Raw genomic sequence first — 72,089 nt, forward strand, 5'->3', positions numbered from 1 at the left:
TTCCCGAATAATCAGAGTTAGTATTCGAGAAGTCAGAAGCAGCGGGCCGAGCTGGGAGGTTCTCGAGAGCAGTCATCAATGTTTGCAATGCCTTCTTTGGCCTACTCTAGAGTCTCCCTCTTCGTATGATATATGGCGTAGGTTTTCTCCATGAAAGCAGACTCGCGTTCGTTAGCAACAGTCATGGTATCATGCAGTTCATCCCACGTGGCCTTTGCCTTCTTAAGGTCTTCATGTAACTAAGCAGTTTCTTGGTTGTGAGCCACTCTATCTTGCTCGAATTGCTGCAACCGAGCCTCGAGGACATCTATTTGAGCAATTTTTTCTTCCAGCACTAGGAGGCGCTCAACAAACTGATTCCGTTAGGCCAAGAGTTGATCTAATTCCGAAGTAAAATCTTGGTTGTCCAAAATCAACCTTTACAGGTCCTCGGAAGCTAGAAGGTTATCCTGAAAAGGTTAAAGCTAAAGTTATTAATGCAAATTATAAATGAAAAAAAGATAGAAGAAAGTTAGGTAGATACCTGCACGGAAGAGTGCATGCTATTGTTTAGCAAACACTCAGCAAAAAGAGAGTCCATCTTTCTCCAATCTTTTTTCGTGGCCAGTGGCTTCAGATAGTTGGAAAGCTCCACCGGCTTGGAAAGTACGTGGCATTCATTCGAGACCTTGAGGATGACACTTCGTTTTCCACTGAGATTTTGAGTAGGTACCAGAAAAGTGTTCCCTAGATTCCCGTGATCAGGTGACCGTGGAGAAGGGACATTTATTGTTTGTTCGGATGGCACCGGTGGAGAGGTAGCAGCTAATGTAGAAGAAGAGGCAGTTGTGACCGGCTTAGATATTGATAGTGGAGGAAGGTTAGGGATTGAACTCCTTTGACTGGAAGCAACAACAGGGATTCAAAAACGAAATGCAGCATTTTCGGCAAATCCCATTTCCACGAAGAGCCCTTGAACTTCTTCTGGTTGTGGGGTTTGAAACTGTGGGTTTGAAGCTCACCCGGCTGAGCATCCGGTTGAGCTGATGAAGATCTTTTTCTTTTATGAAAGGCAACTGTTTCATCATCGATTTCTTCATCATCAAGGGTCATTGTGGCCGGTCCGGTTGGTGTTCTTTTCAGTTTCTTCTCATGTGTCCCAGCCGAAGAGGTACATTTTCTCTTTGGTTTCTTATCTTTGGGTTGGGGACTCCTGGAGGAGGTGCCTTCACCGGAAGCAAGATTAGATTCACGAGCTTTCCTCCGGTTAAGGGCATTTTGCAATACCCGTTGAGCTTCTTCCGGGTCATCGAGAGCCTCGATGTCGGGGCAAACAGCGGATCCTTCCGGAAGCCCTGTGTGATACAAAAAGGTTCACAACCCGTGGTGGTTCCCAACGAGTAGCTGAAATAATGAAAATATAAAGTTAGCAAAGAAGGAAGGTCTTATTAAACATGGAAAGAAAAAGATATTTGAAGACTTACGAAGAAGATTCCATGATTCTGGAAAAGCATGTGTTGTAGTTGGGAGGATGTCCCTTGTAGCAAAAACAACGAACCGTTACATCTATCCACGATCGATTTCGTCGTCAACGCTGGTAAGGAGCGCATGATGACCGCATTTGCTAAGTTTTAACACACCCCGATGGAAGATCTTTGAGGAGTAGAGGTTCATAATGTGTGCAAAAATTAGAGTTTTCCTGGTCTCAAAGCACAACTGGCGGAGGCAAGCCACGTATGCCATACAGATAAAACAGATTTGGTACTAGTGGCAGAATTCCAAAATTATTGGGTATATTCCTTTACCCACTCCCAAAGTAAAAGGGTATGTATAAACATACATGAACCCTGGTTTGGAGAAGGTGACCCTTTCCATTCGCAATCTTCCTTCACAACATGGATGCTAGAAAGACGAATGGAAGAAGGATACTTACGAACGGGCCAGTGTCTGTCACTTTTGGAATTAACGGGTTCCTTTTGTTCTTGAAGGTCAAATTTGGTATTAAGTTGAAGGGGTATGATGGAGTTCATGGTAGGAGGTTCAGACGCGACATCAGCCTCATTTGTTTTGTTCTTCTTTGGGCCTCTACCGAAGAGAAGTCCAGAGTTTCTGAGGGCAGCAATGTTAGAAGACATGATGGTAAGAAATCTGTGAAGAAAGATTTTACTTAGAGAATTGAATTCTGTAGTAGGGTTCTAAGGTAAATCGGAGAAGAAGAAGGAGTTGTAAAAGTAGAGAGTAAAAATGATGAGTAGTGGTGAAGTTTATAGTCGGCAAAAATCGTGGTCATGATTAACTCGAAAACTGGCAAAAATATTTTCCAAATCGCTGGGTAACACGTGTTCGGGTCATTAAATGCGAAGAGACGTGCGTCCTTTCAAGTGTCAGAAACTGTTCAGAAACTTGCCCGCTAAGGAAAGAGGTTATATCTATTTCCCGGTAACACTAAAGTATTGTCACCAAAAGGTAGGGGGACTATCTGTATATGGTAAAATTGGTTAGTGACAGTTAGACAAATGAGGAAGTGATACGTAAAACTGAAGGCAGGTAAGATGTGAGTCAGCAAGTAGTTGGTATCAGATACATACATGTGACCGGTCTTGGGTGAATTCCGAAGATAGGGTAACCGATAACGAAGATTTGAAGAGTTCATATCAGATAACATTCAATGAGCTGTCGTTTCAAAGAATATATGCATTTATAGCCAATCGTTATGCAACCATCAATGACAATTTTATTCTCATTCAAGAGGGGCTTGATTTGGGGATTTTGTCTCCATCATTAGAGCTATAAATAGAAGAATTAGTATCCAATGTAAGACACGAAATATTCTGTACTCAAAAGATTGAACTAACTCTCATTCTATAATATTATTCTTTTACCTTATTCTTAATATTGTTCTCGCTTCTGCTACCGAAAAGGCTAAATTCATAGCTAGACTTATATTTCCTTTAAGTTCATTTTATTATCTTACTATTTGTTCTTATTTATTTCATATTTTTAGGTCAAATTAATTCACGTGTCTAAAACCACGTTACAAATTCAACTGTACCGTATATATATATATATATATATATATATATATATATATATATATATATATATATATATATATATATATATCACGTTCCTCGCACGTGTGGCCCCCAAAGCTATTGCAAAAATTAGATGGGAAAAAATACTATAAGAAACATTTTTTGTAAGAGGCTGCAGCTAAAGCTGATATTAGTTTTCAAGATAAGATATTTCATTAAGTTTCCTATAAAACTACTGCATTGTTGATTGTACTAACAATTTTTTACGTGTATATCAATTATGTTTATATAAACTGTCAGAATAGTTTCTCAAATTAATTATAGTTAAGTGAATTGTAGTTATGTCGTAAACTACATTAATACACGTGAGTATACATTGACAATAATCTCATTGCCCGAGTAATTTGTTGATTGTTGGTGTTGGATTCTAAAGAAAACTCAAGGTCACGTCCATCTCGTATGCATCACTTTTCTCAGAAATATCTTCTCATGCAAAAGAGTTAGTCCTTTTTTATTTTCTAATTGAGCTTTTCTGTAGTTTGCACAAATAGTGCATCCTCACAACTTACGTTGCTGATAAGTGCGGGTAAATTGTAAAGTCAATATAGTGTAATTATTTTTGGCAGGGCTTCTCCACTTTCTTTGTATGTGTATTTGTTTTTTAATGTGTTATTACGTCATTTAAAACAAAGTGGCATCAATAAAATTCAACATATCTTCTACTTTTCCTTGACATTAAAACTATTCATTCTTGACGCTTTAATAGTTTAAGTAAAATTTTAATAATTATGAAATAAAAAGAGTAGAATGTGAATAACAACTCATAAAATATAATGTGAGGACAAACAACGGAGAGATTCCATTTTGATCTTATATTAGTAATATTTTATTAACATAGCCATCCATATCCTAAACTAAAATTTTCTCCCAAAAAAATTAGTATCAACATAAGAGTACGTATGAAGAACCAATACTTTATGTACTAAAATAACACCATGTAACATCTAGAACAGAAAATTAAAGTTCCATAATTTTCATCTCGGAGTACCCTAAATCACACGCTCTCAGTTGACCTTTCAACATCAATTAAGAAGCTGGGACAAGAAAAATTGTTATTCTCACGTCAAATATTTCAAGAAGATAATGTCCTTACAATTTGGAATTTCACAATATGGCCAGGATATAAAAATACCATCAAACATGCATTAAAGACATTACTTTATTTTCTTAAGATTTAAAATAAGAAATTAACAACAACAAAAAAAAAAAAAAAAAAAGAGAGAGAGAATAAAACGTTAAAGGAGCATACTATGATGCTTGCTTTGATTAGATTCAAGATTAAAAAAATAACTTTAAAAACATGAATATGAAAACACCATTTTTTTTGGAGATAAAAAATGTACAAAGTTGAAACATATGTATGAAGATGAAAAGGAAAAATTCTTGGATATTTTTAAGAGATAGTGGAGATAAATAGTGTTTGAAAAAAAACTGTTTTTAGTAAGATTTTAATTAATTTCAATGTACTAAATATTAGTCAAGGTCTAGACTTTATAAATTTTATCGAAAATAAGTTATTTTGAAAATATTTTTATCCTCCAATATTGTCATAAAAGGAGAAAAAGGACATCAAATATTCAAATTAATATGAGATATGAGGTTATTTCAGTTAATATTTTGGGGATATTTTTATTGTTCAACACTATTAAAAAAAGGAGATCAAATAATTCAAATTAATGTGGGTACTTCTAATCGTTGTTGTCCAAACATAAATTGAATTATAGGCATATGTAATCCAAAAAGAAGTAGGTTTATGTCCAAAACGTCCTAACATGTATAGGATTACACATGGGCTAACGTGTATTGTTAAACAGTGGCCAAAAAGCAATAGGTTTATACTTGGCTAAGGTACAGTATTCCGATTGTGTCCTTTCACTGTGAGTTATTGTCACGATCTAAAACTCAACCTGTCGTGATAGCGCCTATCATGGTACTAGGCAAACCGACTACTCAGACATTTTCAATACTTTCAAATTTAAAATATACTAAAACAGGTTTAGATAAGTAAAAATCCCATAAAAAATGATGAAAACCGTCACAACTCGATACGGGTTCACAAAATTAGAGTGTCACTAAGTTCATGAGCATTTATAAAAATATAAAGTTTGATACTCTGTCTTAGAAAGCAGAAACTGAATAAATAAAACTGAGGGATAGGGGAGGAGAGTCAAGGTCTGCGGACGCCAAAGTAGTTACCTCGAAAAATATCTGAATGACTGATCAACTCTGAGAATCAGCAACCACCTGGATCTGCACGCGAAATGCAGGGAGTAGCGTGAGTACAAACAACTCAGTAAGTAACAAGTCTAACTATTAGGCTGAAAGTAGTGACGAGCTTCACATAGTACAGTTCAATTACGGAAATACGATACAGAAAGGTAGACATGCTTCAACATTTAACAGATAAAGCTCAAACAGATAGGATATGCCAAATACAATTGAGATAAGAAATGATGCATCTCGATATCTACATGTGAGTTACGTATGCCAACTGGAGTACAAAACAGTGCTGAAATCATATGCATACTCTCACAGTATCAATCACTCAGTCCTCCCATTCACTCCATCCTCACGGTCACTCATTCCTCACAGCCAGTCAGTCCTCACAGTCACTCCATCCACACAGTCACTCAATCCTCCCAATCGATCGGCACTCGTACTCAGTAGGTACATGCGCTCACTGTGGGTATACAGACTCCGGAGGGGCAAATCCAGCCCAAGCGCTATAATAAACCAATCATGGCATGAATCAATAAAACATGTTGCGACGTGCAGACCGATCCCACAAATATACTCACAATCAGGCCCTCAGCCTTACTCAATCATCAATCTCGCCAGTCTCTCGGGCTCACAAGAATCATGATAATCAGCCCAAACAATGATGATATGATGTGTAAATAACTTACAATAGAGACTGAGATATGATATGCAAATAATAGTTGCGACTGAGTACATAAATTTCAAATTTAAGCAATTAACTCAACATGTAACTCGACCTTTGTGGGTCCCAATAGTACCAACATGTGGCCTAAGCATGATTTCTAACATGACTTGCAACTCAATTTCTCTAACACATGGAGGATATACAGATAACGGCAAGATTATTCGACTATACAGTTCTATGGAATCGACCAAGTCGCAATTCCTACGGTCCACGCCCACACGCCTATCACCTATCATGTGTGTCACCTCAACACCAGTCACAAAATACGAAATCCGGGGTTTCATACCCTCATAGCCAAGTTTAGAAGTGTTACTTACCTCAACTCGAGCAAATCTCTACTCCAACAATCCCTTGCCTCACGAATCGGCCTCTGAATGCTTCGAATCTAGCCACAAACAATTCGATACAATCAACTCAAGCTATAGGAATCAATTCCATATAAAAATGCTAAGTTCTTAATCAAAAGCTAAAAAGTCAACTCAAAAGTCAACCCCTCGGGCCCACATATCGGAATCCAATAAAAGTTAAAAAAATCCGAACACTCATTCAATCACTAGTCCAACCATATAAAAAATACTCAAATACGATACCAAAATCTCGCTCAAATCTCCAAAATTCGGTCTAAGAAGTTTCTTCCATTTTTCTCTAATTTTTCAACCCAAATCACTAATTAAATGATGAAATCAAAGATATAATCATGGAATGAAACCAAAACTAAGTAATAATCACTTACCCCAATCACTCCCTTGAAAATCTCTCCAAGAATCGCCTCCAACCAAGCTCCCAAAATCAAATTTTGTAAAATGACTCAAACCCTCATTTTTGAAATATTTAAGTTTTGCCCATATGTCTTTCATCGCGAAGCACTACTATGCTGCCCCACGAATAAACCTTACGCGAACGTGGAAACCTTCACGTGAACGTGATGCACTGGCCCTCAAATTTATGCGATCACGAACGACTTCACGCGTTCGCTATGAACAGATGCGCGTGACCCAGTTAAGCCTAATTAAGCCTACGCTATCGCGGACCTTTCCACGCGATTGCGTATAAGGAAACCATACTTGTGCACCAGAAAAACTTTAGCAATCTCCCAAGTCAAAAATTTGATCCGTTAACCATCTGAAATCCACCCGAGGCCCCTTGGACCCCAACCCAACATACCAATAAGTCCTAAAATATCATACGAACTTACGCGAAGTGTCAAATCATATCAAACAATGCTAAAACCACGAATCATGCATCGATTCAAGCCTAATGAACTTTTGAACTTCTAACTTCTACATTCGATGCCGAAACCTACCAAATCACGTCCGATTGACCTCAAATTTTGCACACAAATCATAAATGACACAACGGACCTACTCCAATTCCCGGAACCAAAATCCGAGCCCGATAACCATAAAGTCAACTCTCGGTCAAGCTTCTCAATTTTCAAAACTTCTAATTTTCAAACTTTTGCCATTTCAAGCATAAATTAACTACGGACCTTCGATTCACTATCCGGACATAATCTTAAGTCCAAAATCATCCTACGGAGCTATCAGAACAGTCATTACTCTATTCAAGAGTCATTTACATATAAGTCAATATTCGGCCAACCTTTTCAACTTAAGCTTCCAACCTTGAGACTACGTGTCTCATCGCATTCTGAAACATCCCCGAAACTGAATCAACTACCCCAGCAAGTCACATAACAACAATTAAGCATAAAATGAGCAGTAAATGGGGGAACGGGGCTATAACACTCAAAACAATCGACCGGGTCGTTACATCCTTCCCCTCTTAAACAAACGTTCGTCTTCGAACGAGTCTAGAAATATACCTGGAGTCTCAAATAGGCATGGATATCTGCTCCACAACTCCCGCCTGGTCTCCCAATGAGCCTCCTTGGCTGGCTGACCTCTCCACTGCACCTTCACTGAAGCTATGCTCTTTGACCTCAACTTTCGAACATGCCAATCCAAAATGGCCATCGGCTCCACATCATAAGTCAAATCACCATCGAACTGAACCGTGCTGAAATCCAAAATATGAGACGGGTCGCTGGCATACTTCCGGAGCATAGAAACATGAAATACTGGATGAACACTCGACAGACTAGGCGGCAAGGAAAGTTTGTAAGTCACATCTCCAATTATCTAAAGCACCTCAAACATCCTGTACCAAGTCAGTACCCAATAGCCTGGCCTCACCCGGCTCAAACCATCCCACCAAAGACCGACATTGTCTCCCATACAAAGCCTCATACGGATCCATCTGAATTCTCGATTGATAGCTGTTGTTGTAGGCAAACTGTCACACCCCAAACTCGGGGAGCGCGAACGGCGCTCAACCGAGTGAACCCGGCCGAGCAAGCCTATTAGATTTCCTTCAACCCAAACTCATTCATGAATAAAGAGGAGATGTACTCCATTAATCAAACACAAAAAAGATTTTATTAACAACTCCCATTTCATGTCCATTAGCAACTCATTCATAATTTCCAAAATATTAAAAATTTATAGATATAATGAAAAACATGCTTGCCAAATACCGACATTACTAGTTCAATTCCCAACATCAAACACCACCCACAACCTGTCTACGGAGCCTCTAAGTATAATACAAGAGTAATATGGAAGTATCGGCAACAAGGCCCCGGCTATACCTCAAAAGACAATGTACAGCTCAAATGACATCAAGCCCGGAATAGAGTAGGGCTCACAAAAACCTACTGAATAGAGAGTGACTGCTAACGAGGACCAAGTTTGCCCGCTGATGAACCACCTGCATCCATTAAAGATGCAGCGCCCCCCGGCAAAAGAGACGTTAGTACATATGGAATAGTATGTAAAGCTAACTGTCCTCTTTCAAAATATAATGCCAACAAAAAAAAGGAAAACCATGGAAACAACAATCAACAATCAATTATAACCAATTTCCAAGTTAAAAAATATTAATTTCCAAAATACGAAGATAATATTATTTTTCGTTGGGAGATCTTTAGCACCGATATACCACTGTTCATAATATCACCATTCACAATACCAATACCACCGTTCACAGTACCAATATTTATAATACCAATACCACCGTTCACAGTACCAATATTTATAATACCAATACCACCGTACTTTTAGCACGGAGTCCGATCACGACCCGATCCGCTAGGCCATCTCATTAGAGACATCAACCCCAATCACTCTCAATACCAATACACCGTACTTTTAGCACGGAGTCCGATCACGACCCGATCGGCTAGGCCATCTTATTTGAAGACATCAACCACAATCACAATCTCAAGCACAATCATAATCTTTGTGCAAATATAACACCGTGAATCTAGCACGGATTTCGATCACGACCCGATCGGTTAGGCCGTCTTATTTGAAGACATCAACAAAAATCATAATTTCAAATATAATTTCGAGCACAATCACCACCATGTGTACGGCATGGCGTCCGATCACGACCCGATCATCTAGGCCGTCTCATGTGAGACATCATCCTTTTCTATCATCAAACTCATCCCAAATAAGGGGAATAACTTTGTCATATTAATCTCATCCCAAATAAGGAGAAAAACAATTTTGATTTGAATACAAAGAAAACATACATACAGATTTCATTTACCTCATGACCTTTCATATCGTATATAGCTTCATTGGTACTTTTAACCACTTACAACATCATTATTTTATTGGCTCTCTTGGCCATACATATGATTCTTCATTCATGGCACAATGGTCATATTTCATATTTCACACTTTCATTTCTTCCCTTTCATTGATCATCATCATAATTATCAACAAATAGAATATTTCGGAAATCACAACTTTAAGTTCATTAGTAATGAAGGCTTTAAACACAATGGATTTCTTTCCAAGAAATGGAATAAAATGATTGGCAATCGAAGAACAAGTTAAAATCATACACAAGTAACACATCATTTATTCTTGAAATACTTTTCCCTAAAAAGGACAATACACAATTTCCACTCACCAATATGTAAGAACGCAAAACACATTGAAAATACTCACAAAGTATATCATTAGCCAAAACAGACACATATGGGTATCACTTGAGTTCATAAGCTTTTAGGCAATTCTATTATCGAAGTCAATTTTAGAACAGTTGAATCAAAGCTCATTTCATAATCTTTCTCACATCATTTTATTTCATTGGCACCATTGGCCACAAGTATAACTTTTACTTATATCAATCATCGCATTTCATACTTCTTTCACATCTTTTCATTCCATTGGCACCATTGGCCACAAGTATAACTTTCACTCTTAGCACGTTGGCCACACTTTATATCCCCAATTCACTTATTTCACTTCCAACCATCTTTATAGGTTATCAACAATAAGACATTTCCAATCAAGACTCGAGGTACACATATGAGAAATTAAGAGTAGTAAGCATATTGAGTTTTCTCACACAATTTGGCATCATAACCTTCATTTGAAACACAACTCAAAGACATAGCATTTTAATACACATATCATTCTTGAACATATTCCCAAAAGATAACATAATGTGATAGGAACATTTGGAACACGTTTTGAATACTTAATTCTCGACACTTTGCTTATTCGGGACAATCGAATTTATTGGGAACAACTCGGAACATAGAAAAAGGAACTTGAGACAACCATACTTGAAACTTATGAGAATATCATTGAATTCAATTCTAACAAAGTAGTTTAGCCAACATACCTCGCTTTGAGCTTTCCTTAAATTACTACAACGTTCCGGAAATTCTAGCAATCCCAATCTATTTTGAGACATAACAAAATTGAACACAAATTAGGAAGGTATTCATGGTTTCAGCTCATTTGAGCATTTTATCAAACACTAGGTGTGCAAATTTGGCTACACGGTTCTTCCACAAGATTTCCTTCATTCCACAACCCAATCTTTACTTATTTAAGCTCAACAATCTTTCCACAAATCTTATTGGTACATACATGTAAACATAATATTCTCACACCCAAGAATCATACTTCTCATGACCTACTTTTAATTCAAATCCCGAAATTTAGGTCTAGGGAGTAGAATCTTACCCATTAGATGAAGATCTTGTGAAATCCTCAAGCCTTGAGCAAGAATTGATAAACAAAATAGCTACGTCTTCTCTTTCTCTCCCTAATATAGCACTCTCCTCTCTCTAAAAATCAATTTTTACCTTCTAAAATGACCCCTGGCCTTATATCAAAATTGGATCGGATATGAAAATTTTCAAAAATGACCCCCGAAGTCAATTTTGTGGTAATATTGTGCTATAGCATAATTGTTTTGTGGGCAGCAGAATCGATTATGTGGGCAGCATAATCAATTATGCTATAGCATAATTAATTATGCGACGGCATAATATTTCTTTTTAAAATTTGCCCGTCTCTGCTCCGCTTTGCGATGCTTATGCGGTCCGCGAAACCATTTTGCGGTCGCGAAATTGATCCCAGATCCAGCCTTTGGTAATTTCTTCATAACTTCTTGTAGGAGTGTCCAAATGACAAAAGGTTTCAAGAGTTAGAAACTAGACACATAGACCTTTATTTTTATAGGTAATACAACATATAAATCCTTATATCATGAGAGTTATGCTCGTTTGAAGTTAGGTCTTGTGCGTACCCATTCGAAATTTTAGTCTATCATGAAATTTCCAACTTGACTTGGACGTAAGGCTCTTCTTAGACCCTACATCACTTATGATATACCTCGTACATTTATTATCATATCAAATTGATATCCATTACATTAATAGCCCTCGTTCGCACATAAAATAATATAATTAGCGCACATCAACTTTCTTAATTGCGCTTAAGTACTTCAAAAATTTTCGGGGTGTTACATTCTCCCCCACTTAAGAACATCCGTCCTCGAATGTTTTACAAGTCCCTTCTAAGAATAGAGTTACCATAATTTTACCTTCAACCATTACACATAGGCACTTATGACTACATCAGTCTCATACATCCTTTCCAAAATTTCAACTTACTTATGGCCCTTAAGATTTGGCTACCTTTACAAATTCTTAAAAATTTTGACAGAGTTTCCCCTGTAACTGGGCCATCCACCTACCAGATAATCACCAGAATCCCCCAATCAACACGTCCACAACTCTACAAAGTATCACAATATATATCAACAGCACTAATCTCAACATTACAGGCATTATATTATCAAGAGTGATATCTGGACATGAACTGTACATTTTTAAATCATAACACCTAGAAAGTACCTTTCAAATCAAAACCAATTTCTATACAATCAAGCGAAAATATTTTCTTTCTACAACACTTTCGGCCTTCAAGGTGACCTTCTCGACTTATAGACTTTGCCAAAACACATTAACGTAGACAATCCCAACTTCCGGACTTATCTAACAAGGATGAAAATTAGGTACCTCTCATAAGCTAACTATCAATTAACTTCACCTTTAATAACCTCCACCGGAACTATATACAAAGGATTTTCGGTTACCTCCTTAGACATAGGCACATGAAACACCGGGTACACGGAGGAAAATAATAGGGAAATATCATACTCATAGTTTCGCCTATTTCCTTTAAGATTTTATAAGGCCTAATGTGACTACACATACTTTACCTTCCTTAACAATTCACCCAATATATTCATAGAGAAAAATCTTGAGAATAACCCGTTCACTTTCTTCAACTGTAAATCCCTACGCCAAACATCTAAACTAAACCTTTGGCGACCTCCAACAATTACTCTAAGATGTGCTATCTTGAATATGACCATAAAACTTCCTATCCAATATATTTGATCACGGGATGATGCTTCTTCTTTGACATATTTGAACCTTCAACCCCCATAGGTTACTATAAATATGAACAACGAGGTTCGAGATTGGCTAGAACTATTCAAGAATTCATCAATGTGCTGAGCACAGTATTTCAGGAGGTTATATCCTAAGAGACATGAAGGTTACTACCAATAGTACTGACATGGTTAATCATTGTGATAACTTCATTGATTTGACACATGAGGCACAAAGTTGCCTAGTAGGCATTGATAATGTAGGGACCATGTCATGATTCTGAGATATAACAGAAGTGAGTCATGAAAAGGACATCAATAATTGTTTCATTCCATACGTGCCTTATTTGGAAATAGTAGGCCTCAAAGCGAGATAGCACTTATGTGACACCTGTCGCCTCTTGGAATGTAGGGAAAATTAGTTTAACTCAAAATGAGAATATTCTAGCACCTTGAATGTGATATGGGTTTCAATATACAAGAAGTTGCATTACGCTCTTAACCATATTTGACACAAGGGATCTATGCCACAAACCCATGAGGTTGAAAAAGAAACTTAACACTTGTGAGATTATTATCATTCTGACAGCTTAACCCTTCACAAAGTTGATCCTATATGAGTGGACTAGAGATACAACAAACTTGTCTTTCAAATCAATATGCTCATCATAAGTCTGTTTAACTTTCAACTACACATGAGTGAAATCATGTAGATAGGACATCTTAATGTTTATATGAAATCATGTATTGGTTAGAGAGAATGTACACTTTGCTATGAGCTAGACATATTTCTACCATAACAACTCTCAAGTTGTCATATCAGGCCACCTCACGGGTAAGTACAATACTGGAAACAAAGTGAGTTACTTACTGAGGCATAATTTAGGTGGACATGAAATTCATACTGAGATGGGTAAGCAAAAAGATATTCTTGTGACAAATTCACGAAAACCTCAAATTCCCGAGAAACTTTATACAGACAAGTGACCATTTCAATTAATATGTACACATATAATAGGTGCTGAGATATGCCCTCATGTTACTAGACAATGAAAAGGATTCATCATACTATTCATAAAGGAGTAAAGTAATTGTTCCAACCATAGGAGTCACATACACCGGAGAGAAAAATAGTGGCTCAAGAAGGATCTCAACACTAGCCCGCTATATATTAGATTTGATGCCACATAGGTAAACTTTATGACTGTGCATGCATAAGCACAAGTGAGCAGATGTTGCCCATTTGAATCAAAAGGTTCTGTAAGAAATTCATCAAGTATAGTCTCTTGTTGAGAATTAAATAAAGAAAATAGGATGTATTAATCCTAGAGTTATAACTCAATTCAAGGACATAATTATAGAGCTCAATTCCATAAGAGGTTGTAAATAAGAGAATTTGTGATAGAGTGGATCCGCGAATAATGCGTCTTGTTCAAAGAGTAGGTACATGCAATGTTTTGTGATTCAACATCTTGTTAAGACCATGTTTATGAGAGCTCTTCAATATGTGTGCACATATACAACAAGGAAAAATCATATGATGTTCATAACGATATAGCAAGGAGTGACTTACTTGGTAACTTTAGATTGACAGAGCAGTACCTTACTTGATGCCCCTCGACTCCACAATCATAACTTATTTCAAGAGTCACTCAACACGTCCCCAAGTAGTGTTTCTTATAAATCACACATTCTGACTTATTGGTACAAACAACCCTCTTTCGTTTCTTAGGTGCTCTTACCACATGATCCGGTGGCACGTTAACATTAACTGGGACAAGTACACTTCCCTTAGCAACTGGTTCTTTCATTCCCTCCTTGCTGACTCTAACCCGTGGGTTACTCATATGAAAAATGAGACATGACAAGTAATTTAGTTTCCTACCTTGAGCTCTATCGCACGATCAAGAGTATCAAAGAAGTGAGAATTTCCTAAATATCCAAGTAGCCTCCTCATTATAGATGTGGTCGATAACACACGGATAAGAAGGACTCTACTAGACACGGCTTTGAGACATCCTAGGACACTTTAAAACCTTAGGCTTGGATACCAAGTTTGTCACGCCCTAAACTCGGGGAGCGTGAACGGCGCTCAACATAGTGAACCCGGCCGAGCAAGCCTATTAGATTTCCTTCAACCCAAACTCATTTATGAATAAAGATGAGATGTACTACATTAATCAAACACAAAAAAGATTTTATTAACAACTCCCATTTCATGTCCATTAGCAACTCATTCCTAATTTTCAAAATATTACAAGTTTATAGATATAATGAAAAACATACTTGCCAAATACCGACATTACTAGTTCAATTCCCAATATCAAACACCACCCACAACCTGTCTACGGAGCCTCTAAGTACAACACAAGAGTAATACGGAAATATATGCAACAAGGCCCCGGCTATACCTCAAAAGATAATCTACAACTCAAATGACATCAAGCCCGGAATAGAGTAGGGCTCACCAAAACCTGCTGAATAGAGAGTGACTGCTAACGAGGACCAAAGCTACCCACTGATGAACCACCTGCATCTATTAAAGATGCAGTGCCCCCGGCAAAAGGGACATTAGTACATATGGAATAGTACTAGTATGTAAAGCTAACTGTCCTCTTTCAAAATAGAATGCCAACAAAAAAAAAAGGAAAACCATGGAAATAACAATCAACAATCAATTATATCCAATTTCCAAGTTAAAACATATTAATTTCCAAAATACGAAGATAATATTATTTTTCGTTGGGAGATCTTTAGCATTGATATACCACTGTTCACAATATTACCGTTCACAATACCAATACCACCGTTCATAGTACCAATATTCACAATACCAATACCACCGTACTTTTAGCACGAAGTCCGATCATGACCCGATCGGCTAGGCCATCTCATTAGAGACATCAACCCCAATCACTCTCAATACCAATACCACCGTACTTTTAAAACGGAGTTTAATCATGACCCGATCGGCTAGGCCATCTTATTTGAAGACATCAACCACAATCACAATCTCAAGCACAATCATAATCTCTGTGCAAATATAATACCGTGAATCTAGCACGGAGCCCGATCATGACCCGATCGGCTAGGCTGTCTTATTTGAAGACATAAACCAAAATCACAATTTCAAATACAATTTCCAGCACAATCACCACTATGTGTGCGGCTGGCGTTCGATCACGACCCGATTGGCTAGGCCGTCTCATGTGAGACATCATCCTTTTCTATCATCAATCTCATCCCAAATAAGGGGAATAACTTTGTCATATTAATCTCATCCCAAATAAGGGGAAAAACAATTTTGATTTGCATACAAAGAAAACATAAATACAGATTTTATTTACCTCATGACCTTTCATATCGTATATAGCTTCATTGGTACTTTTAACCACTTACAACATCATTATTTCATTGGCTCTCTTGGCCATACATATGATTCTTCATTCATGGCACAATGGTCGTATTTCATATTCCACATTTTCATTTCTTCTCTTTCATGGATCATCATCATAATTATCAATAAATAGAATATTTCGGAAATCACAACTTTAAGTTCATTAGTAATGAAGGCTTTAAACACAATGGATTTCTTTCCAAGAAATGGAGTAAAATGATTGGCAATCGAAGAACAAGTTAAAATCATACACAAGTAACACATCATTTATTCTTGAAATACTTTTCCTTAAAAAGGACAATACATAATTTCAACTGACGAATATGTAAGAATGCAAAACACATTGAAAATACTCACACAACATAGCATTAGCTAAAACAGCCACATATGGGTATCACTTGAATTCATAAGCTTTTAGGCAATTCTATTATCGAAGTCAATTTTGCAACAGTTGAATCAAAGCCCATTTCATAATCTTTCTCACATCATTTCATTTCATTGGCACCATTGTCCACAAGTATAAGTTTCACTTATATCAATCATCGCATTTCATACTTCTTTCACATCTTTTCATTCCATTGGCACCATTGGCCACAAGTATAACTTTTACTCTTGGCATGTTGGCCACACTTTATATCCCTAATTCACTTATTTAACTTCCAACCATCTTTATAGTTTATCAACAGTAAGACATTTCCAATCAAGACTCGAGGTACACATATGAGAAATTAAGAGTAGTAAGCATATTGAGTTTTCTCACATAATTTGGCATCATAACCTTCATTTGAAACACAACTCAAAGACATAGCATTTTAATACACGTATCATTCTTAAACATATTCCCAAAAGATAACATAATGTGATAGGAACATTCGTAACATGTTTTGAATACTTAATTCTCGACACTTTGCTTATTCGAGACAATCGAATTTATTGGGAACAACTCGGAACATAGAATAAGGAACTTGAGACAACCATACTTGAAACTTATGAAAACATCATTGAATTAAATACTAATAGAGTAGTTTAGCCAACATACCTCGCTTTGAGCTTTCCTTTAATTACTACAACTTTTCAGAAATTCTAGCAATCCCAATCTATTTTGAGACATAACCAAATTGAACACAAATTAGGAAGGTATTCATGGTTTCAGCTCATTTGAGCATTTTATCAAACACTAGGTGTGCAAATTTGGCTACAAGGTTCTTCTACAAGATTTTCTTCGTTCCACAACCCAGTCTTTACTTATTTAAGCTCAACAATCTTTCCACAAACCTTATTGGTACATACATATATATATAATACTCTCACACCCAAGAATCATACTTCTCATGACCTACTTGATAGCTAATGCATTGCATGTTGGCCAAAGGATGAGGCTTACATTTGTACAATCTTTCACGGAACCTGGTTCCCCCGACACATGTTAGTAGTTTCTCTGTACTGTCATGCATAATTTTTTAAACGGTTGAAACGGTGCCACGTCATCACACTGTCAGTTTCTTTTCTTTCCCGATTTGTGAACACAAATATCTCGCCCGTTATGCAGTGACCCGACTACCCAAATTGCGATCCATTCCTAACTGGTGCCTCACCCCTCTTAAATACATCCATTCATAATCACTTTCACCACTGTTCACACCAAAAAATCCAAAATTCCTCTTTTTTCTTTCTTCAAACCAAACTCTCTCTTCTTCAACTCACTGCACTTTACCATGTCTGAATAACAGGAAACACAAGATGTTCCAAGTGTCGTCCCCACTATGTCCTCACCTATTGAAACATCAGTACCAGACAGTACTATTGGGGGACCAACCGAGGGACCTGATCCCTCCACCCAAGAGGAGCCAACCCTTGGTTCCTCTCAAGCACCCCAGGTCAGTACTGATCCTGCTCCCACTCCTCACATGTACGCTGAGCCTTTGTCCATGGTTGTTCCTGAAATGAGATTATTATCTGAAGGGGAGAATGGGAACAGTGCAAATGATTATGATAATATTGCTATTCCTAGTTTTATCAAGGTTAGGAGTAGACAGGCCACTACTGAAGTGCCAACTCCTAAGAGACCTACCACTAGGTTGCAAAAGAAAGAGTCTCTTGAGTCTGTTATTAGGAAAAGCTAAGAACAACAAAAGAGGAGAAGATTATTAAAAGATGGGAAGATTGTAAATGAGAAAGTAGTGCATGTTGTCAATGTTGATGATGGAGTGGATGAGGAACCTGGTTCCTTGACTCGCAAATTCTCACAGAATCATACTATATCCAAGACAAAAAGGGGATCCTCTGTGAGTGCAAAGAAGTCTGAACAAAGTTGAAGGTGATAGCTCTGGTGAAAATGTAGCGGACGAATCTGGAGAAAAAGTGACAGAAGAGAAGACAGTGTCTGAGAAATCTGTTGAGAAAGGAAAGAGTGCTCGCAAATCAGTGAAAATGAAGGGTGATGCCAATGAGAAACCTGGTTCTTCTGAGAAGGCCAAGGTTGATGATACCCAGGATATTGGGAAGGAAAAGTGGAAAAATCAAAAGGTATTGTGGGGTCGTACATTTGCTCCCGATATTCTAGATATGGCTGGCATGAGACAGTTGGTTGAGATCTGTGAATTCCAACAGTGGACACACCTTTTCACAAGTGACAGTCCCAAAGTTTATGAGGAAGAAGTGCGCAGTCTTTATGCCGACTTCTTTACAGCTGAGGATGATCATATTTGTATGATGGTGAATGGTGTTGATTTTTTTATGGACTCTGCTGTGATGGGACCTATTTTGGGAGTGCCTGCTGAGGGTTTGTCTTCTGTTCAGGGAACTTGCTCTTCGAACTTTAGAAATGCTATGTTGAAGGATAAGGCAGTTCAGTAAGGGGAACGGGTACACAAGAAGGCCCTCCTTCCAGTGTACCAACTGTTGTTTGAATTGGTGAATAAGGTTTTGCTCCCTCGTGTAGAAAGAAGGTCCATTACATATCGAGCAGCCCTGGTTCTCATGGAAGCACTGGATAGCTACACAACCATAAATCTGCCTGGTCTTAAGACAAAGCACATGAAGAAAGTAGCAGAGTTCAAGGGAAGGTAATCATGGGTTGCCATACGGGTTTCTCCTCACTATAGTGTTTGATTTCTTCAAGGTTCCTTTGGGACATGCTAAAGTAGGAACTCGGATGCAATCTTTATCTAAGACCACCCTCGAGAAATGTGAGTGCATTGATAAGGTTGGAGGGGTTGGCAGCTCTTCTATTATCTCCCAATTGATCAACGTCCAAAATAGTACCACTGATGAGATAAGGAAGCTGAAGGCAAGGAATACCATTCTTGAGGGTCAGCTAAGTCAGTTTCATGAGGCACCTGGTTCCAGCAGCTCTCACAGTACAGAGGTTATCCTTCTGACCAAAGAAAATGCCGAACTCAGGAAACAAGTTGAGGACCTGAAGGAGAAACTGTTCAATGAGCAGATGTCAGCTAATGCTCGAATGGGCATCCTTCTTAAAACCCTTGCCACTTCATCTAAGCCTTCCCCTTCCAGTGCTCACTAGAAAGTGTTCCCTTTCCAGTGTCCAGTCTTAGTGTCTGTCCTTTGTTTTAGTTCTGATGATGCTTATGATTGATACTTCTGTTTTTTTCCGTTTTTATTTTGTGGATGTGTTGGTAACAATGGAACTGCTCCCTGCTTAATATGCAAATATTAATGAAAGTTTCCTCCTTTTGATGTGTATGTCTTGCTCTTTTGCTCTGTTCTTAGTCATGATTGTGTGCACACATGTGGCATGAGTTAACTAAGCTAGATTTCTTTTTGCTTATTGCTTGTACTGATCTTTTTATGATGCCAAAAGGGGGGGAAAATAATTGAGGGGGAACAAGCTGGGGAACAGATTCAGGGGGAATACAGGAAACTGATCTACCATTCTGGCTCTTAGGGGAAACTTCAATTATAAGTTTGTCATCATCAAAAAGGGAAATATTGATAGGTTATATGTATCACTATTATGTTTTGATGATCTAACAAACTTATTGATAAGAACCAGATAAGGAACCTATTACACATCCTCAAGTACTTAAAGAACAACAAGTCTCAGTTCGGGGACGTGGTTCAACTCTTCTTAATCAAAGGAACAGCAGAGGGAACAGATGGCCACAAGTTCCCATGGTGACTGTACAAGTCAACTTCCCATAGCTGTAAAGTTGCTGCCTACACACGCAATAGTACAAAAATAGTGCAGCAGTCAACTTTATGGGGAATGCCCTTTACTAACTTGCTTACATTAATCAAGTGATGTCACAAATGAGTTATTTACATCAAGCAAAGGTAAAACAAAATACTTGCACATTCAAGAATTGATCAAGCATTTTTCTCTCAAGTCTGTGCCAATATTGCAAGTCATTCTCAAGGGCATCAAGAACAAAGAACAACATAACGAAGGGCCAGTTTCATATATTGAGTCACTACATGTCTCTAGTTATGTTGCACCTTTGTTAAAGTACTTTACTTGTAATTCCTACTTATCTTAGTTAGAAGCATTGTGTAGGAAATCTTTGTAAATCATAAACCCTTGTGTTTGTGTCTTGGCTAGAATTAGTCGAGTTGTAAAGTCTTTGCAATAGAGTTATTACAAAGTGGCTTGTAATAGAGTGTTACAAGCTAGTGAGGGATTAAGAGGTTAATTCCTAGGTTACAATAGGTTGTAATCTAAAGTTTGCTCAGCAGTGAAGTTGAAATACTACAAGGGTAAATCGTGGTTTTTAATCCTGTGAGATGGGAGCTTTCCACATAAAACTTCTTTGTGTCATTTACCTAATATAGTGTATGTGTGTTCTGTGGGAACTAATAGAGAACCTGGTTCTCTATATAGTTTGGCGGACCCTTAGTTTCTATAAATTGGTATCAGAGCTGGTTCTTTCTATCAGGATAACACCTAGAAAGGATCCTCATGGCTGCTCCACCAAACTTTGAAGAAGGTCATTCTACCTACAGGCCACCAAGGTTCAATGGCCAGTATTATGGATGGTGGAAGACCAGGATGCATGACTTCATCATGGCTGAAGATTCCGAGCTCTGGGACATCATCTGTGATGGACCTGTCGTTCCCACAAAAACTAGTGGCGACCCTTCTGTAACCATTCCCAAAACAAGAAAAGAATTCAATGACACCGACCGAAAAGCTATAAAAAAGAATTTTTGTGCAAAGAAAATTCTCGTTTGTGGTATTGGTCCTGATGAATACAACAGGATATCGGCATGCCAGTCAGCCAAAGAAATCTGGGAAGCTCTCTAGATAGCTCACGATGGAACAACACAAGTCAAGCAATCCAAGATCAACATGCTCACAACTGAATACGAGCTCTTCAGGATGAAGGATGATGAATCCATCCAAGACATGCATACTCGCTTCACATCTATCATCAATGAGCTTCACTCTCTTGGAGAAATTATTCCAAGAAACAAACTTGTCAAGAAAATACTTAGTGTACTGCCCAGTTCCTGGGAAAGCAAAGTGAACGCTATCATAGAGGAATAGGACTTGCAGAAACTGACCATTGATAAACTTGTTGGAAATCTGAAAACTTATGAAATGAAGAAGAAAAAGGATCCTGAGAGAAGAAAGCCAAAAAGGGAGAAGAACCCGGACCTCAAGACAGACAACAATGAATCAAGTGGTGAGGATGCTGATATGGCTTACTTTTACAAAGAGATTTCAGAAGATGGTCCGCAAAAATAGAGGTATTCCAAAGAAGAGAAGCTCCAGCAAGCCAAGAGGATATGACTTATGTCATAAGTGTGGGAAGCCATGGCACTTCATCAAGGATTGCCCTCTTCTTAAGCAAGACTAGTACAAGAACAACATAGACAAAGCAGCCAAGAGGAACCCGGTTCCTGCCAAAAGATTTATAAGAAAAGAAGTTGCTGATAATGTTGTGAAACAAGCTCTAGCTGCATAGGAAGACTCCTCTAGCGAATCTGGAGATGATGATGATCAAGGCGACAGCTCCATGATGGCAGTAGAAAGGGAAGCAGCTGAATATGATTCCATATTTGCTCTAATGGCTAAATCAGATAAGGATGAGGAAGATGGCGATGAAGATGAGGTAAACTTTCTAGATGTTCAAAGAAATCTGAAATCCTAGTTGTGTTTCACTTTTGTTAAAGTACTTTACTTGTTGTGTTGTACCTTTGTTAAAGTACTTTACTCGTAATTCCTGCTTAGCTTAGTTAGAAGTATTGTGTAGGAAATCTTTGTAAATCATAAATCCTTGTGTTTGTGTCTTGGCTAGAGTTAGTCGAGTTGTAAAGTCTTTGTAATAGAGTTATTACAAAGTGGCTTGTAATAGAGTGTTACAAGTTAGTGAGGGATTAAGAAGTTAATTCCTAGGTTACAATAGATTGTAATCTAAAGTTTGCTCAATAGTGAAGTTGAAATCCTAAGAGGGTAGGTAGTGATTTTTAATCCCGTGAGCTGGGAGTTTTCCATGTAAAACTTCTTTGTGTCATTTACCTACTGCACTGTGTGTGTGTGTTCTATGGGAACTAATAGAGAACCTGTTTCTCTATATAGTTTGGTAGACCCTTAGTTTCTATCACTACTTTTAATCCAAATCCCAAAATTTAGGTCTAGGGAGTAGAATCCTACCCATTAGATGAAGATAAAGAGGTTGTTTCCAATAGACCCTCGTCTCAGGAAAGCATAAGCACCACATTAATGAAAATATAAATAAGAAGGGAAAATACCAAAAAACCATATAAAACCAGAATAAAAACAACAAGACAGTAAGGTGATCAACAATGAAAGAAAATAACGGTTAGTCATAAAAACCTACTATCGACAGAAAGCGATACTGTGTGCCAATACTACTATTATGATCACTCTAGACTTCCTACTCTACTACCCTAATCCTCGACCTCCATACCTTCCTATCAAGGGTCATGTCCTCGGTCAGCTGAAGCTACGCCATGTCTTGCCTAATCACCTCGCCCCACCTCTTCTTTGGCCTACCTCTACCTTTTCGTAGGCCCTCCAATGTCAACCTCTCACACCTCCTCACCGGGGCGTCTGTGCTCCTCCTCCTTACATGACCAAACCACCTAAGCCGCGCTTCCTGCATCTGAATTTATGCCTATAATCCAACGCTAAGACCGTGACATTGGCGATGCCGGGGTTGCCAAGGGTCGAGTGGAGAGGTTCTCTAGATTATGTTCCCACCAGGGTGATTTCATATTTGAAGGCCCAACAGATGGTTGGGAAGGGATGTTTGTCATATTTGGCCTTTGTGAGGTATGTTGGTACTGATACCCCTACTATTGATTCTGTTCTAATGGTGTGAGACTTTTCGGATGTGTTTCCTGCAGACCTGCCGGGCATGCCACCTGACAGGGATATTGGCTTTGACTTAGTTCCGGGCACCCAGTCCATTTCTATTCCTCTGTATTGTATGGAACCAACTGAATTGAAGGAATTGAAAGAACAACTTCAGGAGCTTCATGATAAGGGGTTTATTAGGCCTAGTGTGTTGCCTTAGGGTGCACCGGTTCTGTTTGTGAAGAAGAATGATAGTACTATGCGGATGTGCATCAACTATAGGCAGTTGAACAAAGTTACAATCAAGAACAAGTATCCTTTGCCACGCATTGATGATCTATTTGACCAGCTCTAGGGAGCGAGGGTGCTCTTCAAGATTGATTTGAGCTCTGGGTATCACCAATTGAAGATTCGGGACTCGGATATTCTAAAGACGACATTCAAGACCCGTTATGGTCACTATGAGTTCCTTGTGATGTCTTTTGTGCTAACTGATGCACCAACAACATTCATGCATCTGATGAACAATGTATTTCAGCCATATCTTGATTCATTTGTCATAATATTCATTCATGATAGCCTGGTATACTTACGTAGCCAGGAGGAGCATGCACAACACTTGAGGATTATACTGCATAGGTTGAGGGAGGAGAAGCTTTATGCCAAGTTCTCCAAGTGTGAGTTTTGGCTTAATTCGGTGGCGTTCTTAGGGAACGTGGTGTCCAGTGAGGGGATTAAGGTGGATCCAAAGAAGATAGAGGCGGTTCAAAGTTATCCCAGATCGTCCTCAGCTACGAAGATTCGGAGCTTTCTCGGCTTGGCTGGTTATTATCGTCGCTTTATAGAGGGTTTCTTGTCTATTGTATCGTGTTTGACCAAATTGACCTAGAAGGGTTTTTCATGTGGTCGGATGAGTGTGAGGAGAGCTTTCAGAAGCTCAAGACTGCCTTAACCACAACTCCAGTTCTAGTTTTGCCTTCGGCGGCGGGCTCTTATATAGTGTATTGTGATTCTTCTCGGATTGGTATTGGGTGTGTCTTGATGCAGGAGGGTAGAGTGATTGCTTATGCTTTGCGCCAGTTGAAGCCCAATGAGAAGAACTACCCTAGTCATGATTTGGAGTTGGCAGCCATCGTTCATGCATTGAAGATTTGGAGGCATTATCTATACGGTGTGTCTTGTGAGGTATTTATGGATCATCAGAGTCTCCAGCACTTGTTCAAACAAAAGGATCTAAATTTGAGGCAGCGAAGATGGTTGGAGTTGCCATAGGACTATGATATCACAATTATGTATCATCCCGGGAAGGCCAATGTGGTGGCCGATGCCTTCAGTATAAAGGCGATGAGTATGGGTAGCCTTTCATTTATTCCCGTTAGTGAGAGACCGCTTGCAGTTGATGTTAAGTCCTTGGCCAACCAGTTCATGAGATTAGACGTTTCAGAGCCCAGACGGGTTCTAGCTTGTGTGGTTTATCGATCTTCCTTATATGATCGTATCAGAGAGCGCCAGAATGATGATTCCCATTTGCTTATTCTTAAGGACACAGTTCAGCACAGTGATGCCAATGATGTAACTATTGGAGCCGATGGGGCGTTGAGGATGCATGGCCGGTTTTGTGTGCCCAATGTAGATAGGCTACGTGAGTTGATTCTTGAGGAGGCCCACAGTTTGCAGTATTCCATTCATCCGGGTGCCGCGACGATGTACCAGGACTTGAGGCAACACTATTGGTGGAGGAGGGTGAAGAAGGATATAGTGGGTTTGGAACTCGGTGCCTAAATTGTCAGCAGGTGAAGTGTGAGCATCAGAGACCGGACGGATTACTTCAGAGGCTTGAGATTCCGGAGTGGAAATGGGAGCGTATCACCATGGATTTTGTAGTTGGGCTCCCAAGGACTTCGCAGAAGTTTGATGCTATTTGGGTGATTGTGGATCGGTTGACCAAGTTCGTGTATTTCATTCTAATTGGACTACCTATTCTTCAGAGCGGTTGGCTGAGATTTACATCTGCGAGATTGTTCGCCTTCACGATGTGTAGGTGTCCATCATTTCAGATCGGTGCACGTAGTTTACATCACAGTTTTGGAGAGCAGTACAGCGAGAGTTAGGCACCCGGGTTGAGTTGAGTAAACATTTCATCCTCAGACGGACCGACAGTATGAGCACACTATTCAAATATTGGAGGATATGTTACGCACTTGTGTCATAGATTTTGGGGGTTCTTGGGATCAGTTTCTGCCGCTCGCCGAGTTTGTGTAACACCCCGAAAAATTTTGAAGTACTTAAGCGCTATTAAGAAAGTTGATATATGATAATTATATTATTTTGTGTGCAGACGAGGGCTATTAATGTAATGGATATCAATTTGATATGATAATAAGTGTACGAGGCATATTATAAGTGATGTGGGGTCTAAGGAGAGCCCTAAGTCCAAGTCAAGTTGGAAATTTCATGATAGACTAAAGTTTCGAATGGGTACGCACAAGACCTAACTTCAAAGGAGCATAACTCTCATGATATAGTTATATGTTACTATCAAAAGAAAGGTCTATGTGTCTAGTTTCTAACACTTGAAACCGTTCATCATTTGGACACTCTTACAATAAGTTATGAACAATTTAACAAGGCTGGATCTGCGATCAATTTCGCGACCGCGAAACGGTTCCGCGGACCGCATAAGCATCGCAAAGTGGAGCAGAGACGAGCAAATTTTAAAAACAAATATTATGCTGTCGCATAATTGATTATGATGCCCACATAATCGATGCTGCTGCCCACAAAAGGTTATGCTATAGCACAATTGCACCACATAATTGACTTTGGGGGTCATTTTTGAAAATTTTCATATCCGATCCAATTTTGATATAAGGCCTTAGGGGGTCATTTTAGAAGGTAAAATGTGATTTTTAGAGAGAGGAGAGAGCTATCTTAGAGAAAGAAAGAGAAGACCTAGCTATTTTCCAAAACTTCTAATTTTCTAACTTTTGCCATTTCAAACCTAAATCAACTACGGACCTCCAAATCACTATTCAGACACACTCTTAAGTCTAAAATTTCCCTACGGAGCTATCGGACCCGTCAAAACTCCATTCCGGGGTCATTTATACATAAGTCAATATCTGGCAAACCTTTTCAACTTAAGCTTTCAACCTTGAGACTAAGTGTCTTATCGCATTCCAAAAATCCCCGGAACCGAATCAACTACTCCGGCAAGTCACATAACAACAATTAAGCATAAAATGAGTAGTAAATGGGGGAACGGGGCTACAATATTTAAAACGACCGGCTGGGTCATTGCAGTTATCAAGTATAATATTCTAAGGATATTTTTGTAAACCAACATTATATTCATACTTTTATAATAAAAAGAGAAAAAGGAGATCAAATATTCAAATTAATATGAGATATGGAGTTATTTCAGTTAATATTTTGGGAATATTTTTATCGTTCAACACTATTAATAAAAGGAGATCAAATTATTCAAATTAATATGGTACTTCTCATCGTTGTTATCCAAACATAAAATCCAGACTAGCATGACATGGAGACAACCAATCCATACCCAAAATCACGTCAAAATCAACCATACTTAGCAATAAGAGATTAACTCTGGTCTCTAATCCCCCAACAGTCACTACACGCGACCGATATACCCGGTCCATAACAACAGTATAGCCCATCGACATAGATATATGAACATGTGAAACTAAGGACTCACAAGGCATATCTAAATAATGAGTAAAATAGGATGATACATAGGAATAAGTAGAATCGAGGCCAAATAATATGGAAGCATATTTGTGGCACACTGATACAATACCTGAGATCACTGCATCTGAAGCAACAATATTTGGCCTAGCAGGAATAGCATAGAATCGGGCCTGACCACCACCTGATCGGTATCCCCCTCTAAGACGACCTCTAGCTGGCTGGATGGGTGGTGAAGTAACTGGAGCGGAAGTTATGGCCTGACCCTCTGTTGAACTGGACCTCCCGGGCAACGAGGACACTGTCTCCACATATGCCCAAACGCCCCGCACTCAAAGCAACTCCCCACTGGTGGTGGTAGGGACTGCTAGAATAACTGCTAGTACCCAAATAACTGCTAGAATAACCTGGTGCAGATGAATCCTGAACCAAAGGTGCACGAGATGAACTCTGAGATGGGAGAGCACTGAGAGATAACTGACCCATACGCGCACTGTATGAACCATGGCTGGATGATGCACCATGATGAACTGGATGAGCCATTTGAACGGGCCTATAAGGACGACCCCTGTTGTGGTGGAACTGACCCCCAAAAGGAACACCGCTAAAACCACCCGAACCATGAGGCCTCTTGGCCTCCCTATCCTCACGCTCCTGACTATGAACCATCTCTATCCACCTAGAAATATCAACCACCTCATCGAACGTAGCACCTGATACACTCTCCCGAGTAATAACAAAATGCAACTGATAGTGGGGGCCATCAATGAACCTCCTATTCCTCTCCCTCTCAATGGGAACCAACCAAACTACATGACGATCCAACTCTAAAAATCGCATCTCATGCTGGATCACAGACATGTCGTCCTGACGCAACTGCTTGAACTGCCTATGCAGCTTCTCTCTGTGGGTCTGTGGCACAAACTTCTCCAAGAAGAGAATGGAGAACTCATGCCATGAAAGTGGTGATGCACCGACTGGCATGCGCTTCTCATAGGCCTCGCACCATCTAAAGGCAATCCTAGTAAACTGAAAAGTAGTAAATGATACCCCACTGGTCTCCAGAATACCCGTCGTATGAAGAATCTGCTGGCACCTATCCAAGAAGTCCTGGGCATCCTCTAACTCAGCCCCACTGAATGATGGAGGCTGGAGTCTCCCAAATCTCTCTTGTCTATTCTGATCATCATCACTCATAACGGGACCTACCTAGGTCTGAGCTACTGCAACCAGTTGGGCTGGTAGTACCCCCGGTGTCTGAAGTCCCTGCATCACCTGCTCTAGAGTAAGGGCGGCGGGAGTCTGAGTACCTCCCTCGGCCAGAGAAGTGGTTGGCGCGGTCTGAACAGAAATCGCTTGAGCAAGGCTAGTGCACACAGTCAATATCTGAGCCAAAGCCTCCTGAAGGCCTAGAATCACAATGGGCACAACTGGTGCCCGAGATGGCCCCACTGGCTCAACCACATCTAGTACATGCTCCTAAGCTGGAACAACTGGTGGATCTACAGGTGCTGCTCTAACTACTATACGAGCTGCACCTCGGCCCCTACCGTGACCCAGTCCTCTCGTGGCCCTAGCCGATGGTACTAGTGGTTGTCTGTCTGGTCTGGTAGCACGTGTCCTCACCATTTGTGAGAAAATAGAATAACAGAAGTTTAGTTCCCGAAATCAACAAATTCGCACGACAAGAATATAAGAATGTGAAGTTTTCCTAAGGGTTCGGCAACCTCTCGAAGATAAGTACGGACATCTCTGTACCGATTCGCAAGACTCTACTAAACCTGCTCATGACTCGTGAGACCTATGTAACCTAGGCTTTGATACTAACTTGTTACGACCTAAAACTCAACATATCGTGATGGTGCCTATCATGGTACTAGGCAAGCCGACTACTCAGATATTTCCAATACTTTCAAATTTAAAATATACTAAAACAAGTTTAGATAAGTAAGAATCTCATAAAAACTGATAAAAACTGTCAGCTCAATACAGGAGTTTCCCAAAATCAGGGTGTCACTGAGTTCATGAGCATCTATACAAATACAAAGTCTGATACTCTGTCTAAGAAAGCAGAAACTGAATAAATAAAACTGAGGGATAAGGGAGGATAGTCAAGGTCTACGGATGCTAGAGCAGCTACCTCGAAAAATCTCTGAATGACTGAACAACTCTGAGAATCAGCAACCACAGTGTCCGGAAACACCTGGATCTGCACACGAAGTGCAGAGTGTAGCATGAGTACAACCAACTCAGTAAGTAACAAGTCTAATTATTGGGCTGAAAGCAGTGACGAGCTTCACATGGTACAATTCAATTACGAAAATACGATACAGAAAGGTAGACATGCTTCCAAATTTAACAGATAAAGCTCAAATAGATAGGATATGCCAAATACAACTGAGATAAGAAATGATGCATCTCGATATCTACATGCCAGTTACGTATGCCAACTGGAGTATAAAACAGTGATGAAATCATAAGCATACTCTCAGAGTATCAATCACTCAGTCCTCTCATTCACTCAATCCTTATGGTCACTCATTCCTCACAGTCACTCCATCCTCACGGTCACTCAATCCTCCCAATCGCTCGACAATCGCACTCGCACTAAGTAGGTACCTATGCTCACTGTGGGTGTGCAGACTCTGGAGGGGCGAATCCAGCCCAAGCGTTATAACAAGCCAATCATCGCATGAATTAATAAAACATGTTGCAGCATGTAGCCCGATCCCAAAAATATCCTCACAATCAGGCCCTCGGCCTCACTCAGTCACCATTCTCTCCAGTCTCTCGGGCTCACAAGAATCATGATAATCAGCCCATACAATGATGATATGATGTGTAAATAACTGTCAACTGAGACTGAGATACGATATGCAAATAATAGCTGCGACTGAGTACATAAATTTCAAATTTAAGCAATTAACTCAACGTGTAACTCGACCTCTATAGGTCCCAACAATACCAGCATGTGGCCTAAGCATTATATCTAACATGACTTGCACCTCAATATCTCTAACACATGGAAGATATACAGATAATGGCAAGATTATTCGACTATATAATTTCACGGAATCGACCAAGTCGCAATTCCTACGGTGCACGCCCACACGCCCGTCACCTAGCATGTGCGTCACGTCAACACCAATCACATAACACGAAATTCGGGGTTTCATACCCTCAGAGCTAAGTTTAGAAGTGTTACTTACCTCAAACCGAGCAAATTTCTACTCCAACAAGCCCTTGCCTCACGAATCGGCCTCTGAATGCCTCGAATCTAGCCACAAACAATTCTATACAATCAACTCAAGCTATAGGAATTAATTCCATAAAAAAATGCTAAGTTTTTAATAAAAAAACAAAAAGGTCAACTCAAACTCAACGCTCGGCCCACGTCTCGGAATCCGATAAAATTTACAAAATCCTAACACCCATTCAACTACGAGTCCAACCATACAAAAATTACTCAAATCCGATACCAAAATCTCGCTCAAATCCCTAAAAATCGGTCTAAGAAGTTTATTCCATTTATTCCCAATGTTTCAACCCAAATCACTAATTAAATGATGAAATCAAAGATATAATCATGGAATTTAACCAAAATTAAGTAAAAATCACTTACCCATTCACTCCCTTAAAAATCTCTCCAAGAATCGCCTCCAACCGAGCTCCCAAAATCAAATTTTGTAAAATGACTCAAACCCTCGTTTTTGAAATATTTAAGTTCTACCTAGATGTCCTTAATCGCGATCACGAAAATTACTTCGTGATCGCGAAGCACAGCTATAGTGCCCCACGAATTAACCTTACGTGAACGCGAAAACCTCCACGCGAACGCGATGCACTGGCTCTCAAACTTACGCGTTCGCTATGAACATATACGCGTGACCCAGCTTCTGCCTCATTTACTCTACGTGAATGCGACCTTAGCCACGCGTTCGCGATTCACTGCTTCACTCAACTACGCGATCGCATCCCTCAATTCGCGAACTCGTAGAATAAAAACCTCAACTGCCGAATTAAGCCTACGCGGTCGCGGGCCTATCCACGTGATCGCGTATAAGGAAACCAGACTTGTGCACCAGAAAAACTTCAGCAATCTCCCAAGTCCAAAATTTGATCTGTTAACCACCCGAAATCCACCCGAAGCCCCCGGGACCCCAACCCAACATACCAACAAGTCCTAAAATATTATACGAACTTGCTCGAAGCGTCAAATCACATCAAATAACGTTAAACCACGAATCGCGCATCAATTCAAGCCTAATGAACTTTTGAACTTCTAACTTCTACATTCGATGCCGAACCTGTCAAATCACGTCCGATTTACCTAAAATTTTGCACACAAGTCATAAATGACACAACGTACGTACTCTAATTCACGGAACCAAAATCCGAGCCCGATAACCACAAACTCAACTCTCGGTCAAACTTCTCAGTTTCCAAAACTTCTAATTTTTTAACTTTCGCCATTTCAAACCTAAATCAACTACGGACCTCCAAATCACTATTCGGACACACTCTTAAGTCCAAAATTTCCCTACGGAGCTATCGGACCCGTCAAAATTCTATTCCGAAGTCATTTATACATAAGTCAATATCTGACCAATCTTTTCAACTTAACCTTCCAACCTTGAGACTAAGTGTCTCATCGCATTCCGAAACATCCCCGGAACCGAATCAACTACTCCGGCAAGTCATATAACAACAATTAAGCATAAAATGAGTAGTAAATGGGGGAATGGGGCTACAACACTTAAAACGACCGGCTAGATCGTTACAGTTATCAAGTATAATATTCTAAGGATATTTTTGTAAACCAATATTAGATTCATACTTTTATAATAAAAAGAGAAAAAGGAGATCAAATATTCAAATTAATATGAGATATGGAGTTATTTCAGTTAATATTTTGGGAATATTTTTATCGTTCAACACTATTAATAAAAGGAGATCAAATTATTCAAATTAATATGGCACTTCTCATCGTTGTTGTCCAAACATAAATTGGATTATAGGCATAAATTCAGATGCGAAAAGCGCGGCTTAGGTGGTTTGGTCATGTAAGGAGGAGGAGCACAGACGCCCCGGTGAGGAGGTATGAGAGGTTGACATTGGAGGGCCTACGGAGAGGTAGAGGTAGGCCAAAGAAGAGATGGGGCGAGGTGATTAGGCAAGACATGGTGTAGCTTCAACTGACCAAGGACATGACCCTTGATAGGAAGGTATGGAGGTCGAGGATTAGGTTAATAGAGTAGGAAGTCTAGAGTGATTATAATAGTAGTATTGGCACGCAGTCTCGCTTTCTGTCGATAGTAGATTTTTATGACTAACCGTTGTTTTCTTTCATTGTTGATCACCTTACTGTCTTGTTATTTTTATTCTGCTTTTATATGATTTTTTGGTATTGTTCCTTCTTGTTTATATTTTCATTAATGTGGTGCTTATGCTTTCCTGAGACGAGGGTCTATTGGAAACAGTCTCTCTATCCTCACAAGGTAGAGGTAAGGTCTGCGTACACACTACCCTCTCCAAACTCCACGATATAGGATAATACTGGGTATGTTGTTGTTGTCATAGGCATATGTAATCCAAAAAGAAGTAGGTTTATGTCCAAAACGTAATATGGCCTAACATGTACAGGATTACACATGGGCTAACATGTATTTTTAAACAGTAGCCAAAAAGCAATAATAGGTTTATACTTGGGTTAAGGTACACTATTCCAGTTGTGTCCTTTCACTTTGTGTTATCAAGTATAATATTCTAAGAATATTTCTATAAACCAACATTGTATTCATGTTTTTATAATAAATATAAATATAGATAAATATAGATAGATTACACTAACAAAACAAATAAACAAACAAACAAAAAAACTCTGTTTACTTTCCTGTGTCTGAGAAGACGCGTAAGCTTTGATTTGCAGCGATCATATGCAATAGACTCATAATAAAAGAATACTTGACGCAATTTGATCAACAATAGAATTAAACGAAAAATATTTTCTAATAAAATAATTCAAATGTCATAGCCATCAATATCCGATTGTTTATATCAAGAAACCACATCTCAATAAATCTAAATTATATTATAAACAAATTGGAGAAAATTTCTAATCGATGCTGGCAGAGAATTATAGAAGTTGATGAAAATCGATACCCAGAACGCAACTATATAAAGACTTTCCTTTCTTGTGCTTTATCCATCAAAATTTCCCATAGTGCTATATTATCTACACTAGACATGGGTTTGAAAGGAAAGTTGATTTCACAAATAGAGATCAAAGGTTGTGGGGATCTCTTTCATGAAATGTTTAGGCACAAACCACACCATCTTCCCAATGTGACTCCACATAAAATTCAAGCTGTCGATTTGCATCAAGGAGATTGGGGTACTGTAGGCTCCATCGTTAACTGGAATTATACTATCGGTAACATTTTCTAATCACTTATTTTTATTTTTATAAAGTAAGTTTTCAATTTTGATTAGCTTTTCTCCTGATATACCATTGTCCTTATGTCTATAAAATAAAGTAATATTCTCTAGGTTCATATAAACTACATCACTTCTTAGTATTGTATACATTCTTTTTAATTTACACTTCACTAACCGAGATTCTAGGATTCTAAGTATGTAGAGAGAGAGAGAGAGAGAGACAAATATGTGAGATATTATTCGCCATCTAAGCATACAAAAGAAACGATAATTTTACTTCTTTTTGGGCCTTTAATAGAGATTTATGGGTACTCCGTTAAAAAAAGCCTTGGGTTTATTTTGAAAGTATGCTCTTAGCAATCGTCAGGTTCTTAAGATATCATCAGGATTTCTTGGTAAAATTCCTGGTGATCACCATAAAATACTGATGGTGATCATCAGGATATTGTCATAAATTCTTACCGATCACCAGAATTTTTCGCCATTATGGCTGTAAATTTTGGTAATCGTCAGGACTGCTGGTGCTTTACGTTAGCATATTTGACCAAGTCATGGTGATTGCCATAACATGCCTTTGGTGATCGATTTGTGCAAACCTGACTGAATTTTCAGCCACAATGGCTAAAAGTTTTTCTTAATAGGATCAAAATATAAAGGATGGTCCTAAATATATACATCAAGCGTAATTTCCTCTTTAATTATTTATGGCCTCGACTATGTTCATATATAAGTTTCTTTTTCTGGCACAAAAAATAGAGGGGCAAGAGAAGGTAGTGAAAGTGGTTGTTGAAGCCATAGAGGAGGAGAAAAGGCTAGTGACATTCAAGGCATTTGAAGGTCATATAATAGAGCAATACAAGGCCTTCAAAGCAACAGTTCATATTGAGAATGAAGGAGAAAACAACTTGGTCTTATGGACTATTGAGTACGAGAAGCAGAATGATGACGTTTCAGAACCCTTCTCTTATTTGGAATTTGCCACTAATCTCACCAAAGATGTTGATGCCCACCATGTCAACCAGCAGGTTGACGTATAATTAATTTTCTTTAATTTCTGGTGAATAAGGGGAGTTCAACAATTTAAGTGCTTGTGCTTGTTGATGTTTGTGTTTCTCATAAAGATGTTTGATTTGTTGTGTTTCTTGTTAAGATATTTCCTTCGTTCTGTCTTTGAGAAATAATTATTGTATATGTATCTTTTTATGAGGAAGGAATTATATTCGTATGATTTGATTTTGTGAATTGATTAACTCTGAATCTTCATCCTCGTCAATTTTGATTAGACTTTACGTGATTTACAAGTATAATTAATAACGTCGATTAACAATAAATTATCGATGATATTCCCATGGCGACAAAACTATCAGAATACAGCTTGTTGAAAAAAAACATTCGACAGGAAAAAGGTGTCTGTCAGAAGTTTCCAATGGATTTTTCGAAGGAGTTTTGTGTAAGATTGAGTTTGTGAGTTTTTGAATATTTCTTCAGTCACATGCTGGTAACATTCCCCAACAAATATTCGTTAATTTTGTTCCGTCAAAATATTGTTACGATTTTTAGAGATTTCGAAAGGCACTTCTGCCAAAAATTATACGGTTTTCGACGACCAGGCCCAGCCATCAAAAATCTCATTTCTAAAAATCATTGTTAATATTTCCAACAGCCATAAAAAATGCACTGGAATGCAAAGCTCACTTTATGGCTACTCCGAACATAAACCAAAGACAACCCAGCCTCCAAATATCACTAAAAACCACCATCATAAAACCACAAATAACCGGTAAATCACAAATTACAAACGAACAATCATAAAATGGAATTTAGTGCAAATGTTCAAACATCAAAACAATAAAATGCTTAAGTAATAGCATTAGTCAATTCATCAATACATTAACACTAGACCAAAACTAGTACATTGTCACCAATAAGGTGAAAAGAATTCAAGCTTGCATGGTTAAAACATGCCTAATTGTAGCGAGATATGCTTCAGCCATCGATGACAATCTAGATCAACTTTATACCCAGATAATTGTTTAGGTTCAAGTAAGTTTCTTTTCTTCCTTGGATTGCTCGGGGAGCTAATTGTATTACTAAAGTAACATACAAGCATTGGGACACAAGAATTGCTACATGACCATTGAAGAAGTGAGAGAAAGAGAGAGAGGTGCTCTTTTTCCTTGAACCTGTGAGGTTAGTAAGCGTGGTAGTGGATTCTCTGGGGAATTTTAATGGATGATCATCTATAAGTGCACACATTTGCTGCTGCAAGTTACTGATTTTTATCTGGTTTGTTTTTGGGGCTGCGATAATGAAAACCTATTTTTCGGGTTCCAAGAAAAGCAAGTTCACGTGAAATCCTTTTCGTGACCAAATAAAGGCCTTTTGTTGAACAAATTTCATGTGAATGAATCAGTATGAACCAAGCTGGTAAATAAGAGTGTATGGTGGGTGTAACTGGTGTTTTCTCCCAAATTTAACTATATATAATTGTACAAAACTTGTCAATGGCAAAATAAAGAATCTTAAACTAGATGAACAAACAAAAAATAGACTACGCGATGGTTACACTACTATTACAGGCAAGCTTATATTAAATTACATCAAACTAAGAGGTAGGCAGATGACAACTCCTACCAGTATTGATTTCAATCTCCACTTGGCATCAATTGAATAAATATGGCCGCCAAATAGTGGTATTATGAAGCTTTCTTTTAACTCGTGTAAGTTGACTGCATAAATGTAGCAATAGGGAGCCAGGTACCACAATCACATGTACAAGCAGTACGGTCTGCCCTTCTGAGACGATTTTCCACAATTGAATTCATGGCCGGATATCTTGAAATATTCTTATGATCAACTCACCTGTTCGCCAATCAAATCAAGACCGACAACAAGGAAAGTAAACCCTTGAAACAATAGGAAATAGAAGTGAATGCCTTGAGCAGATAACAAGCTTCTGACAGAGGCCGTTAATAATATCAATGCAAGAGCAAGCTCCTTTCTATATAAACGGTTTCTCTTCCTCTTTCCCTTTTTCTTGGTCATCTCTAATTTGGTAAGCTCAGCAAGGCCTGATTCTGACGAGGACCTTGAGACAGTACTCTTCTCCACCAAAGGTTCAGATTCATTTTCCACCATTGAAACTAAATCAGCTTCTGATGATCTTCCCAACTTTTTCGTAACAATCCACTCGTAAGAACTTCCTAACTGGAAAAGCCCTGATATCATGGCATTGAATTTGGTCACAGACATTGTGTTTTCAAATAAAAGGTAGGGTACAATAAAAGGGAATGACTGTGGAGCTGGAAGAATATTGAGGATGGACATAAGTCCAGGCACATAGCAGACGACCCAAGCTGGTAACTGAGCTTCTGGGAGGAACATGGTGAGTGGGAGAATGATACAAAAGAGAGTAAATGAATAAAATGGTAGGATGAGCTTCCGCAAGAGGAAAAAAAGGAATATTAGATTGGCTTTCTTGAACCAACTAACCTGAAATGACAGCCATATACAATAATCACCACTTGAAAAGATATAAATGATCTTTAAACTTGTAAAAGAAATAAATTGTGTATCTATAAAGCATTTAAGGATTCATTTAAATATTCAAATTGAAATGATACAGTGAGGAAATGATAACTTGATTAGAAGGAAGGCCACATAATTTACTTGTTACGAGATAATCAGAAGGGGGTAACTAGAATATTTTCCCTTCGGCATAAAAACGTTATGATAACCTTTCTTCAGGTCAGAGTAACTTTAACAACCATGACCACACAATTTTTCCCCAAAAGTAACTGATGTAAGAGTCCTCAAAATCGGAAGCAGGAGCCTAGGGTACGGAAATATATGGAAGAAAGGGGGTGGCTGGAAGAGTACGAATTTGAGGAAATAAAAGAAAAGTATGTGGTCTTACAGCTCAAGTGGTAGATATGCCCAAAGCGAAGATGTCAGAGGGAATACAACCCGGAAAGTTCCTCTGTTCTTTTCTATTGGCCTTTAAGCAAGCACATAGAGGAAATAAAATGTCCGGATTTTTGAAGAGCTTGCCCTACCAAAGTACAAAGAAAAGAAGCCAACACTTGAAAAACGACAGGAACTACCCATTTGCAGGTATTCCAAAATTTTCTGCAACACTCAGCCAAAAAATATCATATTTGCTCATCAAGTCTGATGTGGAAGGAGGGGATACCAAAAAGAAGGAAGGAGGGGTTACCAAAAAGAAGGAAGGAGGGAGGACAGACATAGAGAAAGCATGCCCATTATCCATGCATATACTTTTATGGTGATAAGATGAAGCTTAGCAAAGAAGCGACAATAAACTTGGGCAATTTCAGGTCAATAATAAGATGAATGACATAAGGACTACCCATGCGAAAATAGTAAGAACCTTTCCACTGTTTTCTTTTTTCTTTAGACCAGCGGTGGGTTCGGAAAATAAATGAGGATGGATTTGGCATTTAACAGAGAGTGTGGATATAAGTTCATTTGCTTTTCTCTTCTCAAGTATTTAGGTTTACTATGCTCGTGGTTGAAAAACAAATTCATGTAAACTAATGTTAAATGAGCGAACTTGGGCCTTTCGGACTTAACATAACCACAAGATGAGTGGCATATAAATAAGGATGTTGAAATGGATGTGTAATTATAAGATTAAACAGAATTAGAAAGAGAAAAGACATAAGTTGCCCATCAAACTTGTCCGAAAAAATCATTTACAGGGCTTAACTTTACGGGCGACCTATGTCCCCCTTATTTTTGTTTGAGGTGAATTTAATACCACCCTAAATGGTGACGTGGCAAAGGCAGTAGTTTCACTCTCCCAAACTCGCGTGTAAGAGGGGAAAAGATTAAAATTAGATACATATTTTTACTGTGTCCGTCCCTTTTTCTTTTATACTACTTCTTTCTTATTTTATTCTCTTTTTTGTTTTCTCTCTCTACCTTTTCTTCTTCTCTTTACCATCATTTCTCTTTTCCCACCCAAGACACCACCGTATCTCCGCCATACACCATTGTATCTGCCACCATCCACTCTTCCTCTTTTTCTTTTTTCTTCTTTTTCTCTTCTACTTTTTCTTTACCCGAGTAGAAGTACTCTCCACCACCTTTCAGCAATAGCAGTACAACCTGTACTTCCCACACCCATATATAGCCATATTGATTCCATTCACCAACTTCTCCTAGCTACAAAAATCCTTTGTTTATGATTTATTTATTGTAATATTTCGTTGAACAAAATTAAATAAATGGTTTAGTCTGGCCTCTTGAAAAGATTGTTGTGTTTTTTTTCTTAAAAGAGTAATAGTGCAGATGCTGAAATCATTAGCTAACTTTATGTTTGCTTGTACCATGATTCTTGTATTTCACTTTATTTGAGTTGAATTCCAGATGATACATATTAGTTTACTTGGCGTCAAGTTATGAGCTTGAGATTTTTGTAAAATATTTCCAACTAAAGGGTCTTTTGAAAGAGGGAAGAGCATAGAATGGCCTAAGGATCAATAGCTCACTTTGAAGCCATTGATAATTACAGTTTATTGAAATTTGAAAGTGCTTTTCTGTTTGAACATAAATTTTGCCGAAGCTTGAGGGTTTTTAATTGGTTGAAAAGTTGGGTTTTCCGGCATCAATTTTCCGACGACGAGTTTTTCCCCTACTTTTTAAAGCTGAAAATGATGGATCTTCCATGGTGGTGTAGGTGGTTGAAGATGATATGAAAAAAGATTTGAAAAAGTAACGAAATAAGTGAAAATAAAATAAAATAAAGCAGCTTTTGACACGTGGCGCGTGTGTAATACACAGCCCACCACAAGACTGATTATGTGTTATCAAGGGGGTATTAAATTCACCTAAAACAAAAATAAGGGGGACATAGGTCGCCCGTAAAGTTAAGGTGTGTAAATGATTTTTTTCAGACAAGTTTGATGGGCAACTTATGTCTTTTCTCAATTAGAAATCAGCACATTTGACAGAGGGTGCAACATACATAATTACATTAAGGATAAAATGAAATAAGGTCGTCTGAAATAGTTTGATCATGTCCTACGTCAAAACTATGATGACGATGCTAAAGGGGACTGCTGGAGGAAAATCATCTCGAAAGAAATGTTTTTAAAAGCGAAAATCACAAAAAACAGCAAGGACATGAGGTTTTTAGCAAAAAGAAAGATGCAAAGCACACATTTCTTGAAAGTGAAGTGAAATTTTTTGATAACATTGCTCAAAAGAATTACACTCTCAATAGCAATTCCGGATGATATAACTAAATGTTCCTCAAGAAATCAATAAGATGAGCAGAAAACAGCAGAAGCAAATGATCCATTTTAAAGATATCAACCATCGGCTTAATTGTTGATAATCCGATGTTTGCCAAGAGTTTTTGTAATCTGGTTAGAGACTAAGAATGTCATTGTAGATATAAATAATACACTTAAATAACCTCTAGATTTAGAAATCTTTTAATTTGACTAAAAAGACAAACTATTTAACTAATGGACTGCAATGGACCTTAATAGAGCAAATGGAAATAGAGGATTCACTCATAATGGATCAGAATTTATAGTTCTAGAAAAAGAACCAAGTTATGACCCAATGGATCAGAGTTTAATGTTCTAGAAAAAGAACCAAGTTATGACCCCTGCGATGACCAAGTTTGTTTTCCCTTTTTAATTTACTGGCCATATTAAATATTGAATAACTTTCCGACTAATCTTCAAGTTAGTCATAGATACTGTGAGACGTGACCAAAAAAAAGAAAAAGAAAAAAGATTGCTACTGTGTGACCAAAATCTGTAAGAATATTTGCTTGTGATAAATAAACCATACGAACCTTTGAACGCAATATGTCGGAAAAACACAGGCGAAAAAGTTGCATTGGACCAGAATGCCACCGGTGTTGCTGCTTCTTATATGCCTCGTAAGACTCCGGCAGTTCACACAGGCACTAGACAAAAAGAGAGCTAAATTTTCTAAACCTGTCTAACCGTTATCGGACAAAGACATTAATTCACAATTTAGAAAATTGCAAACCTTAACGTCGTTCAAATAGATAAACTTCCATCCACAAAGGTGAGCACGGACAGCAATATCCATATCTTCAACTGTTGTTCTCTCTAACCAGCCTCCGCATTCTTCAAGGGCCTTGATTCTCCATACACCAGCAGTGCCATTGAAGCCAAAGAAGTTGATGAACCATCCATTGACTTGTTGCTCAACCTCAAAATGAAATGCAAGATTTATGTTCTGCAATCTTGTAAGTAAATTCCCGTCCTTGTTCACAAAAGACCACCTTGTTTGGACAAGAGCGATGTCATCATGTCCCTTCAAGAATGCAAGCAGATAAAAGTTATAGATACAATTGGAACAATGCCCCAAAGTGGACTATGGCAGCCAATTAATGAAGCATACAGCATACTGCAATTAAAAGGAGGGAAGCTCAATATAACACTAGTACGGTAGTACCCAAGAGATAGAAAACAATTTTTATACAAGCCTGATTTTTCTCTCAGGATAAAGATAACTTGACATCTTGAATGCACTTAATAAAGCATAAGCATTTAGCAAATTACTCGTAGCAAGATCCTAAAAAGAAATAATTTGACGATAACAATCAAGCTTGCTCAGATCGTGCCAATTTTTTATCTACTAAGATAAAGTATTCCAGCCAGCATTAAAACACATGCACATTAGATGAAGGAAATAACAATTCAGCACCAATTGTTCTCAGTATAGCCCAAAAAAAGAAAAAAGAAAAAAGACGAATCAGAAAACTCCACAATCGGTAGTTTCTAGAAGGAAACTTAAGAAGAGATATTTTGATAATGCTCAAGAGAACATTTGTACAAAAACACGGACTAGTAATTTTTGCATATAAAGATTAGCAAACTCCTTGTTGTGTATTATGAAATTTTTACTTAGTTCTCTCTATGAAATTCCAATTCCTTCTAAATCTTCTCTAAGAATCTAGAGTTCCTCGTTTTTTTTAGATAGAAAAATCTTGAGTTCCTCGTGTTAGTGACAGATCCCATTTTTCATTAAGAAATAGCATGGTAAACTCCAAGGTAACACCAACTAGTAGAGACAGGCCGATTGTAAGAAGATTTCATTTCATATAACAATCTTTGGTGCCTGCATGAACCACCCAGATAGATCTTGGAAAAGCAATCACCTTGAAGTAGGGAACAGTTTTCTTAAGAAAATCTGGTGCTGGCTGGAAATCTGCATCAAATATTGCTACAAATTCATAATCTTTAACGTAGTCACAACTCATCGCAGATTTGAGATTTCCTGCCTTATAGCCTGTGCGTATAAGACGATGACGATATACAATGTGCACACCCTTGTGTTGCCACTTTTGTACTTCAGCCTTGATAAGTCCCTGAACACCCAAGTCATCCGAGTCATCTAAAATTTGTACGAGCATTCTTTCCTTAGGCCAGTCCTGGACACATACTGCTGCAATCGATTGTTGGTACACCTGAACAGTACCACAGTGAAGGAATTGACAATTCAGTCAAACAGTAACTCAGCAAAAATAATCAACTTACCTATTTAGGATAAAAGTGGCTTGTCATGAGGACATACCTAAATTAACATCACGAATAAAAACATTTTAAAAGCTCAGCAGATAATAAGTGTATAGTTTCTGTCACGAGCACAGCGTGGTGACAATTGTGGGGGTTGACCCAAGATACTATTCTTAGAAATTGTTTGCCCGTGTGCAGACTCGTTCTTAAATCTACATTCAGGGTCAGGTAGGACTACTCGGTTTAATCAGCTATTCACCTTATATCTAAATCCAACTAAGTACTGTTGTCAAAAAGTCTCCGGCTTAGTAAAGTCATCATCTCAAAAGTATCCAAATTTTCATGATTGTTAATAGTCAAAAGTTCTCTATTCTACAAAAATAGGAAATTAAACCCATGAAAGGTTTTACATTCGAAACATCACTAGAAACTGCAAAATTAATAAAGATTGCATATAATCATTCCTACTTCTACAGGCGAGACTAGCTCGACACTTGGCCTAGAAATGAATAAACAAAGTAAGGAAGCAAATTCATTAAACATGTACTCCCTCCGTTTCATTTTATTTGCCTAAGTTTGACTAGGCATAAAATTAAGAATATAAACAAAACTTTTGAATCTTGTGATCTTAACCTAAAGGTGTGTATAATGTATCAAAAGTATCCTTTGATGTGGTCTTAAATGTGCCATGTCATTTCTATATGCAGTGTCATTAAGGGTAAAATGAGAATGTTAGAATTAAATACTAACTACATATAGAAAGAGGCATACATTTTTAAACTAACTAAAAAGAAAAGTAACATATTTAAATTGAAATAAAGGGAGTAATTGCCAATAGACTTTAGCAGTGAGAACTTGAAAACATACATGGTCTTACCTCCCTCTCATTGCACATTGGTATCTGAAGCAACACCATGGGATAATCCTCTGCATTCAGATTGTCCACATCAGCAGAGTACTCAATCTCCGCCAAAGGTTTCAAACGTCGGAACTTGATCCAAAAACAACCAAGTACAAGAACCACTCGATCTACCGACTGTATAAGGAACAAAACAATGCACATATTGGTCAAGCTCTGTAATGGCGGCGCCAAATAGTTAGCCCTAATGTCTAACCAATTGGCATACACGTACTCCACTAAGTCCACCACTTCCGCCGACGCCGATTCCACAGTCGGAGGACTGAAATGCCATCCTCTGAAGTAAGCAACCAGCTCAAACACTAACAATATAACTGAAACTGTTAAAAACACCTTAATTACGCGATAGAGCTTAGAATCCGATCGATGAGGCGCCGAATTGGATGTAACGATTCGGCGATTGGCGGTGCGAACGATTGAAATGAAGCCGTTCGTGAGGAATGCGATTGAATTAGCAATTTGCTGAAACTTGAGAAGGTAAATCCAGGAAAGTTGACGAGCACTGCGAGTACGTTCCTTCTTATCAACGGTAGGGCTACGGATCTCAACTGTCAAAAAGCTAGGGTTTTCGGAGGAAGAAGAGAGGAGATCCTCATTGCCACTGGCTCTTTGCTTGTTCCACCATTCCTGAAACTCATGATTGGGCGGCCGAGACATATATGGATAATGCGAGTGAATCAATGGTCGCCGTTGATATTGTCTACTTTCAGATCTCGATTTTGTGCCGGCTATGGAACATGGAGATAGTGTGTAGTGTGTGAGAGTGCCTGGTGTGATCCGGAGAATAGGGAAGAAATGCCGGGAAGGCAATGAAGCTAAATTTAGTTAAGTCCAGAAGCTCAGACTCTCTAATGGTTGAGTTCGATGTGTGCTTGGGCAAATTTTGAAGCACACCATGTGCGACAATATTCGAGGATCCCACGCGCGCATAACATCCTATTCTCACGTGCGCTATGGCTTTATTCTCTCTTTTTTTCTTTTCCTTGTCTAATATTTCCTATTGTTTTTGTAGAATTGTAGTATAGTGGATTTGTGATTACTAGATGATGATGAGATAGAAATAGAAGGATCTTTATTATGACTGATTTTTTTTCATCATTAAGGAGGAACTTGTTTCCTTATAAACCTAGTTTCAAAAGGTTAATTGACCCTTGAAATTGAAACGGGTTAGGGAAATGCTATCGTAAAAACTAAAATTTCATTACGCCAAAAATTATAGAGGTGCGATAGCGCATAAATTCTAAGTTCATTGATGAAATTTACCTGATAAGTGAAGTAAAAAGTTAAACATGAAAGAATATTAAATTTTTTGCTATTTGACAAAATTTCTATAAAAGTGAGATTTCATAAAACTTATTTGAAAAGTAACTTGTAATTTGAGAGACTTTTGACTGTTTCAAATGTGAGTAGCTATTTGTTTTTGGGTAAATATGAAATGTTATTAGTCGGAAATTTTTCGCATTTTGACTTTTTACCTAAAAATGTATATCTAAAAAGAATATGGAGGAAACATCCTCGCCTCTCATGTGACAAAAATAATTCTTCATCTATAATACATACTTTTAATTTATTTTTTTTCTCTTTTTTCTTTTGGTTTCAATAGTTCGAAAAAAATAGGGGAGAGTATGGTATGATTGCGAATGACACCAATTCAAACGACACCACTGCTGTAAATCCACTGCAAGTGCGAGCACAAGACAGCCACAACAATCAAGAATGTAGCTATATAGATACTGAAACCACTGTTTTTGTAATGATCCATTTGTTGAGTTTTTTTTGTTTTTAAGATGAAATAGTCTTAAAATGAGGGTGAATGGGAAATGGAGGGAAAATAAAAATTTTGAGTAAATTTTTAAGTTTCTCTCTCTTGACAATGAGACATTGTCCCATATTGGAAGAGGAAGAGATTTTTGGTGGGTATATATATAATTGCTCTTCTTGTAGCTCTTAAAGAGTTAAGAAGAAAGCAAGCCTCGCGCCGTCGTCATCATCGCTCGGCTTCGACTTTTGGACCAAATTTATTTATTAATAGTAAATATTAACGTAAGATTATCCGCATTTGTAACGGATATTTCCCAATCCGTGTATTGGCCATTTGGCAGCCGCCTAATGCTCTTCCCACCATGAATGTGCTTGCTCCACAAATAAGCTAATGCTTGCTCCACCATGGAGGGTGGATGTTTGGTCTTCTTCAACACTGGCTGAAATCCTGAAAACGCTCAACTTTGGCTATACATTGCACTCCTTCCTCTTAGCATTTCCATACGATTTTCTGAGTTTGTACTCCTTCGTTCTGCATTATTTTTTAACTTCAAACAAAGTAACTGTAAGTGTGATTTGCTACCGAACTTTGTGTTCGCTTAAACACTGGGGTTTGAAGTACCGCTACACCAGTGTGTGATTCGTTCTATCCTGGGAGGAAATAATCCATTACCTTGGGTACTAGGAGGGGATTAAATTCCTTAAGGAAACACTGTGAATTCAGTGGGCTCGAATTAATTATTGTTTCATTACGTTAACTTATATTTTGCAGAATTATTATTTACAAATACAGCAATATTGGCGGGAATAACACCATTTACGGATGGAACTATAGATGTAGAATGTCTTTTTCCTTATGCTACCAGTTAGTGGTATCAATAATTCGGTTCGGCCGGTTATTTTATAAAATTAGTACTATATCGATTTTTCGGTTATTCTATTATATATAACCAAAATTAGACTTTTCAAAATCGTCTCAATCATGTCGGTTTCTTTTCGGTATCGGTACGGTTCAGTTAATTTTCGATATTTTTCTAAATGTCATGTAAAAGTAGTAAAAGTAGAATGCAATAACATACGTACTTTTATAGAACTTAGCAAAACTCTCTATGTATTTTTACTATTTAAAGGGTGATAAAAAGATGGTGAGAGTATAGATCCATTAATTATTCTACAATAGCATAAAAGACATTAAGCAAAGACAAAGAAAATATAAATCACACGAGTTGAAAGATATTAACCAAGTTGGGACTCAAGAATAAAGTCCAGAGAAGATTAAATATTCAAAAAGATAAATCTAAACCATACGAAATGAAACATATTCAATACATTGTACTTTATTACTCATAATCGCTAGAATACCTTGTGTCTTGCTAGTGAATATGCTGGAAATAGTTTAGTTTTAACATGAGTAGCATAATAGGTTGAGAATTAGGATTTTGAGTTTAATTACTTCTTGACTTGTAACTGTGTTCATAATTCCAAGTCCCACGTAAAAATTTAATACTTTATTATTTTTAAACTTAATATATAAATATATTTTTTACATGTAAATTTATTCGTTACGTTTCGATATTTTTTCGGTTTATTTTCATAAATTAGAAAGCATATCCTAATTATCGGTACGGTTATAGAAATATATAAAAAAAACCTATGATTTTATTAAAAAAATCTAAAAATCGGTTCTTTACGATATTGTTCGGTCGGTTTAGTCGATTTTTAAATATCCATTGACACCCCTATTACAAGTGGTGCACATGCACCTTCCTCCTTGTATGCTGCTTGTGTTTTGAAGTAATGAAAGTACTTAATCTTATATACCAAAAAAAAGAAAAAGACACCAATTCAAAATTCTGTTCTGTATATGAATATTTTTTCTCTCTACAGGCATTGATCAAATATTTATTTAACAAAAAAGTAACCTTGTTATACTGTTAGATATCAAAATTTTGAAGCAAATAGAAATTTGATATTTGAAACGTGTGGGTACTGAAGTTGATCCATTTCCAAATGTATCGCTATTTTTTTTTAAATTCAATGTGTCACTAATTTAAAAATGGTATGTATCCCCTCCAGTACCTTACCAACCAGTAATATTCAATAGGTACCAAGATTAAAGCCATATATACACCACACAATTTTGCGACTGTCCATTATTGTTAATTCAGTAACTTTAAACTCAGCCGACCTCAACTCTACGAAGCACACTTTTCTCATAACCCGTTAAAATACATCTCTTCATGTTTAGGATGGACATATCTCTGAGGAGCAAGAAACTTTTAAGGTCTGTTTGGTTTGAAGACAAATTGTGCAAGAATTGTAATGCAGGATTATAATATATGAATTATAATGCGGAGATTATTTCTTGTTGAGTATTAACTTGATTGTATTCTAAGTTATGTTGATTTCTCAAAAGGTCATTGAACTAATAGAAATTATTTACGAAAATTACTTTACTGAAAAGTCATTCTATTTTACCCACCATAACTAAAAAATTATTCTACTTTATTTTGTAACTAAAAAGTCACTATATATTGCATATTGTAATTGAAAAATCACTCTATGCTTTTAAGGGATATTTTCGATTGCTTTTTGCTGAAGTGGCATTTTTCCTTTCAACTCAACCATTTAAAATATTAGAAGTACCCATTAAAATGATTTACTGACCTACTCCATGAACCCTCTCTTTTTTTCTTTTAAGAAAAACATAAAACATGCCACATTCGATTAAAATAAAATTGTGCAGATAATTACTAATATTTATTTTTCGGCCATATATTTTTACATATCACGACCCAAAATCTCAACTACGGGGCGTGATGGTACCTAACATCCGTATGCTTGGCAAGCCAACATTAGCTAATCGATTAAGCAGTTTAATAATTTAAAAATACAATAATAATATATTAAGACCGAAATATCCTGAAATGTATAATAATTTGAAACCACCGTTGTCTAAACTAATCCCAGAAATTAGTGTCACAAGTACACGAGCGGCTAGAATATTACAAACAAAGTCTGAAATGAAATACAAAATGTTTGATACAAAGTAAACAACAATAAATATGGGAAGGGGACTTTAGGGTCTGCGAACGCCGTGCAACACTACCTCAAGTCTCCTGGGAGGAAGAGTCCGAGCAATCACTGCTCCACGCTGTTAGGACCAACACCGAGATCTGCACAAGAAGTGCATAAGTGTAATATGAGTACAATCGACCTCATTGTCACGACCCCAATTTCCCTCCGTAAGGATGTCGTGACGGCACCTAGTCTCTAAGACTAGGTAAGCCTAACAATATATGGAAACATTAAATAAAAGCTTAGAATTTCAAAACTCCAACAATTTCATAAATAAAATCTTTAAACTCAACACGTACACCTCCCAAAACCTGGTGAGATATAAGTCACAAGCTCTAAGTACAGTGTTGAACAATCCTATACATCACTGTCTATAAAAGTAAAATGAAAAAAGAAGACTAGGATATAAGGGGACTCCGAGGCCTGCGAACACGGGCAGGTGTACTTTGAAGTCACTAAATGCAACTCAGTGCACTAGTGCCGGGACTGATAAGATGTACCTGAATCTGCACAAAAATATGTACAAAAGAGTAGTATGAGTACACCATAATGGTATCCAGTAAGTGCCAAGCCTAACCTCGGTAGAGTAGTGACGAGGTCAGGTCAAGGTCCTACTGGAGATAATAAGAAACAAGACGAAAGGTATAACGATATAATGATAATGACGAAGGAAATGAAACAAATAAGGAATTTACGGAAAGTTAACAACACAGAATCAAGACAGTTAATACAACATTGAAGGAAACAAGGATTTACACGTTAAGGAAACAAACAACCAAGGCAAATACAGCAAATAAAGAAAGATCAACAAAGGCCACTACCTAGGTACCCCTCGTAGTCCCAAATCATAAAAGTAACTCACAGTTTTCCTTATATCACTGCGGGGGGCTTTACATTTAGTTTTGAAAATTATTTTTCAGAAATAGCACATGATGGTAGGCTATAATTACGTATTTTAGTCTCTTATTGCACTCTAATTTACTGCACTTTATTCATGTTTGAGCTTTAATTGATAGTATTTTGCACTTATTGTGTGTTTTATGCCTTGTAGGAGTGATTCTGAGCTATGTAGATATTATGGAATGAATTCGAGTGATTTGGAGCTTTATAGTCTGAGTAAAAGTCCAAGGGATTAAGCCGGGATCGTGTTCGGGGGGTCGAGGACCAAGTCTGGACGTCAAAATGCACGAAAAATCCGTACTCTGAGATAAGTCCACTGCCGCACCGCGGCTGCCTATTTCTCTGCTGCCTGTCAGAACCAACTCTCTGGATTTTCCCACTAACGCCCCGCATGGTGCGTCGCACCATGCGGCGCGCATGTGCAATTTTTACAGAGTGAAAATCTAATTTTGGCTAGGAAAATATGATTTCGTTTGGGGCCGACCCTATTTAGTATAAATACATGGGAAAATATTATTTTCTATACTTTTGACACATATTCAACCTAAGGAGGCTAAGGAGGAGTTGGAAGAACACGAGCACAAGGATTTCATCATTCCTTCCTCACTCAAGACACGAGTTTGGATTGAATTTATATTTTCCTATACTCTAACTTTATTTGTGATGAATTTCTCCATATCTATGGAGTAGTTATCTTTAGGGTTTGATGGATTTGGTGTATTGATGATTGTTTGTGGATTATAACTCTAGTTTTATGTATTAAAGCGTTCTTTGAATGATTTAACTGTTGCATCTATATTCACTTGTTCATGTAATCGAGAGAGGCATAACTTGTGATATCTTTGCATTATCTTGTTGGTTGAGTTCATTAATTCTTCGTAATAATCGAAAGAGGCTAGTTGAATTATTGATTAAACCTAGTTAGGAGAAAAATCGAAAGAAGACCAATCCATTACGCATTCTTGCATATCTTCATGTACTTAAATTGGTTCATCTTGTGAGGTTAAGACTTAATCGAAAAAGGAGTTTTGCTGAACGTTTAAACTAAGAATTGAGTGAATTCGAGAGACTCACTTCAACAGTAGAAGTGAATTATCTAGAGTTAGATCCCAAACAATTATCTTGCACCTATCCTATTAATCCCTATGTTCTCCCACTGATAACTTCCTTGCTTACCTTTGTTGCGATTGTCATTAGTCAATAGCTTTAGATTCTTAGTTAATTTTAGTTAGAAATCATATAAACTTCAATTGTTGATTCTCTTGAATAGCGATCAAGCTAGAAACTATGAGAATACTATTTAAATCAAATCCATGTGGATATAATATTATACTATACTATATTTGATTAATGAACATAATTTAAGTGTGTGTTTCAAGCTCGTCAAATTTTGGCGCTATTGCCAGGGATTGGTAATCAATAGTGTTTGAAATAGTTTGTAGTGCTAATTCAAGAATTTTTTTTCTTTATGTTTAATTTAATTTTTCTCTTTTTACAGTTGGTGTTCTTTGACTATGCGCATGTTATAGGTTGAGGTTAGTGCATGACTCGAGCTTCTGCGAAAGGAGTGCTACCATACGATCCAGAGATAGGAAAACAACTGCGACAACTGAGGAAGGAAAGAAATCAAACCGAGACATCAGAAAAGTTTGGGCAATCCTCAACCAAAAAACTTATTAGAAACGATGAGGATAATGTAGATTTGGCTGCAAGAGATGCAGCCCAATGAAGAGAACAAGCTGCACGGGATGCTGAGGAAGTAGTTATTAGAGATGCGCAAATTATTTATGAAGAAGAGAGGGGTCATAGAATTGCTCGAAATCAACCCCTGGCTGTAGATCAGTTCAAAAATATAGCTCCCAGTCCTGGGAAACCACTTGGAGATTATGCTAGCCCGGTCTACAACCAAGGATTATCAAGTGTTCGACCACATCCAATTACAGCAAACAATTTCGAGTTGACGCAAAGGTTGCTTTAAACCCTTCAGAATTGTTGTGTCTTCAGAGGGAACACAAACGAAGATCCAAATACACATCTAATGCACTTCGAGGAGATTATGAACATATTTCAATACAATGGTGTGTCACATGATGCAATGTACTTAAGGGCATTCCCCTTTTCTCTTAAAGATGATGCAAAGCAGTGGCTTCGGAGCTTGCCCAGAGATCAATTAGAACTTGGGAGGAGATGACCATAATTTTTCTTGATAAATACTTCTCCTCACCTAAGACGGGCAGGTTTAGAAGAGAAATCCATAACTTCTGCCAGAAAGAGAATGAAACTGTTTATGAAGCATGAGAGAGGTTTAAGGAGATTGTTCGAAAGTGTCAACATAGCGGAATTGAACTCTGGATGCAACTCCAGGACTTTTGGGATGGATTGACACCGGCCTCACGCAGAACATTGAGCAATGAAGCTGGAGGCTCGTTGATGAAGAAGACTCCAGAGGAGATAGTTATAATTCTTGATGAGTTATCTAAAGATGCAAATCAGTGGCCCTCTGAGAGTGCTGAAAGAAGAAGATCAACTGATGTTCACTAAGTTTATGCTAATATATCTGTGCAGGTACAACTTAATGTTATGGCCAAAGAAATACGGAAGCTGACATTAGCCTCGATACAAAATGAGCCTCACACAGCTTGTGTGATGACCCAAAAGGTCATCTTATGTTTTAAAACTCAAATCTGCGCTCTTAAGACTTAAAAAATCTCATTTTTACCCTCCTCAATTTGCGTGCGCAGTCCGGGCATGTTTTCGGAAATTTTTTATGTTGAAAATTGATGAAAATAAGAATTTATGCCTTAAAAGTTGATTTTAGTTGACTTCGGTCAACATTTTTGGTAAACGTGCTCGGATCCATGCTTTGACGGTCTCGGTAGGTCCGTATCGAATTATGGGACCTGGGCGTATGCCCGGAATCAAATTCGAAGGTCCCTAGCTTGAGTTATGAATTTTTTATGCAAATTAAAAGTTTGGAAATTATTTATTTTTAAGAATTGATTGATATTTAGCATTGTTAGTATGGGGTCCGTATTTTGGTTCTAGAGCCCGGTACAGGTTCATTATGATATTTAAGACCTGTTTGTGAAATTTGGTGAGAAACAGAGTTGATTTGACATAATTCGGACGTCCAGTTGAGAAAATAGAAAATTTAAAGTGTTCTCGAGAATTTCATTTGATTTGGTGCTAAATTCGTAGTTCTAGGTGTTATTTTGGCAATTTGGTCATGTGAGCAAGTTCGTACGATAATTTTAGACTTGTGTGCATGTTTGGTTTGGAGCCCCGAGGGCTCAGGTGAGTTTTGGATAGGCCACGGGATGTTTTGAACTTGGGAAAAATCTGGTTTTCTGTAGATTCTGGTGTCTGGCGTATCCTTCTTCGCGTTCGCGAAGGTCCTCTCGTGAACACAAAGAGTAAACTGATGAGACATGGATTTCTTCTTCGCGAACGCGAAGCGATGGGGGCGTTACCCTTCGCAAACGCGACAAGCCCATCACGAACGCGTAGTGTTAGGCATTGGGGAGGGGGAGTCAGTTGTTCCTTCATCGCGAACGTGAAGGCTTGGCAGCCAGTACCCTTCGCGAACGTGACAGTGGCCTCACGAACGCGATAAACACTGTCGCCCAGTGCATAAAACAGAATCAAACACGGGTTTAAGCCATTTCTTCAATATTTTTCAAGAACCAAACAGGTAGAGACGATTTTCAAGAGTCATTTTCTTCCCCAAAGTGTTGGTAAGTGATTTTAAATCATTTTCTTTCAATTACCCATTACATTTCTTGAATTATCAACCTAAAATCTAGAGTTTTCATGGTAGAATTAGGGGTTAGGGTAGAAACTAGAAATTTCGAAAATTTGGGAATTTAGACCTTAATTTAAGGTCGGACTCCAAAACCAATTATATATTCGGGCTCGGGGGTGAATGGGTAAATTGATTTTGGTCCGAACCTCGGTTTTGACCAAGCGGGCTTGGGGTCGATTTTTTGACTTTTTGGAGAAAAATTTGGAAAATTTAATTTATGCAATATAATTGATTCCTTTAGCAGTATTTGATATTATTGAGTCATTTTTGAATAGATACGAGTGGTTTGGAGGTGAATCCCAAAGGAAAAGCTGTGATTGAGAATTAAGTGGCCTTCGGAGCGAGGTAAGTGTTGTGTCTAACCCTGACTTGAGAGAATTAGGAACCTTAGATTACTTGCTAAGTGAAATTCATGTGAGCGGTGTATATGTGAGGTGACGAGTACTTATGCGCCGCCAATTTACCTGTTTTCCATGTTTCTCTGTTTTTCTTGTATTGTCTCATTCATATGCCTAATTGCTACGTGTTATACTAGTGTTGTTCAATTTATCATTCTTATTATGTTTACGGACTTTCTGGTGATAATTGAGTTTTTATTTCAAGTTGAGATTGATATTATTGAACCAAATGTTGAAGTAAGGTTTGTACTTGTTATTCTATCTCCCTGTTGTTATTTATGCATTGCATTATGGTAAGGGAGAGTGTTAATGCACCAAGGGTGATGCCGTGCTATATTGTGAGTGTTAATACACGAAGGGTGATGTCGTGCCATATTGTGAGTGTTAATGCACAAAGGGTGATGCCGTGCCATGATATGAGAGTTAATGCACGAAGGGTGATGTCGTGCCATGATATGAGAGTTAATGCACGAAGGGTGATGTCGTGCCGTTTCTATTAATTTTATGGTGAGATTGAGAGTAAAAGCACGAAGGGTGATGTCGTGCATTTTTCCTTATTATATTCATTATTCCTGTTGATTCATGGTATATTGACAGCTCCGGTGATCATTCTGTTGTGGTTCTTTATCTTGTATTCCCCTCAGTATATTTCCCTCCCGAAAATTCCTGTTTAGTTCTTCATTTCTGTTATCTGTATATACACTGTTAAATTGTACAGGTTGATTTGTAGGTGCCTTGCCTTAGCCTCGTTACTACTTCGTCGAGGTTAAGCTCGACACTTACTAGTACATGGGGTCGGTTGTACTCATGCTGCACTCTGCACTTTCTGTGCAGATTTTGATACCGGCTCAAGTTGATCGAGATTTTGTTATTGGTCCGCTGTCCGGAGACTCAAGGTAGATCTGTCGGCGTTCACAGACCTTGAAGTCCCCGTCTATCTTTTATGCCCTACTGTTTTCTTTCATTCAGAAAGTTATATTTCTTTTAGACTATTACTTGTAGTAAATTCTAGAATGCTTGTGAATTGTGACTCCAGATTCGGGTGGCAGTAATTAATACAGTTTTATGATATTCTGTACTTATTATATTTCATCTTAGTTAATTATTGTTAATTACTGAATGGGAATAAGGAATTGGTTTAATGATTCTCTAACGTTGGCTTGCCTAGCAAGTGAAATGTTAGGCGCCATCACGGTCCCGTCGGTGGGAAATTTTGGGTCGTGACAGCTTGTGATATATGTGGATGAGGACACCCTACTCATGAGTGTCAAACCTCAATTGAGGAAGTAAATAATGTGGGAAACTACAATTTCAATGCAATAGGTCAGAGGCACCGCGATTTTTCATGGAGTTCACTGGAGGTACTGCGAATGCTTGGCAACAAAATAACTCTAGACCCCAGGGACAAGGAGCTCCAACATACCAAAATCAGCAGAGGCAGCAATTTCAGCCTCAATAGCTCGTTCAGCCTGGTCTAGAGGATCTAATAAAGGCCTTTATTATCAAGACATATGAGAGGTTGGACGCCCATGGAGCAGCTATCAAAGAGTTGGGCGCATCTTTTTGAAACTTAGAGAGATAAGTGGAACAGATTGCAACAATATTATCTGAGAGGGTTCCAGGAACTCTCCCCACTGACACTGAAAAGAATCCCAAAGAAACAATGAATGTTGTAACATTGAGAAATGGGCAAGTGTTGAAAGATCCCACCCCGATCCAAAAAGATGTGATACTTGGAAAATAAAGTGGGGAGAAACTGAAGAATGTAGTTGATAAAAAGAAGAAATGCCTGATGAAAACTAAGAAGAAGATGAAGAAGAAGAAGAAGAAGAAGAAGAAGAAGAAGAAGACAGTTTGAGAGATTTATGGATATGCTAAGACAGGTTCATGTAAATTTTCCATTCACAAAAGTGCTCTCACAAATGCCTGCTTATGCCAAATTCTTGAAGGAAATCCTGACAAAGAAGAGGAAGATAGAAGAGACCTCAGTGGTCAAGCTCACAGAGTATTGCAGTGCGATATTACAAAACAAACTCCCATAAAAGTGTGGAGATCCAGGGAGTTTTACTATACCTTGCTCTGTAGGAACTATTCATTTTGATAAATCATTATTGTGAGCACCTAATTTTTGACTATATTTGAATTTTTATTACCTTCTACTATGTAAATATTTTCAAAAATTTAATATATATTTTTTAGCTTTGTTACATGTGTGTGTGTGTATATATATATATATATATATATATATATATATATATATATATATATATATATATATATATATATTATTTTTAAATAAAATGAATTAAAAACCAAAAATAAATAAAAATTAATCAATTAATTTTTTTAAAACAAATTTTGGATGGGAATTAAAAAATAGGAAAAGTAAAAATATAAAATTAAAAAGTAAAAGTAAAAGTAGGTAGAAATTGTTTAATAAAAAAAAAGTGGAAAATTAAAAAAATAAAAGTAAAAGATTGTGAAAATTTAAAAAATGAAAAGTAAAAGAAAGTTAGAATTTAAAAATAAAAGTAAGGGTATCTGAAAATTTAAAAAAAAAGAAGTAAAATTAAGTGAAAATTAAAAAAAAGAAAAGTAAAATAAGTGGAAAATAAAAAAAAAAGTATAAAAGTGGGAATTTAAATATAATAAAAGTAAAAAAAGTAAGAAATTAAAAAATAAAAGTAAAGTAAAGTGGGGAATTATTTGTTTTTAAAAAAATAAAAAATGGGAAGTGGAAATTCTTTTTAATTAAAAATAAAAAAAATAAAAAAAATCTGAAAATTCCGAATTTTATTTTTCTATAAATAGAAGAGAAATGTGAGGGGAAAAAAAGAGGGAAAGAGAGAGAGAAAAAAAATGGGGCGGAAGGAATTGAGAGAAATTTATTTTCTTCTTTTAGGATATAGAAATTTCTACGCGTGTCATTCTTTCTTCGTCTTTCTTTCGAAAAAATCAGCAGCTTCATCTTCCTCTCCTCCCCTCCCCCCAAAAAAATAGCTTTAAACCCAGCAAAAACAAGCCACTAAATCATCGGTCTTGCAAGGTCGATCGGGGTTGCAAGTCGCGATTTTTTGTTCGAGGTTTCGTGGCCGGTGAAAGCTCCAGTCAAGACTCGTCGAATTGTTCAGCGCTCTTGTAATTTCAACTCTGTTAATTTATATCAAAGGCCCATTATTTGCCTTTCTTCACTGATTATAATTGTCCATTTACCTTCTTGTCTATTGGTGTGATTATTGGATAGCATGAAGTAGTAGTTCACTCTATTGATATTTGGATCATTTGAATCTGATTGTTTCCTTGTTCATATGTTTATTGGACCATGATGTTAATTTTAGAGTTGCAAAGTTTTGTTTTGAGTTGATTTAACCGGATAAAGGGTCTATTGAATCACTGTAATTTGGCTTGTTTACTAATTTTGTTCATGAGATTGTGGTATCATTAGTTTTGTTTAAGAAATGTACAGAATATGGGATAATGGGTTGGATAATTTGCTTGGGCCGCGATTTGTTTCTAAGAAAATTAGTTTTTGGGTTGTTAGAGAAGAAAAGATTTTGGGCCAAAAGATTTAGTCTCATCAGGCCCAAAGTAATAAATAACATAGCTGTCCATCTTTCTCTAAACTAGCCCACTTTTCTATAAATAATAAATCCAATTCTTTCACAAATAATTACATACCTCATGACCTTACAATAATATCAAAATTAGTGATTGAATAATATTCGAACATCGCAGCTTGCTTTAGGCGCGATTAATAACAAATCATCGTGACTGTGGGTACGGTTCTCGTGGCATGGTCACGATACGTAATCCCTAATTCGAGTGTACATTTCACGTGACTCGACCACAACTTCAAATAATAATAAATAAAATTAAACGCGTTGTAGATTGCAGGTGCGTTTCACGTGACGCGATTTGCGATGTGTATAAAGTACGACAACGTAATTCGTCTAATATTAATTTCATAAAAGTTTAGAATACAGTAATGTAATAAAAGCGGTAAAAGGAATAAAAATGCACATATAGGTTTAAAACATGTATTAAATCAAATAACTAGGCCAATTATTACTAGTTGAGCGACCGTGCTAAAACCATGGAACTCGGAAGTGCCTCACATCTTCTCTCGGGTTAACAAAATTCCTTACCCGATCTTATGTGTTCGCAGACCATAAATAAGAGTTAATTTTCCTCGATTTGGGATTCTAAAATAAATCGGTGACTTGGGACACCATAAATTATTCTAAGTGGCGACTCTGAATAAATAAAAAATCCCATTTCAAATAATGACACTTAAATTGGAAAAACTCCCTATGCACTATCCCCCCGGGAAAAAAAAGGTGTGACAGCTCTGGTGACTCTGCTGGGGATAAGAACCCAGAATCTCTGGTTCAGAGTTCAGAATTTGAGCTTAGAATAGCTGTTATACTTGGCTTTTATTTATTATTTGATTTTTACGTGTTTGAGCCTAATGTGCTGAATGCCGCTTTTTACCGCTTTGATATTGCTTGAACTGCATATAAACTGTTACGAAACCCTCTTCTCTTTGAGTCTTCTAAATCTTCTGGGAAGCGTGCGCTTCGCATGACTTATTTTCTATTAGAGTCATACCCCTAATTTTAGAGCGAGGATTGGACAAGTTGCAAAGCCGGTGAAGCTTCTATATTCCCGGTACACTGCCCTCCCCACTGCCGGCTCGAGTTGTCTGCTCGGGTAAGCCAGGTCTAGAACAATACACCCAGGATCTAAATCTAGAATAACATAACCTCATGCCGGATCCCTAGTAGGAACGTTTATTTGCATCACGTGAATTTGACTTTGGGGACTCAACACAGGGGTTGGGTCCGTCTAGGCAGGTGTACCTAATATAAAGGACCATCCTGATGCATTTTACGTGCTACTTGTGCATATGTTTGTTTCGGCTTGCATGTTGACCGGCTTCTAGAATAGAAAAAGGGAACCAAGAAAAAACAAAGAGTGAGGTAGGAGAAAAAACAAATTTACCCGGTTTTGAAAATTCAGGTATTTGAAAAGTACTGAAACTCTGCCGAAATTTTGAAAAAAAAAAAAAAAAGAAAGTCATTTTCAAAATAAGTCGTGTTTTCCTATTGCGCCAAAACCTACCGAACTACGCGGGTCTGATTCTCACCGGATGTGAGATACGTAGGCAACCCCTATCAGGTCCGACCACATTTTTTCAAAACTAACCAAAATAAGAATCTTTTGAAACATGATCATCACCCAGGGCCGTTCTTGTCAAAATAGCCTTAAAACATTCTCCTGGAGCGCCGGAAGGCTGTTTTCACAAGAATAGCCATAATGTAAACCCAAGTCAGTCTTTTCTCCTACAGCCAACCTCAGTTCGCAGAAACAACCCTAAAAACTTTCCTCAAGTGCTGAAGGGCCGTATTTGCTAAAAAAAAAAAAAAAAAACCTTTTTGTTACGAAATTTACTAATTTGGATTTTTAAAATTAACCACTTTGTGTTTTTGGAAAATGTGTCGGTTTTGATCTTTGTCCTCAATTTGTGTGCAGAATGAGCATTGTTGAGAATGTACCTTTTCGGGTCGTAGATGAGATTCCACTGGGACTCCACATGTGGTGGAATGACCTGGGGGAGGTCAGCAAGCGTTATGTGACAAAGACTTTAGGTGGGCTCACCGAGCTTCTGAAAATTAAACCAAGGGTTGATATAATTAAAGCTTTGATACCGTTTTGGGACCCGACGCACAATGTTTTCTACTTCTCTGATTTTGAGTTGACCCCTTTGCTAGAGGAGATGGCAGGTTATGTTGGTCTTGACAGGAATCTCAGGTACCGATATCCAGTAGCACCAAGACCTGTAACCCCTCATAAGTTTTTGGACTTTCTGAGCATTAGCCGGCAGGTTAAAGATTGAAATTTGGCCAAAGGATTTTGCACATTCTACTTCTTATATAGCCGGTATGGGGATCCCCGAGGATTTGAGGCTCCGGACACTGGTTTGAGTCATTAGGGAAATAAAAACAAATGGGAAGCACGCATAGGTTTAGCTTTCGTAGTTGCATTTTTAGGCACTCTGATATGCCCAAGGAGTGACAGACATATAGAGCTGGGACTTGCAGGAATGGCCGACTTTATGGTCAAAAAGGCCAACGACACTCTTATACCGATGATTCTTGCAGAAATCTATTGAGCTCTAACCGCCTCTCGAGCTGGGACAAAGTTCTTTGAGGGTTGCAACTTGCTTTTGCAAATGTGGCTGGTGGAACATCTTTGTCATCGCCCGAAGTACATGAACTACAGTCTGACCGGACTCAATTGCATTGAAGAATATGGAAACTGGGTAAACGGTCATGAGTTACCAAAGGGTACTGAGGCTTGGTTCGCGTATTTGGGTTTTTTGACCGCAAACCGAATTGAGTGGACTTTCAGTTGGCTCACGGTCAACGAGGTTATTTACATGTCTGTCGAAGTGTGCTTTCTTTTATTGATGGGACTTCGGAGTATTCAGCCATATGCTCCGCATCGGGTCCTACGCCAATTGGGAAGATACCAAACAGTCCCTTGTGATGAAGATTTGAGTCCACAGGTTATTGAACTATGTCCAAAAGCCGCATTCCCAGAAGAAAAGGTTCACCAGATTTGGCACCAATGTAGGTTTCTGGAACCACAGACTCAAGTACGGGATTGTTCCTCGGGTGAAGTAGAATCTAACTATACAGCCTGGAATGGTAAGAGAGTTCGAGTCGATCAAGAGACAGAACAGCCCGCCAAAAGACCCCATGTCCAACAATTCACCGATGGAGCGCGAGAACAGTGGGTTTGGTTAGCTAACGAGAAGGAATACTGGACCACCATAAGCAAGCTAGAGGATCAAATCAAAAACCTCAAATTCAATAGTAGTTTGCAGGTTGCTGAAGATGAAGGAGAAAAGAAAAGGTTGGCCCGAGAAAATAAAGCCCTCCAAGCTCAGATTCAGAAAATGAAAATAGTTGTTGAAAACCCGGTAAGAAGCAAAAAAGATGAAAGACTCATAAGCAATCTGAGGCAGAAAGTTCATGATTATGGATTTGATTTGACAAAGGCTGAGGATAAATTGGCAAAAGCTCGGGCAAAATTGGCGAATAATGAAGAAGAACGGGCAAGGTGTGTTCAGCATTTAAAGCAAAAGTATGATAGAGGGGTCGCGATCTTAAGGGAAAAGCTGACTAATCTCGAAAATAAAATGGTCCAACAGACAAAGGATTTCAAAGCTGAAAGAGAGCATTGCTATACATTGATTTCCCGATTGGAAGAAAACATACAACAATTGCAAGACCAAAACCATACGGCCACACAGGTGTTGGAGGCCCGATCTCAGCAAATTGGACGCTTGCTCCAAGAAAAGGGCGTCATTAGAATGAGGATTAAAGAAATCGCTGATTATGTCACAATGAAATGCCATGAATGCGAAGATATGACGAGGTCCATATTCTTTGCTTCTGTGATGACTTTTGTCCGTCAGGTGATGGATGATTTAGAGTACCTTCAAGAAGAGATTGCACGCAGGCCCGCGTCGAGACCGACTGATGTACCACGGGGCCCCGGAGTAGTATTGGAGGCTATTATGTATTCCTGATTTTTTTATTTATTATTTTTGGCTTTGAGTCTGTATTTTACCTTTTCGAGTCTGTTTTTTCTGTTTTGAGTATGTATGATTAATCGTTAGTATTTCCAAAGTCCTTGTAATAGAAAAACCCAAAAAGATTTTATTTAATGAAATATTGAAAAAAAAATCAAAATTTTCTTTTCTTTTATTCTGCATTTATTTCCTAAACTACGTAATGATCTGATTCATGCGGCGTCATAATAGGTAGGCAATCCCCATCGGATTCGATCGTAGCTATAGACAATCTGAGTGAAAAATAAAGAAAAAGAGAGAAAAAGAAGGAAAATTAAGTGAACAAGAAAGAAAAAAAGAGTGAAAAATAAAAGAGCAAAAACAACAATAAGGGAAGAAAAAAGAAATCAAGATTCGAAATTTGAGAAAAGAGATAGTAAAGCCGGGATGAAACATATAGCCGTTGCAAAGACATTTAGAAACATTTAACTGTTTAAGTACATTGCATCCCCAATATGCGATTCCTTATCTATTAAATATCTCAAACTAACTAGGTTGTTGTGTGTGAAATTATCAAAGGTCCTGTTTAGGTGGTTGATTTTGTGGTAATCTGGCTTCCCATCCTTACTTCACGAGATCTAAAGTCAGTGTTCCTATGGCCTCTGAAAGTCATCTACCAATTATTGAGCCTGAGGATAGTCCGATATCGGCTATTCCACAGTCAGAGTCCGCAGCCGCTGAAGAAAATAGGAGGCTGCGCGTCCGCATGTTAGAAATGTGGGACGCTTGGTCTAATGGCAAAGAACCGACCAGTATAATCCCCGAATTTCCTGAACTGCTTCCTAGGATGAGTGGAACCTCTAATGTCCCCATCCCCGTAACTAACCCATTCATCCCGTTTGGGTACCCCACTATATTGGCCAATTTCACCGGTATTCCTTCTGAGGTTCGCCCCCAGGCACCGTTTTCAGGGGTACCTTCTACATTATTCACTGCACCACCAGTCTCTACTACGGCACAACCAACAGTTCCCAGGCCATGCTTCGAGCCTTCAACTTTCACTTTTCAAGACTCGCAATTTTAGCTAGACAACGCTCATGTTACCCCAAACTCTTACCCTCAGCACCCGCAGTTTGAGTCTCCTATGGAATAGGAAAGAGCTATGAGAAACCCTGAGCAAGAAGAGATGGTTCGGAAGATGAAAAGCCTCGAACAAAGTTTGAAGAACATGCAAGGCCTGAGTGGACAAAAGAGTGTCTCCTACTCTGATCTGTGCATGTTTCCTCATGTTCATTTGCCCGTTTACTTTAAAACGCCAAAATTTGAAAAGTAGGACGGGCACGGAGACCCGATCGCTCATTTGAAAAGATATTGCAATCAGCTGAGAGGGGCAGGTTGAAAAGAAGAACTTTTGATGGCCTATTTCGGGGAGAGATTGATGGGAATTGCGTCAGAATGGTACATAGACCAGGACATCTCCCATTGGCATATATGGGATGACTTGGCCCGAGATTTCGTTAGGCAATTTTAATACAATATTGATATAGCTCCAGATAGGAATTCTCTGACCAATTTCAAGAAGAAAACCGCGGAAAGCTTCTGTGAATATGCTATCAAGTGGCATGAGCAAGCAGCCAGAGTGAAACTGCCTATGGATGAGACAGAAATGGTCAATGTTTTCTTGTAGGCCCAAGAGGCAGATTACTTTCAAAGCATGATGTCTGCCATGGGCAAACCTTTTGCAGAGGCCATAAAAATTGGAGAAATGGTAGAAAATGGCCTGAAAACTGGCCGAATCATAAGTCAATCTGCTTTGAGAGCCACCTCCCAAGCCATCCAGAACAGCTCGGGAGGTTTAGCAAATCGAAAGAAGAGGGAAGAAAGAGCCATGATGGCTTTAGGTTTGAGAGGCCCCCATCGATCCCGCGATCATTCTTACCTGCCTTCCAGAACCCCACAACACTACTACCCCCATCAAGATTCAGCATATGCCGTGGCACCGCCTCCCTATGCGGTGATGAATGCCCAACCTTATACACGGCCACAATAACACTACAACCAAAATCGAGCTCCACCTCCCAGAAATAACCATCCTTACCAAGCTCCATATAACCCTCGTCCCCCACAAAACAATTACCAACATAATACACGCCCTCGTGAGCATCCTAGGAGAAACGACTTCACCTCTATTGGTGAGTCCTACTCTAGCATGTTTCCAAAATTAGTCCAGATGGGTCTATTGCAACTTGTGCCTCCAAACCGGTAAAATCCGGAATCACCATCATACTGGCCCGGTACCAGGTCTGCCTATCATTCGGGGGCAGAGGATCATGATATAGAGGATTATTGGACTCTCAAGAGGGCCGTTGAGAATTTGATAGAACAAAAATGAGTGGTGCTGAGGGACGAGGAAGTCCCCAATGTGACTAACAATCCATTACCGGCTCACAATAATGGGTCGGTCATTGGAATGATTTATGATGATAAAGAGTTTTATCCAGCTTTGAAAGCTATCATCGCCATTGCCGATTCAGAGGCAAGACCTAAAGCGGCGGCGAAACAAGCCAGAAATGAGAAGAAAATCACTCCAACTCTTCAAGTTGCAGAAAAAGCTGTGGAGACAAATACTGGGGCAGCACCTGCTAAGGACGCAATTCTCTATGTTCCTAGGGCCCCAAGGAAAGAACAACTCATGTTGAACACTCCCAAAAGATTTGAGCAGAGGAAAGTCATGCTAAATGTGCCAAAGTTGTATGTGCCAAAAGGGACTTATATGGCGCAGGAGTCGGTAATTTCACCAAGGTTGACTGAGCCCGTGGTTATTAGCCGTGCACCACAGAGCCCTATGAGAGACCCCACTGCAGTCCCCTGGAATTATAGAAAAATAGTTGTTACTTACAAGGGGAAAGAGATCATGGGAGAGGTGAACGAAATGAACCAACCTAGGAAGTACCACAACCCAGAAGAGCGAAAGATGTTAAAACTGAGCAAGGATAAACGGTTTTCGCCTAAGAAGCCTGTGAGCGCTGAGGAAGCAGAAGAGTTTTTCTGAAAAATGAAAACTTCGGAATATGCAATAATTGACCAGCTCAGGAAGACTCCTTCCCACTTTTCAATTTTATCTCTTTTTTTTTAGCTCAAATGAACATCAGAAGGTACTCCTGAAAACATTAAACGAGGCATATGTCCCGGTTGAAACTTCAGTTGAACAACTGGAGAGAATGGCTGAACGATTCTTTGAAGTTAATAGGATTTCCTTCAGCCGTGATGATTTGCCCCAAGAGGGAGCCGCCCACAACAAAGCCCTTCACTTGACTGTCAAATGCGAAGGTTATTATATGAAGAGAGTCATGCTAGATGGTGGGTCTGAGGTTGACATTTGCCCTCTCTCAACGCTCTAGAGGATGAAAATTGGAACAGAAAGAATTCGGCCAAACAATGTCTGTGTGCGCACTTTTGATGGTGTCAAGCGAGACACAATAGGGGAAATTGATTTGATTTTGACCATTGGCCCTGTGGATTTTGAAGTAACTTTCCAGGTTCTGGACATGGATACTTCATATAATTTTCTCCTAGGAAGACAATGGATTCACGCTACAGGAGCTGTGCCCTCCACTCTTCATCAAATGGTCAAATTTGAACATGAAAACCAAGAAATTGTTGTCCACGGGGAGGATGAACAATCCATTTATAGGGACCTTTCAGTCCCATGTCTCGAAGCTAGAGAAGGAAGTGAGCACATTGTCTACCAAGCCTTCAAAATTGTGGTCGCCGACCAATGCGAAGAAGGGGCCCCGTTCCCTCAACCTTGCTTATCTAATGCTTCGGTCATGGTCGCCACTAAAATGATTAAACATGGGTACAAGCCCGAAAAGGGCTCTACAAGGCATCATAGAGCCCGTTACTTCAACTGCCAATGAGAAGTTCTTCGGCGTAGGTTTCTGAGCTACAGAGGCCGATAGAAAATGGGCTGATGAGCGCAAGATAAATGGGTGGGTCCTGCCTCAGCTCGTTCCACATCTCGCCAAGTCATTTATTGATCCCAAATATGTAGAAGAAGAAGCCTTCACGACCGAAGAGATTGAGGATATTTGTGAAGCCATGAAACAAATGTTGTATGAGTCCCACATGGTCCATCCGGGGGAAGGAACGAGCACTGCTGAGGTGTTATACATGGGACCAAATGCCAAGCTTCAGAATTGGAAAGCTACCCTATTCCCTGTCAGGCGGGAATCCCGGTAGTCCAGTTTTGCCATTTTTTCTACATTACGAGTTATTTCAGGGTGTAACTTGAATATTTTTATTTTATTGTCTTTTGATTTCGATGTAAATCCTCTTATATTCAATTCAATTCAATGAAATCAATATTTCATCATCAATGGATTTTTCCTTTTTTTAATTCTAATTTTGCTATTTTTCTTATCTTTTCCTTTTCAGTTCTAATAATGCGGACTTAAATAACATGACATGCTTGCGGACTTCATGCCCAGATCCTAAAACGTTGTCTAACTGTGAAATAATGAATCAAGATCCAGAATATGATGAAGACGAGGCTTTTAGGGAAATAAATCGAGAAATGGAACAATTTGAGAATAAGCCTTAGCCAAACTTAAATAAAACTGAGCCAGTTAATTTGGGCAGTCCAGAAGAGGTTCGAGAAACCATGATAAGCATTCACGCCGATGAAAGAACTAGGGATGCATTGATCCAACTTTTGTTTGAATTCAAGGATGTGTTTTCATGGTCCTATGATGATATGCTAGGTTTGAGCGTTGATTTGGTAGTACATAAATTGCCAAATTATCCCGGTTACCCACCCGTACAACAAAAGCAAAGAAAGTTTTAAACGGAAATCAGTGATAAGATCAAAGAAGAAGTCACCAAACAATTAAAAGTTGGTGTGATTTGGGTGGTCCGATACACCACGTGGTTGGCAAATATAGTTCCAGTGCCGAAGAAAGATAGGAAAACCCGAGTGTGTGTTGATTATCAGGATTTGAACAAAGCAAGTTCCAAGGACAACTTTCCACTTCCAAACATTCATATTCTTGTTGACAACTGTTCTAAACATGAGATACAGTCTTTCGTGGATTGTTATGCTGGGTACCACTAGGTTCTGATGGATGAGGACGACACAGAAAAGACGGCTTTCACCACACCGTGGGGCACTTATTGTTATAGAGTCATGTCATTCGGTTTGAAAAATGTCGGGGCAACTTACATGAGAGCCATGACTGCCATCTTTCATGACATAATGCACCGGGAAATTAAGGTGTATGTGGATGATGTGATCATTAAATCCAAAACACAAGAAGGCCATGTGTGAGATCTGAGAAAGTTCTTTGAGCGTCTGCGCAGGTTTGACTTAAAATTAAATCCAGCCAAATGTGCATTCGGAGTTCCATCTGGGAAACTTCTGGGATTTATAGTCAGCCGGAGGGGTATTAAGTTAGATCCGACAAAGATAAAGTCTATTCGGGATTTGCCACCTCCGAGAACCAAGAAAGAGGTCATGAGTCTGCTAGGGAGATTGAATTACATCAGCAGGTTCATTGCTCAGCTTACTACCACGTGTGAGCCCATATTTAAGTTGCTGAAGAAAGATGCAGTGATCAAATGGACAGATGAATGTCAAGAGGCTTTTGATAAGATCAAAGAATATCTGTCAAATCCGCCAGTGTTGGTTCCACCCGAGCCAGGAAGACCTTTGTTCTTGTATCTGATAGTCTTGGAAAATTCCTTTGGCTGTGTCATGGGGCAGCATGATGTGACCGGGAAGAGAGAGAAGGCCATATACTACTTGAGCAAGAAGTTTACCATTTATGAAGCCAAGTATACTTTGTTGGAAAGAACTTGTTGCGCCCTAACTTGGGTCGCCCAGAAGCTCAGACATTATCTTTTGGCCTACACCACATATCTCATAACTAGAATGGATCCTCTAAGTATATATTCTAGAAACCAATGCCCATGGGAAGGTTAGCAAAATGGCAAATCCTACTCACTGAGTTCGACATTGTCTATGTCACCCGTACAGCGATAAAAGCTCAAGCCTTGGGGGATCATCTAGTTGAGAACCCGGTTGATGATGAATACCAACCCCTAAGTACTTACTTTCCGGACTACGAAGTAAATTCAGTTGAAGTAATTACAGAAGACACCAATGCTTGGAAAATATTCTTTGATGGAGCTGTAAATGCAAAAGGTGTCGGGATTGGGGCAATTTTGGTTTCGCCCATCGGTCAGCACTATCCGGCCACATCCCGGCTTTGGATCTTTTGTACTAACAACACTGCTGAGTATGAGGCCTGCATTATGGGCATGAATATGGCAGTTGATCTGGATGTGGAAGAATTGTTAATCATGGGAGATTCAGATTTGATCATTCGGCAAGCCCAAGGTGAATGGGAAACTCGAGCTATCAAGCTTATCCCATATAGGAAACATGTGGAAGATCTTAGCAAATGATTCAAGTCTGTCGAGTTCAGGTATATTCCTCGATTCCACAACGAGTTAGCTGATGCATTAGCTACTTCGGCCTCAATGCTGCCGTATCCGGGCAATGTCCATATTGACCCGCTGGAAATCCAAATTCGAGAAAGGCATGGTTATTGTAATACAATTGAAATAGAACCAGATGTTCAGCCATGGTATCATGATATCAAAAAGTTTTTAAAAACAAAGAAATATCCCGAGCAAGCTAGTGGAGACCAAAAGAGAACCATTAGAAGGCTTGCCAGCGGTTTCTTCTTGAGCGGAGAAATCTTGTACAAAAGAACTCCAGATCTAAATCTTTTGAGGTATGTAGATGCCCTAGAAGCTGAAAAGATCATGAACGAAGTGCATTCGGGAGTATGTGGACCTCACATGAACGGATATGTCCTTGCAAAGAAAATCCTTCGGGCAGGTTATTACTGGATGACCATGGAAAAGGATTGCTTCAGTTTTGTCCGGAAGTGTCATCAGTGTCAGATACACGGTGACCTGATTCATGCACCGCCTTCAGAGTTGCATCCTATGTCAGCACCTTGGCCGTTCGTTGCTTGGGGTATGGATGTCATTGGGCCAATCGAGCCGAAAGCTTCAAATGGGCACAGATTCATCTTGGTTGCCATTGATTATTTCACAAAGTGGGTTGAAGCAGTCACTTTCAAAACCGTCACCAAGAAAGCGGTGGTGGACTTCGTGAATTCCAACATTATTTTTCATTTTGGTATTCCTAAAACTATCATTACAGACAATGCTGCAAATCTGAATAGCCACTTGATGAGGGAGGTATGCGAACAATTTAAGATTACGCATCGTAATTCTACCCCTTATAGGCCCAAAACTAATGGCGCTGTTGAAGCTACAAACAAGAATATCAAGAAGATCCTCAGGAAAATGATTCAAACTTCTAGACAGTGGCATGAAAAGCTGCCTTTCGCATTATTGGGATATCGCACAACCGTGCGCACATCAGTTGGGACTATGCCTTACGTATTGGTTTATGGCACTAAAGCTGTAATACCTGCAGAAGTTGAAATTCCCTCTCTTCGAATCATTGTTGAAGCCGAGATCGAGGATGATAAATGGATCAAGTCCCGGTTAGAAAAATTAACTATGATTGATGAAAAGCGAATGGCCGTAGTTTGCCACGGGCAGATGTACCAACAAAGAATGGCCTGTGCCTACAACAAGAAAGTGTGGCCCAGGAAATTCGAAGTGGGGCAACTCGTTCTGAGACGTATTCTCCCGCATCATGAGAAAGCAAAAGGAAAATTTGCTCCAAATTGGAAAGGTCCGTACATTATAAGAAAACTGTTGCCGAAAGGAGTGTTGTACTTGGGAGACATTGAAGGAAATGACCCCGAAACAGCTATCAATGCAGATGCGGTCAAGAGGTATTATGTTGACCTTTTTTTGTTTCTTTGATCACCCTCTTTGGAACCTGGAAGTTACTACAGAAAAGGAGAAAAAAGAAAAAGATAAAAATAAAATATAAAAAAATAAAAAACAAAAAACAAAGTTCCTTGAACTACGTTCGACTTGATTCCAAAAGGATACGTAGGCAGCCTCGCTCTGGGGTTCAGTCACACCAAAACAAAAACCCAAATTCCCCCAAAAGTGAAACTCAGGCAGATGTTATAATGGTTTGGCGATGGTTTTGTCTGAAAGGTTCCAAAGTTGTAATTCAATCCAAATTCTTTTCAAGTCCTTCCGATCAATCGGCAAAGAGATTCAAAATGGGAGGATACAGTTACTTGGATCTAATACAATAAAATGAGAGAAATAAAATGAGAGAGTCTTATTGGTGAAAACCTCACGGGCACCATAAGGCGATGGTAAGCAGAGAAATTCGAAAATGAGAGAGTCTTGTTAGTGAAAACTCATAAAGAGCACTATAAAGTGATGGTGAGAAGAGAAATGAGAGAGGCCAGCTGGTGAAAACCCGCAAAGGGCGCCACTGATCGAAAAGAGGATCCTCACAGTCACTGGCATCGACACAGTCCTAGGCAAAGTTTCTCTGTCTCAAAGCAAGAGTTGTGATGAATTTCTAAGAGTTGGACGGTTCACACAGATCAGGCATCTAGTCCAAGAGGCATGTCATGTTCATTGAAGTCTGTATACACTCCAGATAAGTCCTTCTTTCTTTTCCCCGAAAGGGATACCTCTTATCCAAATTCATTTCTCCATTCCATTGTTTGCTTTTCTTTGAATCCCTTTTGGTCTAACTCTGTTTCAAAACTAAAACAAAGAAAGGATGGCAAGACTGATTTATAGGGTTCTCACTTGATACAAGCCAATATGCAAAAAAAGGGCATCCAGCCTCGGCAGGGGCATCAAGTCGACTCTGACTGGCCATAGTGGCCGATGCTTCAAAATAAAAAACTGTTGAAAGAGGAAATTCAAAGTCAAATGCCCATAAAGGCAAAATAAAGTTGAAAAGGTTAAGTCCCACGTGACTGACCGTCATGGAAAAGTCTGGGAAAGCCAGAGGTTCTCCAAGGTTAGAAATGCAATCGCTATTCAGGAAACAACCAGTTGCAGCTGAAGGGGCCGAGATCAAGTGACTGAAACAATCAAGGCCACAAAACCAACCACCGTTTCAAACTGACAAATTGTTCTTTGTTTGAAAAAAAAATAGGAAACAAGTGCAATCCAAAAGCAACCTTGCAAGAAGCAGGTGCAACCAAAAAGAAATTGCGCAAAGGCTAGAAACAGTTTTGCAGCAACCACTCCAACGGGGAAGTCTCCTCCAAAAAATTCTTTCCCGCATTTACTCATTCTCTGAAATAAAAAAGAAAACAAAAAAAAATGATGATGAAAAAAAAGAAGAAGAAGAAGAAGAAGAAGAAAAAGTTCAAAATCATGGTAGTATAGGGTCTCCAATCCCTAGCTGCGTTTTTCCAACATAGGGTCTCCACTCCCTAGTTATTCTATTTTAGACATAGGGTCTCCACTCCCTAGTCTCTTTTCCAACATAGGGTCTCCACTTTCTAGTTGATATTATTTTAGACATAGGGTCTCCACTCCCTAGTTGAAGTTATTTTGGACATAGGGTCTCCACTCCCTAGTCTCTTTCCCAACATAGGGTCTCCACTCCCTAGTTGATTTTATTTTAGACATAGGGTCTCCACTCCCTAGTCGCGTTTCCAACATAGGGTCTCCACTCCCTAGTTGACGTTATTTTGGACATAGGGTCTCCACTCCCTAGTCTTTTTTCCAACATAGGGTCTCCACTCCCTAGTTGAGGTTATTTTGGACATAGGGTCTCTACTCCCTAGTCTCTTTTCCAACATAGGGTCTCCACTCCCTAGTTGAAGTTAATTTGGACATAGGGTCTCCACTCCCTAGTCTCTTTCCCAACATAGGGTCTCCACTCCCTAGTTGATTTTATTTTAGACATAGGGTCTCCACTCCCTAGTCTCTTTCCCAACATAGGGTCTCCACTCCCTAGTTGATTTTATTTTAGACATAGGGTCTCCACTCCCTTGTCTCTTTTCCAATATAGGGTCTCCACTCCTTAGTTGATTTATTTTAGACATAGGGTCTCCACTCCCTAGTCTCCTTTCCAACATAGGGCCTCCACTCCCTAGTTGATTTTTATATTTTTAGATATATGGTTTCCACTCCCTAGTTACTTTTCCAACATAGGGTCTCCACTCCCTAGTTGATTTTATTTTAGACATAGGGTCTCCACTCCCTAGTCTCCTTTTCCAACATAGGGTCTCCACTCCCTAGTTGATTTTATTTTAGACATAGGGTCTCCACTCCCTAGTCTCTTTTCCAACATAGGGTCTCCACTTCCTAGTTGATATTATTCTAGACATAGGGTCTCCACTCCCTAGTTGAAGTTATTTTGGACATAGGGTCTCCACTCCCTAGTCTCTTTCCCAACATAGGGTCTCCACTCCCTAGTTGATTTTATTTTAGACATAGGGTCTCCACTCCCTAGTCGCGTTTCCAACATAGGGTCTCCACTCCCTAGTTGACGTTATTTTGGACATAGGGTCTCCACTCCCTAGTCTTTTTTCCAACATAGGGTCTCCACTCCCTAGTTGAGGTTATTTTGGACATAGGGTCTCCACTCCCTAGTCTCTTTTCCAACATAGGGTCTCCACTCCCTAGTCTCTTTCCCAACATAGGGTCTCCACTCCCTAGTTGATTTTATTTTAGACATAGGGTCTCCACTCCCTAGTCTCTTTCCCAACATAGGGTCTCCACTCCCTAGTTGATTTTATTTTAGACATAGGGTCTCCACTCCCTTGTCTCTTTTCCAATATAGGGTCTCCACTCCTTAGTTGATTTATTTTAGACATAGGGTCTCCACTCCCTAGTCTCCTTTCCAACATAGGGCCTCCACTCCCTAGTTGATTTTTATATTTTTAGACATATGGTCTCCACTCCCTAGTTACTTTTCCAACATAGGGTCTCCACTCCCTAGTTGATTTTATTTTAGACATAGGGTCTCCACTCCCTAGTTGATTTTATTTTAGACATAGGGTCTCCACTCCCTAGTCTCTTTTCCAACATAGGGTCTCCACTTTAATTTTATTTTAGACATAGGGTCTCTACTCCCTAGTTTCTTTCCCAACATAGGGTCTCCACTCCCTAATTGGTGTTTCCAACATAGGTTCTCCACTCCCTAGTTGATTTTATTTTAGACATATGATCTCCACTTCCTAGTCTCTTTTCCAACATAGGGTCTCCACTCCCTAGTTGATGTGTTTAGACATAAGGTCTCCATTCCCTAGTCTGTTTTTCCAACATAGGGTCTCCATTCCCTAGTTGATGATTATTTTAGACATAGGGTCTCCACTCCCTAGTCGCTTTTCCAACATAGGGTCTCCACTCCCTAGTTGATATTTTTTGACATAGGGTCTCCACTCCCTAGTCTGTTTTTCCAACATAGGGTCTCCACTCCCTAGTTTATTTGATCTTAAATGCAGGGTACACCACTCCCCGATATCTTTGCCAATATAAGGTATCCCATTCCCTGGACACATTTTCCCAACATAAGGTACACC

General features: G+C 38.7%; 4 protein-coding genes and 1 non-coding gene across 5 annotated transcripts; 3 read left to right on the forward strand and 2 right to left on the reverse strand.

The window, feature by feature from the left end:
- Nucleotides 1–21,104: 21,104 nt before the first annotated feature.
- LOC138909011 (uncharacterized) lies at nucleotides 21,105–21,449 on the forward strand. Its single transcript, XM_070199983.1, has one exon. It carries the CDS (start codon nucleotides 21,105–21,107, stop codon nucleotides 21,447–21,449), a length of 345 nt encoding a protein of 114 aa, XP_070056084.1.
- An 11,696-nt stretch (nucleotides 21,450–33,145) lies between these two features.
- LOC104102025 (kirola-like) lies at nucleotides 33,146–34,859 on the forward strand. The gene is made up of 2 exons (XM_009609617.4): nucleotides 33,146–33,612; nucleotides 34,374–34,859. The coding sequence occupies exons 1-2, from the start codon at nucleotides 33,426–33,428 to the stop codon at nucleotides 34,652–34,654; spliced, it is 468 nt and encodes a 155-aa protein (XP_009607912.1). The 5' UTR covers nucleotides 33,146–33,425; the 3' UTR covers nucleotides 34,655–34,859.
- A 1,203-nt stretch (nucleotides 34,860–36,062) lies between these two features.
- LOC104102026 (probable xyloglucan glycosyltransferase 6) lies at nucleotides 36,063–43,976 on the reverse strand. The gene is made up of 5 exons (XM_009609618.4): nucleotides 43,023–43,976; nucleotides 41,788–42,096; nucleotides 40,650–40,940; nucleotides 40,450–40,563; nucleotides 36,063–37,109 (listed from the first exon to the last, which is right to left on the reverse strand). The coding sequence occupies exons 1-5, from the start codon at nucleotides 43,719–43,721 to the stop codon at nucleotides 36,471–36,473; spliced, it is 2,052 nt and encodes a 683-aa protein (XP_009607913.1). The 5' UTR covers nucleotides 43,722–43,976; the 3' UTR covers nucleotides 36,063–36,470.
- Nucleotides 43,977–51,038: 7,062 nt separating this feature from the next.
- On the reverse strand, nucleotides 51,039–51,145 carry LOC117278179 (small nucleolar RNA R71). The gene has a single exon (XR_004508496.1). It is a non-coding gene; the product is annotated as a small nucleolar RNA R71 (small nucleolar RNA).
- Nucleotides 51,146–59,472: 8,327 nt separating this feature from the next.
- On the forward strand, nucleotides 59,473–60,600 carry LOC138909012 (uncharacterized). The gene has a single exon (XM_070199989.1). The coding sequence runs from the start codon at nucleotides 59,473–59,475 to the stop codon at nucleotides 60,598–60,600; it is 1,128 nt and encodes a 375-aa protein (XP_070056090.1).
- The last annotated feature ends 11,489 nt before the right edge of the window (nucleotides 60,601–72,089 follow it).

Source organism: Nicotiana tomentosiformis, chromosome 1 (genome assembly GCF_000390325.3).
Source record: "Nicotiana tomentosiformis chromosome 1, ASM39032v3, whole genome shotgun sequence".
In the NCBI taxonomy this organism is placed as follows: domain Eukaryota; kingdom Viridiplantae; phylum Streptophyta; class Magnoliopsida; order Solanales; family Solanaceae; genus Nicotiana; species Nicotiana tomentosiformis.

What these genes read in the sequence shown, in the direction of transcription:
- LOC138909011 (XM_070199983.1), top strand. Translation starts at nt 21,105, where the DNA reads ATGGCTGCTCCACCAAACTTTGAAGAAGGTCATTCTACCTACAGGCCA.
- LOC104102025 (XM_009609617.4), top strand. Translation starts at nt 33,426, where the DNA reads ATGGGTTTGAAAGGAAAGTTGATTTCACAAATAGAGATCAAAGGTTGT. An exon ending in TAACTGGAATTATACTATCG is followed by an intron (nt 33,613 to 34,373) that starts GTAACATTTTCT and finishes CACAAAAAATAG; the next exon opens with AGGGGCAAGAGAAGGTAGTG.
- LOC138909012 (XM_070199989.1), top strand. Translation starts at nt 59,473, where the DNA reads ATGGGACTTCGGAGTATTCAGCCATATGCTCCGCATCGGGTCCTACGC.
- LOC104102026 (XM_009609618.4), bottom strand. Translation starts at nt 43,721, where the DNA reads ATGTCTCGGCCGCCCAATCATGAGTTTCAGGAATGGTGGAACAAGCAA. An exon ending in CAATGTGCAATGAGAGGGAG is followed by an intron (nt 42,097 to 43,022) that starts GTAAGACCATGT and finishes GGTACTGTTCAG; the next exon opens with GTGTACCAACAATCGATTGC. An exon ending in TCTATTTGAACGACGTTAAG is followed by an intron (nt 40,564 to 40,649) that starts GTTTGCAATTTT and finishes CTTTTTGTCTAG; the next exon opens with TGCCTGTGTGAACTGCCGGA.